General features: G+C 42.9%; 1 protein-coding gene and 1 non-coding gene across 2 annotated transcripts; both read left to right on the top strand.

Annotated features, from left to right (window-relative positions):
* Positions 1-20,074: 20,074 nt before the first annotated feature.
* On the top strand, positions 20,075-20,147 carry TRNAE-UUC (transfer RNA glutamic acid (anticodon UUC)). The gene has a single exon. It is a non-coding gene; the product is annotated as a tRNA-Glu (tRNA).
* A 21,967-nt stretch (positions 20,148-42,114) lies between these two features.
* On the top strand, positions 42,115-64,707 carry TRMT9B (tRNA methyltransferase 9B (putative)). The gene is made up of 4 exons (XM_065947405.1): positions 42,115-42,156; positions 49,286-49,440; positions 57,306-57,479; positions 62,375-64,707. The coding sequence occupies exons 2-4, from the start codon at positions 49,287-49,289 to the stop codon at positions 63,385-63,387; spliced, it is 1,341 nt and encodes a 446-aa protein (XP_065803477.1). The 5' UTR covers positions 42,115-42,156; position 49,286; the 3' UTR covers positions 63,388-64,707.
* The last annotated feature ends 7,382 nt before the right edge of the window (positions 64,708-72,089 follow it).

Raw genomic sequence — 72,089 nt, 5'->3', positions numbered from 1 at the left:
GGGCACTTCTGTGGGCTGGCATTCTGCTCAAGAAGAACATGTATCATCAGACTCACGATTCTTCCCCTTTTAAATACAAAACGGAGTTTACATAAAAAGGAAATGTCAATTTGATTACCCTTGGGCATTAAGACAGAGATGCCCAAGCCAAGTTTCCCAATATAGCATGGCACTAGAAAACTCTTCCAGAATCACAAGCTACATCTGCTGAGCTCCTCTTGGTGGTGCCTTAAATAACATCATCGAGGTGTTATATGAGAGGTGTAGTTGGGTCCCCACAGAAAACTGTGCCTGGAAATACACCTCAACTCATCTCCATCCCATAGGGTCAGCAGTGTCAAGCTCAAACACAAGGAGGGCCAGAACGGTTACTCAACATTTTACTTTTCCAATATTCAGTTCAGTTCAGTCGCTCAGTCGTGTCTGATTCTTTGCGACCCCATGAATCGCAGCACGCCAGGCCTCCCAGTCCATCACCAACTGCCGGAGTCCACCCAAACCCGTGTCCATTGAGTCGGTGATGCCATCCAACCATCTCATCCTCTGTCGTCCCGTTCTCCTCCTGCCCTCAATCTTTCCCAACATCAGGATCTTTTCAAATTCAGTTCAGTTTCCAATATTGGGTATCCGCATTTTAAAGTCACAGGCCTTTGAAGATTATTAAGTTGTTGGACCAGGCTAAGGACCTGATGTAAAGTAGCGAGCGCTATTGTTACAGAAGCGGGGGTGGGGGGTGCGGGGGCTGGGGAGGGAGGAATCTGTGTCCAACTTTCCGCAGAAACTTTCAACCTAAGTTCCATCCCTTCTTCTGACAGATGCGACTTTGATGGGTCTAGTTTTGCAGACTAGACGGGTCTTTGGCTCACAGATTCCGCAGGCCATGTGAGTGAAAAGATCTGGAGAGTGCGAGCAGGGGCACCTGGGACTGAACCCCTCTGATCTCCGGTTTTGAAGATACCCAATGGGGACCTCTCGGTGGCAGAAGGTGGTTGCCAGGATCAAATGAGAAAAGACGCGCTGAAACGTCACGCTGCTGTCACCCAGGTACGGCGTTGGTGCGCTCCAGGTGTGCTCGCCTCGGCCTCCCCACGGAGGACGGGCCGCGCCGGGAGCAGGCAAGAAGGTCACCCCCCTCCCCGGGCCAGGCGGCGCGGCAGAGCCTCATTTCCCGGGCGCGTTCGGGCGGGGCGTTCCCAGGGGACCGGGCCGAGAGGCGGCACTCCCCGGGCTCTGCTCTGCGCCCGCCGCCGCCCTCCCGGCCCGGAGGCGCAGCCAACCAGGGTCCCCAGGCCGCCGGAGCTCGCGCGCCGCCCAGAGAGGTGAGGGCGGGTCGGGGAGGCGGGGACAGAGGTGGGGGCGGGGAGCCGCGCCGCTCGTCCGGAGGCCCGCGAGCCCCGGGAAGCCCGCACCCGGGCCGCGGCGAGGGGAGGCGCTGGCGGAGGGACGGCCCCGGGCTCTGCCCCAGGCCTCCGGGGGCCGCGCGGCAACTTCTCTTTGGAAGCCCCGGGGGCGCGCGGGCGCGCGCTCCCATGGGGGCACGCGCGTCCCCGGAGCCCGGCTCCCCCGCGCGCCCTCCGTCTATTTTTTTTTTCCCCCATCGCCTTCATTCTCACACTCTAAAGTAGGTCACCGGGTGGAAGTTACACCCGATGTAGCCCCTGGCTTTGATGCAAAGGCAGCTTTTCCGCCTCGGCTTCGGGCCGGGGGTGGGGGGCGGCGGAATGCATTGCAACTATTCGGTTCGGTAGAGCTGCCCGCCCCCAGACCTCGCGGCCAGCGCCGGCGACCGTGGCGTTGACCGTGGTCCGCAGAGGGGCGAGGCGGGGAGCCTCTCTTCCACCCTAGTTGGGCCGGCCCCGCGCCTGCCCTCCCCGCCTCGGGTCCGGAGGAGGGGGCGCCCGCGCCCCTGGTCTGACCGCCTGGGGTGAGTGCCTGTTCTTCCGCGGTCGCTCCAGTCGCCGAGGGTGACCTGCTTACCTTGAAAACTTAGACGTGATCCGAGCAGCGGAGCCTGGCGTGCAGGAAGGGACTGCGGGGATGGACTTCGGATGTGACAGCGGATAAATCAGAACCCAGAGCTGCAGGCGACCTGTTTCGTGTCTAAAGGTGAAAATGAATTTGTGTGTTCCTGGAGTACATGTGTATCTTTCCCTTTGGAGGCTATCACTTGGGAATTGATTTTTAACTAGCTGGAGGCGATAAACGAACATAACTTGAAGCCAGAAAGTTTGTCAGGGAATATTTTTTAGTTGTTCTGGAAGAACTTATAGAAATAGTCCAAGCTGAGGTCAAAAATACAGTTTAAGAAAGAATATCAAAACGGGACGGGCAGAATTTGTGTAGTATTTGCTCCAAGTGTCCTTACATGTTATCTGAGTTCTTTGTGATAAATGTTCTAAGCGTGCGATGCATAGAAAGGGGGTTCGGTTGTGAAGAACTAATGCAAACGTAAAGTTTTATATTGGCATATCTGCATGCATTTAAATGTACACAGAATGTTTCCTGTGGGCGAAAAACTAGAACGCAGCTATGTCATTTGAGTTTAAGGTTACTGGCAATAATACAGGTTAACAGTTGGCTTTTAACTCCTTGTTTCAGGATCTGAAGTACTATTATTCATGTGACTCATTAGCACAGCGAATCCTTCACATCTCTGACTGATGAACGGTTAATCTGTCTTAAGTTTAGGAAGGAACAATTGTAGGTTTCTCTGTCCTGATGCCCGGCTGGAAACGCAGTATGAAGGAGTCTCCAGGGACGGTGAGGGCTACTCTAAAGCAGCTCAGAGGGAAAGATCATTTGAAGAGAATGAAAGCGACTCCCTGGAGGCCCCTGATTGCCCATAACTTCTTTTAAAGTGGACCCTGACAGGTTGGAAAGGATCTATCTCCTCACCAAGGAAACTGCTCCAGAGGACTGCTTTCTTAATGCATTTGGTCAGATCTGAGAGGCGGGCTCTCTATAGACTTTTCTCTTAGTTCAAAAGAAATCCTTTTTCTAGGAAGATTCAATTAATGAAATGATGTTCTTTGGAAATACTTTGTCCTTTTGTGTGTCTGTCTTAATATAGCAAAAGCATCAAGGTTTTAATAAGATTTTACTTACTGGGGGGGGGGGTGGGAAATGAAAAATGCCATGTCCTCATGGTTAACTCTGCCTTAAAGCAGAGGGGCAGTGGTGGTGGGGGCTGCTTTCCCAATACATCTTAACGTACATACGTACATCTCTGTGTACGTATATCTTCTAAAGCCAAATCCTAATGGGGATTAAGGGGACTGTAAAGAAAGTATTAACACTTTCAGTATTTCTGATAGATGGAAACGGGGATATTTATATTCATTCCACTTGTAAAGAATTCATATGCGCCTTTAGAAAACATGTGTCCAAAATTTGAGACACATGATGAATACATTATTATCACTACCTTGAAGAAGGCAGAGAGGGCCAGACAAACTTGGCAATAAACAGGATCTCAGTGCTGAGGAAGAAATGCAACTAAATCCTGTTTTTACTGCATGTTGATGTTCCGATTCGTATTTTAAATGGGAACTGAATCAGCTCTCACTGTGATTTAGCCCTTCTATGAAGTATCGTTGCGATTAAGCTGTCAGCACTAGCATAGATAAATTAGGATGCATTCTGAGGAGAGTGGCAGGAAAGGATGAAAACTGTGTGGTGATTTACTTAAGGACAGACAGAAGGAGCTAAATATGGAGGCTGATTCTGGTGCAGCTTGGTTGGTGGTCAGGCTGGAAGTTTGGGGGTGCTAACTGACCCACTGAACATCCCTTAGCCTCTGTGATTCTCTTCTCTTAATGTCATCGGACAGCCTGAACCTCTAGCTAAGAGGTGTCCAAGAGGAGTTGTACCGCTCACTTTGGGTACTCCCTTTCCAAACATAGAAACTTCTAACCACTTGGAGTTTGAGCTCCATCACCTGGACTGAATTGCCACTCTGAACCATTTCCTCATCTGTGAAATGGGAATAATATTTCCTAACTAAGGTGGTGTGTTCATGCATGCTAAGTCGCTTCAGTGGTATCTGCCTCTTTGTGACCCTATGGACTGTAGCCCACCAGGCTCCTCTGTCCATGGGATTCTCCAGGCAAGAATACTGGAGTGGGTTGCCATGCCCTCCTCCTGGGAATCTTCCCGACCCAGGGATCAAACCCACATCTCTTATGTCTCCTGCAACGGCAGACGGGTTCTTTACCACTAGCGCCACCTGGGAAGCCCCACTAAGGTGGTAGTCGGGAGCAAATGGAATAACTGGTGCAAAATGCACATTGTGAGCTGTCTTACAAGAAAGAGAAATATTATGGCTTAAATGTCATCCCCTAGGACTGCAGAGGGGTTGCTGTGTAATTGACGGTAGAACTGAATATTTGGGTGACTCATTCTCCTGTCCTGGTAAACTTACTATACTTTTGTACAATACACTACAGGGTACAATAGACTCTTAGTAATCAGTGTTGGGGCGGGGGGGGATTAGAGGCTTATACCATCAAGCCTGCATCTCCTCCCCCATGGACAGACCACTGGCTTACCTAGCTGAACGAATTTATGTGTGGTGGTTCTGAGAGGTAATGATGAGGTAGCAGGGGGAGGAAGGAGATGAAATTCTAAAATCAAATTTAAATCTTTTATAAACTAGCTTCTGTTAATGCCATTAAAGTGTGGTTCTCATAAAATGATAAGAGTCCATAGTTTTCTCCTGGGCAGGTACATATTTAGAAATGGAGTATCTGGGGCTGAAGCAGCAATATGACTCATGCAGGGTTTTATTTGTTGAGTATCCCTAAGTCACCTGAGACACCATGCTAAAGCCCTCAGGATGCAAGAAAAGCAGATGTAACCCTGGAAGCATGGCTGCTGGTTACTACACAGGTAAACCCATCATTATACCTGTGCTGAGTGCTATGCAGGAAACACGTCAAGGGAGGAGATGGGAATTTGACCTGTGGAGGGAGGGAGGTCAGGACTGTGTGCTTTAGGAAGTGATACTGGGGTTGGGAAGGATTAAAGCTCAGTGAACAACACCTGCAGAGGTTCTGTGCGCTTGCTGTGTGCAGGTTTCCTGATGAGGAGACAGCAAGCAGCAGAGAGAACAGATATCTTTGCCAAGGTGGGCAGTGGTGTGTGAGTGGGGCTTGAACAGCAGGCTGGGCTGGGAAACACCCTTGCTTTTCTTTTACATTAAGAATTACATCTCCATAGAGTCTTAATTGTTTTGTGTAAACAGTTTAGGATTTGTTTTTCTTACAGATTACTGAATTATAAAAAACATACTGACAATCTTTTTTTTTAAGCTGCTCAGAACCTAAACCAATATTTACCATAACTGACTAGTTTGTCAGCTCTTTGCATTATTAATCGTCTGACTTTAAAGCCATCTGGATTCATTTCCTTCTTAAAAATCTAATAGATTTTTGTTTAGAATACATATTTTGTATATTTCCAGCTGCATGCATTCTCAGTCATGTCAAACTCTTTGCAACTCCATGGACTATAATTTCTAGCTACTAGATTTCTTTTTATCTATCTATCTGTTAAGAGAAAAAACACTATGTATAGATGGACTTGGCGCTAATGGTAAAGAAGCTGCCTGCCAGTGCAGGAGATTTGGGATATGGGTTCTATCCCTGGGTCTGGAAGATCCCCTGGAAAGAGGGCATGGTAACCCACTCTAATATTCTTGCCTGGAGAACATATGGACGGAGGAGCCCAGCGGGCTTCAGTCCATGGTGTCACAAAGAGTTGGTACACACTGAAGTGACTTAGCACGCACACGTGTATAGGGTAGCTGGAAATAGACAAAACATATGTATTTATCCAGTTTGAATCTATCTATTCAAGAGCTGATGGAGTCGCTTGATTTTCTCCTGTGGAAAGCGCCCCTGAGTCTGCATCTGAGACCCCCTGAGCCCAGCTCTGTGACACTGACAGGTCTGACAGGGCAGCCACCTAGGCCAGGTCACGTGAGGAAGCTGGCAGAGGACAGCTGTCACCAGTGCCTGGTTTTATTTGGTTTGTTATTTCCTCTTCTCTTCTCTCTTCCCTTCTTTTTCCTTCCTCTCTCCCCTCCTTGTTATTTTTCCTTTCAGGTTTTTCTTTTCTTTTTTTTTTTTTCTTTTTCTCCAAAGTCTCATGATTATTTCTAAGCCTTTATGCTGTGGCCTCATCCCCTGGCCCTAAGAGTGGCGCCAATTTGGGGAGTCCTTGGTGGCAGGGCCTGTGACTTCTCCCTGGTCCTCAAGGAGTCCCTGTGGAGGTCACAACCATTTTCCCTTCCGTGGTTCTCTCCAGGCTTAAACTACTGTCCTGGGCACTGAAGGCTGCCATCTTTCCTTTGTCTTGTTTTAATGTCATGGTGCAGATAAGAGAAACAATCCCAGCTATTTTAAGCAGAACGGGGTTTCATATGGGAAGTTGGTGCTGGAAAGCTGGGAGGAAAAACTGCTGCTTAGAGAGGAGAGGCTGCAGGCTGGGCTGGAGGGGCGAGTCCCAGATAGCTCTGGGGAACTGGCCTCCTAGAGTTGCTGCCGTCATCGCCCAAGTCTGGAGGCTGGGAATCGAAGCCACCACCTGAACTGCTGACATCAGAGCTCACTCTCTGAGCTGTGTTCCAGTGATCAGAGAAGCTGCTACAAAGCGCCACTTCACGCAGGAAGCTAGTAACGGAACCTGGTTACCAAGGACAGAAACAAGCCAGCGAGCATCTTCCTAAGACACCCTCTGCCTCGCTTATCATCCAGGTCCTCTCACTTGGCAGAAACTGAGCTGCGCCCAGAACCCTGGCTGCAAGGGGCTCTGGGACATGTTCTGATGGTTTTCCAGCCTAGGGACAGAGGAAGCACACCTGGAGACCAGGATGGAGGCTGTGCGACACTCCCTTTCCAGCGCTTACTGGAAGCAGACTTCACCAGAGATTCAGCTAGGATATTTCACTCAAAGCAGAGACATGATATATTGTAAGAATCAAAAAAGGATCCAGTTGCTAACCAATTTGCATTTCAAACAGACGGATGTTATAGTCATTACAGATGAAACTGCTAGAAAAAGCATCAAGCAAATCAGTCACTAAAATTCCTAAGCACCTACCCCTTCCTCTGGTGGTTCTATTTGAATATGAAATAATCTTCTTTTGTTTCAGTTTCGTAATCGAGGTAAAATACCAAGAAAATGATTTCTAAAAGCTCCTCCCCACCCAAGTTCCAGAAAGCCTATCTACTTAATGAAGAGCAATACAAAGGAGGAACTAGGGTCTGCTCAGCAATATAATAGCTTCTGGAAGGCTGGTTCTTTCATTAAATGTATTATCTGTGTGGCTGTGTTTCTACTGAATCTTTCTTTGCTCTGGAACTTTAATTTTTTTTTTTTTAGAGGATTAAATAGAGAAATGTCCTGCTAATTGGAGATTAAAATAAGAGTATGCTTGAATTCACTCTAATTACTTATTTCATACTCTGAGGCTTGTCAGATTTTTTTTTTTTTTTTTAGTTATTAAAGTAAATATGACTGAAAGTGAAAGTGAAAGTCGCTCAGTCATGTCCAACTCTTTGCGACCCCATGAACTCTATACAGTCCATGAATTCTCTAGGCAAGAATACTGGAGTCGGTAGCCTTTCCCTTCTTCAGGGAATCTTTCCAACCCAGGGATCGAACCCAGGTCTCCCACATTGCAGGCAGATTCTTTACCAGCTGAGGCACAAGGGAAGCCCAAGAATACTAGAGTGGGTAGCCTATCCTTTCTCCAACAGATCTTCCCAACCCAGGAATTGAACCGGGGCCTCCTGCATTGCAGGCAGATTCTTTACCAACTGAGCTATCAGGGAAGCCCTGATTTGAAGATCAAATATGATTCAGTCTTTACAATTCCTAAGTAACACATTATCATTTATTTGTACTCAGAAATTATATTAGCACATCTAGGTCTTGATTATTGAATGAAATCATTTTATATTTGCTTCTGATATTTGAACCTAAAAATTAGAGAAGAGTAGCTGAGGGAGATGGAGTTACTTAGTGAATTTGTTAGTCTAATACATACATAATTTCTAATTGATTTTCATGTCTCCAAAGGTGAGAGTTCATTCAGAGATCTGCTCTGGTAGGTAATGAAAACATCTAAATGCAGAATTACAAATGTTGCCTGGGATAAACCACACTATCACATTATAGGTCCACTGATGACAGCAAGAGTTTAGCCACTCGGCCCCATGTCATCATAAATAAACACATCAAAATAAAAACAGTACTCTTTCTCGGTAAATGCAGCTTCAGGACAAATGCATTCTCTTCCACAGTGAGCCCCCAACTAAGCCCATTTACAGTATATTCTCAGGAAGGAACTGGTTGAATCTAACCTTAATCGGATTCACTGTGAGGAATAATAAGTGGTATTCACCTTTGTATGTTACAGTAACACACAAATGACCTAATTGCAACTTATCCCAACACTCCTTTTTTTCTCTCTCATTCCCATTTGAGTAAATATTCAAGAGAAAAATCTTGCTTTTTCCTCCCTCTGGGCTATAAGCATGATGAGTTCTTGTCTTCAGCTACATGGAGCTTAAAGATTAAGTTATAGGATACAACTCTGTTTTGTTTTGTTTTTTTAAGATTGAAAATCAAAATGGTCTTTTGATTTGCCAAGTGTATTATAGAGCAGAAGAACATCCAAATCTTAAATCACTGGTTAGAGCACTGATGTGCCAAGTTGAATCAGGGATTTGGGAAGAGAGAACATGGGGTTGTGATATATTTTTTAAGGCAAAATTTATATGACACACCCACAGCTAGCATCATACTAAACATTGAAAATGGAAAGTTGTCCCTCTGAGATCAGGAACAAGGATGCCCACTCTCACCACACTTATTCAACATGGTATTGGAGAGAATTAGGCAAGAAAAATAAATAAAAAGCATCCAAATTGAAAAGGAAGAACTGTCACCATTTGCAGATGACATGATTTTATATATAGAAAACCCTAATGACCCCACCACAAACTATGAGAAATAATAAACTATTAGAAGTAAAACCTCAGGGTGCAACATCAATATGTAAAATTGTATTTTGCATTTCTGTACACTAGCAACAAACTAATATTAGTATTATGTGCTGCCAAAGTGCACACTAACAACAAACTAGCAGAAAGAGAAATTGAGAAAACAATCCCATTTATAGTCACAACAAAAAGAATAATATATCTAGGAATACATTTAATCAAGGAAGTGTAAGACTTGCACCCTGAAAACTATGAGACATTACTGAAAGAAATTAAAAGAAGACACAAAGAAACTGAAAGATATTACATGCTCATGGACTGGAAGAATTAACATTGTTAAAATTTACATATTATCTAAAACAATCTACAGGTTAAGTGCTGCTGCTGCTGCTAAGTCACTTCAGTTGTGTCCGACCCTGTGCGACCCCATAGACGGCAGCCCACCAGGCTCCCCCTTCCCTGGGATTCTCAAGGCAAGAACACTGGAGTGGGCTGCCATTTCCTTCTCCAATGTGTGAAAGTGAAAAGTGAAGGTGAAGTCGCTCAGTTGTGTCCGACTCATAGCAACCCAATGGACTGCAGCCTAGCAGGCTCGTCCGTCCATGGGATTTTCCAGGCAAGAGTACTGGAGTGGGGTGCCATTGCCTTCTCCAACAGGTTAAGTGCAATACCTATCAAGATTTCAACATTTTTCACAGAAATAGAACCAAAACTCCTAAAATTTATTTAGAGTCACAAAAGATCCCAAATAAGCAATCTTGAAGAAAAAAAAATAAAGCTGGATTTGGTTTTAAATTATACTATAAAAACACAGTAGTAAAAACAGCATGGTGTTGGCAGAAAAACAGACACACAGATCAATGGGACAGAATTGAGAGCCCAGAAATAAACCTATATACATATGGACAATTAATTTATGGCAAAAGAGCAAAGAACAGACAAGGAGAAAGGACAGTCTCTTCAATAAATGTTCTTGAAAAAACTGAACAGCCACATGCAAAAGAATGAAGTTATATTAGTCTTAAACCATGCACAAATATAAACTCAAATTGGATTAAAGACTTGATGTAAGACCTGAAACCATATAACTACTAGAAGAAAACATAGGCAGTATTCTCTTTGCAGTTGGTCTTAGTAATGTCTTTCTGGACATGTGTCCTCAGGCAAGGAGAACAAAATCAACCATGAAACAAGTGGGCCTACATCAAACTAAGAAGCCTCTTCACAGCAGAAGGAAACCACTAACAAAATGAAAAGACAGCCTAACAAATGGGAGAAGATATTTGCAAATCATGTATCCAACAAGGGGTTAATATCTAAAAAAATACTAAGAACTTCTACAACTCAACAATAAAAAGCCAGACAACCCAATTAAAACACAGGCAGAAGAGATGAATAGACATTTTCCCACAGAAGACATACAGATGGCCAACAGGCATATGAAAATATGTCCAGTATCACAAATTATCAGGGAAATGCAAATCAAAGCCACGATGAGGGATCACCTCATGGCCATTAGAATGGCTATTATCAAAAACACAAGAAATAACAAGTGTTGGAAAGGCTGTGGAGAAAAGGAAGCCCATATAGACTGTTGGTGGGAATGTAAACCAGTGCAGTCCCTTACGGAAAACAATACGAAGATGCTTCAAAAAATTACAAAGAACACTACCATATGATCCAGCAATTCCACTCCTGGATATTCATTTAAAGAAACAAAAACACTAATTCTAAAAGATATATACACCATCACGTTCATTATACTACTTACAATGGCCAATATATGGAAACAAAGGCCTGCTGATGGATGGATGGAGAAAGATGTGCTTTATGTACACAACAGAATATCGCTTAGCCATAAAAAGATGCAGTCTTCCATTTACTACAACACTGACCTTGAACATATTAAGGTAAGTGGAATAAGTTAGATGGAGAAAGACAAATACCATGTATTTTCACTCTTACATGGAATATAGAACAAAACAAAATAAATGAACAAACCAAAATAAAAAAACCACAAACAAACATACAGACAGAGAACAGAGAAGTGGTTATGGGGTGGGAGGAGGACAAAATGGGTCAAAGGATCAACGATACAGTGACAGGAAACTAAACTTTTAGTGGTGAACACACTGCAGTGTATACAGAAGTCAAAATATAATGCTATACACATGGAATGTATATAATGTTACAAGCCAGTATTACATCAATTAAAAAAAAAAGAGTTTTAGTGTTTAAAGAAGTAAAGAGTTTGTACGAATGGAGGGCTGCTTTTGGTACTTCAGTCACTGTTCGGCAAGTAATCAGTAATTTTTTTAAAATGTGAAGGGCATCAAGGAAAGGCGAACCTCATTCTGATCAAGGATTTCGGTCCTATGACCACACGAAATTGAATTCAATTCCAAGGATCGGCTTGGAAGCAGATTTTACCCCAGAACCGCTAGCTGACAGCTCACCCTGGCTGATTTTCTTGATCTCAGTCTTACCATAGTCGGAGCGGAAAACTCAGCCATGTTGTGCCAAACATCTAACCAACAGAGTTATGAGCAAATAAATAAGTGCTGTTTTAAATTAAAAAATAAAAATCCTGGAGACTGTAGCATTCACCAGGACACCGTGTTTATAATTAGAGTGATTCTAGAAAATGCAGGTACCTTCTAAATGTTAAGACGTTTCCAAATGAAGATGGCAATGCAATCAATGATTTACACAATCACGAAATAGAACCAGGGTGATCATGTGACTTACTATTCAACCTGGGACACTTTTGACAGCAAAAATGGGGGGCACTGCAGGCAGACTTTGTTATATTATATTTCATTTTATTGCACTTTGCAGATTTGTGTTGCTTACAAACTGAAGGTTGGAGGCAGCCCTGCATCGAGCAAGTCTATCAGTGCCATTTCTCCAACAGCGTGTGTTCACTTTGTGCCTTTCTGTCACTTTTTGGTAATTCTCACGATATTTCACACTTTTTCATTGTTATTATATTTGCTATGTTGATCTGTGATCAGTGATCTTTGATGCTACTACTGCAAAAAGATTAAGACTCACGGAAGGCTGAGGTGACAGTTGGCATTTTTAGCAATAGAGTATTTTTTAATTAAGGTACATACATTTTTTATACATAATGCTATTGCACACTTCTAGACTACAGTATATTACAAACATAACTTTTATTGTAATGGGAACCAAAATTTCACGTTCTTCACTTTATTGCAATATTTGCTTTATTTCGGTGGTCTGGAACCGAACCCACAATATTTTCAAGGTCTGCCTGTATTAATGAGTGCTCTGGGGAAAAGAAGCATGGGTGGGGACTGCACCAGCAAGCCTGGACTTAAGATCTCACCCATGATTAAGGTGTTGTGTAGCATTATGGCATTAATTGCAATCGTGACTTTCATAAAACTTATCATTTTAACCATTTTTAAGTCTATAATTCAGTGGCAGTTCACACTGCTGTGCAATCGTCATCATTCATCTCCAGAGTGTTTATCATCTTACAAAGCTGAAACGACACCTATTAAACAGCAACTCCCCATTTATCTCTCCTCCCAGCTCCTGGCAACCACTGTTTCTACTTCCTGTTTCTGAGTTTGACTACTCTAGGTACCTTATATTAGTGGGATCACACTGTATTTGTCCTTTTGTGACTGCCTTATTTCACTTAGCAAAATATACATTGATGCTGTAGCATATATCAGAGTTGTACTTCTGTTTAAGGCTGAATAATATTTTTCTGTGGATTTCCCTGTGGTTCAGTGGTAAAGAATCTGCTTGCCAATGCAGGAGATGCGTGTTTGATTCCTGGGTTGGAAGATCCCCTGGAGGAGGAAATGGCAACCCACTCCAGTATTCTTGCCTGGAGAATCCCACGGACAGAGGAGTCTGGCAGTCCATGGGGTGGGTGGCAATAGAGTTGGACACGACTGAGCGACTAAACAACCCAAGTGTTCTTCTGTATGTATATATATATATTATGTTAATTCATTCATCTCTAAGTGGATACTTGAGTCGCTTCCACCTTTGGCAGTTGTGAATAATGTTGCTATGGACATGGGCGTGCAAATCTCTCCACAGGCCCCTGCTTCCAGTTCTTTGGGGTATATATCCACCATATCGATTTTTAAATGAAGTTAAAAATGGAAGGGGAAAAGAACATTATTTCCTGTCAGGATCTTTTTCATTATACTTCTCCAGCATCATACTCTGTTGGGTGGAAGTCCAGCACTGTCTCTGCAGAATCCCTCAGAGAAAGGAATCTGGGATCATCTGAACCAGCTACCTGCTGATAAAAAGCACCCAGGGTTTCGAATTCCATCCTCACACGAGGAAGCTAGCTCTTCTGTCACAACTGTCATAACGCGCTGACCACAGATGTTTCAAAGAAAAAAGGTATGGCATCTAGAATGTCAGCACTGGAGTCAGGGAATAGCCTCCAGCAGCACAAATAACCAGAAGATCAATAGCATGAGATCAAACAGAACTAGTCCACGTGACCAAACACATAACACAGAGGACCATGAACTTCCTGGAAACAGGCAACAAACCAGTAACCACCTGTTGGCTTGGAAGCTGAGACAAAAGGAGACAGGCAGCAGAATGTGGTCCTTCTACATAAGGAGAAAAATATTCTTCCTTTGGCCATTAAAGTAGGTAATAATGTCAAGTTAGGGGGCTTGGGATGGACATGTACACACTGCCTTATTTAAAATGGATAACCAACAAGGTCCCACTGTACAGCACACGGAACTCTGCTCAATGTTATGTGGCAGCCTGGATGAGAGGGGTGTTTGGGGGTCAAGGGACACATATAAATGTATGGCTGCATTCCTTCGCTGCTCACCTGAAACCATCACAACATTATTAATCAGCTATGTGCTATGCTTAGTCACTCAGTCGTGATCCCATGGACTGTAGCCCACCAGGCTCCTCTATCCATGGGGACTCTCCAGCCGAGAATACGAGCCGAATGGGTAGGCTATCCCTACTCCAGGGGATCTTCCCAACCTAGGAATCGAACCAGGGTCTCCTGCATTGCAGGTGGATTCTTTATCAGCTGAGTTACCAGGGAAAGCCCTGATTCATCGGCTATACCCCAATACAAAATAAGAAAGTTAAAAAAAAAAAAGATGCATCTGATCTCAACTTATTAGTCCCTTTACGGAAATTGTTGTTGTTATTTAGTCGCTCAGTCATGTCCTGACTCTTTTGTGACCCCATGGACTGTAGCCCACCAGGCTCCTTTGTCCTGGGGGTTCTCCATACAAGAATCCTGGAGTGGGTGGCTATTTCCTCCTCTAGGGGATCTTCTTGACCCAGGGATCAAATCCATGTCTCCTGCATTGGCAGGGAGATTCTTTACTGTCTGAGACAACAGGGAAGACCTTTATGGAAATAGAAGTATTAAAATATGACCTTTCATTTGAAATTTTTTAACTTGGTTTCCATTGGGAATTTATAGATCTGGACAATAATACTGACATGTCTGGAACAAACAAGGAATTGCCACATTTGCTGGATGGGAATTGCTCCCTCTCTTGAAGTCTCACTGGCAGATACCAGCCTTCTGTAAAGTCAACCAAGAAATCTCATTTATCTGTAATAGCAGACTTGAAGAAACTTAATAAACTTTTGGTGATCAGTAGTAACTGAGCTTCAGAAAATACATCTGCAGAAGTTACCTGCCAGCCAGAGATGATAGCTGAGAGCCCAACAGTTGTTAAGGAGCATTGAGAAAAGAAGACCCAAAATGAATATCTCATGGGCGCCAAAAATGAACAGCATCCACAAGTCTGCTTGCATTAGACCCTACTTGTATTGCTGAGTACCAAAAAATTATCAGGCAAATCCACACAAAAACCTGCACACACATGTTAATAATGCAAACATCCCAAATTCACAAATAGTCAAGATGTCCTCCAATAGGCGAATGGATAAACTGTCTGTTCATACAGTGGTGTACTAGTCTATAGTAATTTATTTTATTTTTTTTTTTTGGCTGTAGCATGCACAACTTCCCTGACCAGGGATCGAACCCATGCCCCTTCCATTGGTGGTGTGGAGTCTTAACCACTGGGCCACCAGGGAAGTCCTGGAATATTATTCCATGATGAAAATATCTATGGAGCTACAGAAAGACATGGAGAAGGAACTTTAAGTGCATAATTGCTAAGTCAATAAACCAGGCTGAAAAGGCTAAATTCTACATAATCCCAATTTTTTGACATCTGGGAACAACTACAAAGACAGTAAAAAGTTCAGTGGTTGCCAGGGGTTTTTGGTGGGGGAAAAGAGGTGAATTAAGTGGACACAGAGGGTTTTATGGCAGTGAAACTATTCTGCATGGTATGTGGGTAATTGTGGATACATGACATGTTGCATGTGGCAAAACCCATAGTACACAATAATACAAACTGTGACGTCTACTACCTACTATGGACACTTATTAATAATAATGCATCACAATTTGCTCATCAGTTGTAACCAAAGTTCCACACCAATGCAAGCTGTTAATTTTTAAATTACCTAAATATTTTAAAAAAACATAGATACTTAATGTGCTAGAGAAGAAAATGTAGGCAAGGTTACCTTCAGCAGGCCAGGTAATGGCATGTCAGGGAACATGGGTCAATTCAGGGAAATTAATAAATGAGAGCATTTCTGTCATTGCAATCCCAGCTGAAACATTTCACAAGCGGCACTTACCCTAGGCACATACATTTCACCCAAGCTTTTAGGAGATGAGGAAGATGTACTCAGTGAGACTTCTGAGCAAACTACTTCTTGCCATCCAGTTGAATATGGGTTAAAGACTAAGACCAGAGCCCAGAGAATCCACTGACAGACAGGCCTGAAACCAGAGAAAAGGTCACTTTTGAAGCTGTTAAGGCCATTCATCATCAAGGCCCTCCAACCTTCTACCATTAATTTTTCCTTCTGCAGACACTGCCTGGATTCTCCAGGCTGGCTTTCCTCTGCAGGAAGCTCTTAAAGGCTTTGCATCTAGTTGGCAGAAATGCAGACCTACCTTTTCTTGTTTCACGAGCCAAGAATGTTATATTTCCCACATGACCATGAAAAATTGGGCCAGACGATCCGCCGTTCCCTTGAAAAAGCTACACAGACACACGTGCAAATCCATATGTATGCAGAAGATGTATAAACCTCCAAGTGGAATGTTCAGCCAGATATTTTTAAAGTCGTTTATGTTAGATAATCTGTCTATTCTACTTGTTAAAATTTAGGCCTTTTGAGATGCAGTGGAAGTATGTGCATATAGGAGGTGTTTATTCTCATTAAGATGATTATATTTTGGATATGTTGATGGTTTTATGTATAACATACCACTTTAGGATGATAGTGAATGTTCAGAAAGCAGAAGTTACTAGGAATCCCACTACAAGTGCTGTTAAAAACAGAAGACTGTATTGTAGGCAAGTTATGCCCTGTGGACTCAACTGTCAAGTTACAAACTTTTAACCACATGGTTTGGTGCTCTGAATGATTCCCAGGATTTTGTGTATTATGATTTGTCCATTAAAAAACAGGAAATTGAAGGATAATGGAATAATTTTTTAAATGAAGGAAAACTATGTATTTTGACACAGAAAATTTTATTACAGGTAACAGTAATCATTAAAGCATTCGTTCAGGTTATTGAATACTTTGTGTACCAATTAATTTAGTTAAAGCTGTGACTACTTTAGTTAGATCTTGGATCTGTTTGTTTAAACTGGACCACAGCGTGGCAGGGTAGACCCCTGTCCTTGCAGAATTAGTACAGGAAGATGTGAGTCATTCAGAAACATAATTATATAGTTTTCTTTTATTTAGGCATTGGCTCTCAAGTATTTATAAATGACACCAATGGCATGCATTCTCACCATGACCCAGAGCTTAAATAAACCTCACTCCACACACAGCTGACATTTTCCTGGCCTGACCATGCCAGCATCACGGTCTTCCCTCGCTGTCCTTACATCCTGCAGCCATTTCCTTTCAAGCCTTCCTTAGCATCCTGAACCCTTCGCCTGAGCGGCTCTGAACTGAGGCTTCGTGCTTGACAGATGACCACTGGCTTCAGAAAGAATATATTCTAGTCCACATACTAACAGTGAGACCCCCAGGTCCCAGCAAAATCCCATCCCATGGCATTCAACCACAGTTTCTCTCCAGGATGGTATTTCTCTGAAACCAAGCGATGGAAACAGGTGGCAGGATGACCCAGAGGCCTTGGTGATGGAGTGTGTTGCCTGGCAGCCAGGCTGCGATGGGTTGAGAGGAGGCTGGAGGACAAGCAGACAGGTGGGACTCAGGACCCCTCTTGCAAAGGAAGGCAGAGATGAGGGTAAAGTGCGAGAGCAGAGGCACTGGCGGGGCTGGCCTTGCATGTGGCTCTGTGTTTCTGTTTAAGCAGAGGGGGCTCCGCGTGTCTGCTGGCCGAGGAGAGGAGACCCCGGGCAAGAGCCAAAGGTGGGGACAGAAAGAGTGATCACTGAGGCTGATGTCCCCGTAAAGATGGGATCCACGGAGGACAGAGGCCAGCCTTGGTGAGGAGCCTGAGGATTCTGAAACGAAAGGGGCACGAGTCTGTGGGGCGCAAAGAGGGAAATGGAGGAGGTTTGCATTTTCTTAGTGAGTCGGAGCAGAGTTAGCCTGAAAAGGCATTGTTTTGTCAATATCCCTGACTGTCCGGGGAAATTAAGATCCTGATGTAGACAATCAAAGTGAAAGCTTTGGTTTCATATCCATTTGCCCCCATTTGACCCTAGTTTTCTCATGCTTGAGCTGTGTGACTTCTCGTTTTCTAACAGTTTAGGAGGCCACCAAAGAAAGATCTGGTGAGCGGAGTACACTATTGGTTGTCCCTTCTAAGGAAACAGCTACTTTTAAAAACTCAAGTCATTCTTGTCCTTTTTGGGTTGTTGTTTAAAAACTACTCATCAAAAACATTGTATTCCATCTTCATTTTTCAATATTTCACATGTGCACGTCATTGGAATTGGGATACATCTTGGGGGGCTTCCCAGGTGGCTCAGTGGTAAAGAATCCGCCTGCAAAGCAGAAGCCACAGGAGACGCGGGTTCAATCCCTGGGCCAGGAAGATGCCCTGGAGGAGGAAATGACCACCCACTCCAGTATTCATGACTGGAGAATCCCATGGGCAGAGGAGCCTGGCGGGCTACAGTCCATGGGGTCGCAAAGAGTCAGACACGACTGAGTACGAGTGAGTGAGTTACAGTTCCTGACACATCATCGCCTTTCTTGGTGAAATAAGTGTGCGTGGCACAAAATAGACAGTGTCTTAGCATGGGCTGGCATGACCAAGTACCACAGACAGGGTGGCTTAAACAATAGAAATACATTTTCTCCTAAGTTCTGGAGGCTAGAAGTTCCCCCACAAGGTTCCAGCTGGTCTGGTGTCTGGTGAGAGCTCCCGTCTTGCTGGCCTGCAGACAGCCACCTTCTCCCTGTGTCATTACATGACCTTCCTTCTGTGTGCACGTGGAGAGAGAGACCTCTCTGGTGTCTCTTACCCTGTCGGATCAGGACCATACTCTTATGATTTAATTTCATCTTAATTACCCCCTGATAGGCCCTCTCCAAATACAGCCACACGGAGAGTCAGAGCTTTAACATGTGAATCCTGCAGGAGACGTGGACATTCAGTCCATGAAGATGGCACCCTGGATCCCATTAAATGCTTATCACCATCACCAAGATAAATTGCCCTCTTGTCATCAGTGCTTTATGTTAACTCTTCTGTCTTCTTTTTAATTCAGAATCAAGTTGTATTTTTTTTAAGTAAATTATGATGAAACTGTGAAGGGTACAAACGGTATTTGTAGTTTTCAATTAGAAATAATAAACAGAGTTTCCTTATAGGCTTTCTCCTGAAGAAACCAACATTGTCATAAAATGGAATATGAAAACTGAAAAAATTAAACTTTCCAAAACAGTCTGGTTTATTCTGGGCACAGACTTAATAACTCTTGCTGCTAGGAGAAGTACAATTTACTGCCATAGAAAAGCTGAAAATGTCAAACATATTGTTATAAAATACAATGCAAGCTGCCTGCAAATTAGACCTCTTTTTTTTTTCAACTGGCATATTTCCTCCTTCTGTGCAGCTTTTATGTCTGTGGCCCTTACTTTGAATTGAATGCCTCAGTGTGTGAGGTAAACATTCAAAGCCCGTCACGCACTGGCTGGTTTTCAGAGGTGAGGGCTGCTGCAAACAGAGGGCATTATGAGGTCTGAGCTATTAAGAAGGAGCTCAGTAGAAATGAGACAGAACCAGCACTGACATGAACACTCAGCCAGGAGCTGAGGTCAGCGAGCTCCAGGTAAAAAAAAACGAAGGCTGACAATCAGAGGACCAGCGCCCAAGGACTGCAGGAGGCCAGCAAGCCCTTCTTAGCCTCCAGATCATAACCCAGAACCAACACAGCACAGATGTCATCAGACTGGTTCATCTAAAACTCACGCCTCTAATGACCCAAATGTTCTTTTCTTCCTATTTTAGGTAGGTTTCCAACAGGTTTAGTTGTTTGGTCTCTCTTAAACTCCAAGCCCATGAAGAGCAGCAAATTAGAAAGGAGAAGAGAGAGAGTGAAGAGTGACTGCCCATAGCAGTGCAGGGCAGAGAAACAGTCAAGATGCCACTCAGGATAAATGCAGACGATCCGTTAGCATCGCTGGATGCTGTTCCATCATGAAAGTGAAAGGGAAAGTCGATCAGTCGTGTCCGACTCTCTGCGACCCCATGGACTGTATAATCCACCATGGAATTCTCCAGGCCAGAATACTGGAGTGGGTAGCCTTTCTCTTCTCCAGGGGAATCTTCCCAACCCAGGGATCGAACTCAGATCTCCCGCATTGCAGGTGGATTCTTTACCAGCTGAGCCACCAGGGAAGCCCAAGAATACTGGGGGGCGGGGGGAGCCTATCCCTTCTCCAGAGGATCTTCCCAACCCAGGAATCAAACCGGGGTCTCCTGCACTGCAGGCGGATTCTTTACAAATGCATTATGCAGGCTCTTTAGAAACATATAAGGGAATTCCCTGGTGGTCCAGTGGTTAGGACGCCACACTTTCACTGCTGAGGGCATGGGTTCAATCCCTGGTCAGGGAACTAAATTGTGGGGAAGCTGTGAGGAATGGCCAAAAAGAAAAAAGACATAACAAGTATGTAGCATATTTGAAATATTTCCCTAGAAGTGATTAAATAAACAATACCTTTGGTAACAAAAAGGGTCAACCTCAGCTACTTCTAATGTTCAACTATGTGACCCAGTTTTTTTTTTCTAATTAAAATTGGTCTAAATTTTGAGTTCAGTTCAGTTCAGTCTCTTAATCGTGTCTGACTCTTTGAGACCTCATGGACTGCAGCACGCCAGGCTTCCCTGTCCATCACCAACTCCCAGGACTTACTCAAACTCATGTCCATCAAGTCGGTGATGCTATCCAACCATCTCATCCTCTGTCATCCCCTTCTCCTCCTGCCTTCAATCTTTCCCAGCATTAGGGTCTTTTCCAATAAGTCAGTTCTTCTCATTAGGTGACCAAAGTATTGGAGTTTCAACTTCAGCATCAGTCCTTCCAATGAATATTCAGGACTGATTTCCTTTAGGATGGACTGATTGGATCTCCTTGCAGTCCAAGGGACTCTCAAGAGTCTTTTCCAACACCACAGTTCAAAAGCATCAGTTCTTCGGTGCTCAGCTTTCTTTATAGTCCATCTCTCATATCCATACGTGACTACTGGAAAAACCACACCTTTGACTAGATGGGCCTTTGTTGGCAAAGTAATGTCTCTGCTTTTTGATATGCTGTCTAGGTTGGTCATAGCTTTTCTTTCAAGGAGCAAGCATCATTTATTTTCATGACTGCAGTCACAATCTGCAGTGATTTTGGAGCCCAAGAAAATAAAGTCTGTCACTGTTTCCACTGTTTTTCCATCTATTTGCCGTGAAGTGATGGGATCAGATACCATGGTCTTAAGTTTTTTGAATGTTGAGTTTTAAGCCAATTTTTTGCACTCTCCTCTTTCACTTTCATCAAGAGACTCTCTAGTTCCTCTTTACTTTTGGCCATAAGGGTAGTGTCATCTGCATATCTGATGTTATTGATATTTCTCCTGGCAATCTTGATTCCAGCTTGTGCTTCATCCAGCCCAGCAGTTTACATGATGTACTCTGCACATAAGTTAAAAAAACAGGGTGACAATATACAGTCTTGACATACACCCTTCCCAATTTGGAACCAGTATGTTGTTCCATGTCCAGTTCTAACTGTTGCTTCTTGACCTGCATATGGATTTCTCAGGAGGCAGGTCAGGTGGTCTGGTATTCTCATGTCTTTGAGAATTTTCCACAGTTTGTTGTGATCCACAGTCAAAGGCTTTGACATAGTCATTAAAGCAGAAGTAGATGTTTTTCTGGAACTCTCTTGCTTTTTCAATGACACTTGGCAATTTGATCTCTGGTTCCTCTGCCTTTCTAAATCTAACTTGAACATCTGGATGTTCTTGGTTCATGTACTGTTGGAGCCTTGCTTAGAGAATTTTGAGCATTACTTTGCTAGCATGTGAAATGAGTACAATTGTGCAGTAGTTTGAACATTCTTTAGCACTGCCTTTCTTTGGGATTGGAATGAAAACTGACCCTTTCCAGTCCTGTGGCCACTGCTGAGTATTCCAAATTTGCTGACATATTGAGTGTAGCACTTTCACAGCATCATCTTTTAGGACTTGAAACAGCTCAGCCGGAATTCCATCACCTCCACTAGCATTGTCCGTAATGATGCTTCCTAAGGCGCACTTCACTGCAGACTCCAGGATGTCTGGCTTTAGGTGAGTGATCACACCATTGTGGTTATCTGGGTCATTAAGATCTTTTTTGTATAGTTCTTCTGTGTATTCTTGCCACCTTTTCTTAATATCTTCTGCTTCTGTTTTGAGTTCAGTACCTGTCTATTTAGCACAGGACTTCGCAGACCAGTATAGGATCTGGCTGGCACATGCTCATACCAACACCCTCCCAGAGGAGGAGCAAGACAGACGCAGGAGATCAGAGACGCTAGGCTTCTAGAAACAGGTCCCCATTGGAGGTGGGCAGAACCTGTGTGCCCTGGAGGTGGCCCAAGGAGAGGTGCATGGCAGGGGAGGGGAAGCTGACCACCTCATTTCCCCAGCTCAGAGGAGCAAAAAAGAGGTTACAATATTACTTGTTCACTTTTTTCAGTGTCCCTTTCAAGTTTTACATTATGAGATTATAATTCAAAGGTATTTGAGGATCAGGTAGCATAACACCACTGGCTAATATTCCTGAGGTATGGGAAGTATAAGTGACAAGATCCTAGGTAGCATGAAAATTAATTTTTTCACAGCACACAGAAGAATTGGGTTGATAAGCAGAAATGTTCTGTGGATTTCACGTGCAAATTCTGCTTAACTCTAGGGCTCAAGGTAAATCACTTCCTATATTTGTTTTCTCTCTGAAATAATCATCTAAAGGTATGCCCAGGACCCCGAAATCTTGTCAGTTAAATTAAATACTAACATGTTAGGTAAAAGCCAACAAGACTTTTGTTGGCAAAAGCCAACAAGGGTGGTGCAAAACGCCATCCAAGACTTTAGGAAAACATGTTCCATGATGGCACAAGACAGCGGCAGAGCGAAAACTTAGGAATTTAGGGGTTCAAATCCATGTTCTTAACTCCTGCTCCATCCTAGCACTTTCACACACAGACAGACCCTCAGCAGACCTCAAGGAAGTCAGAGGGACAATGACAAACATTTGCTTACCCCAGCAGTTCTTCCTGTGGAGCTGACATTAAAATGACTTCCTCTGTTGGCATTTGACCAATTCAAGCCCTCTCCATTTAGATTATTTTGAACATTTTGCCCCTACTGAGCTAAACCTTCCTAATTAAAGCAGCTCTTTAACACTCATAATTTCTAGGGAAGGAAAATTCTCCTAAATTTTCCATTTTTCTTGTTAAGAATGAAAGCTGTCCCTCCCACAGTAGAATTACAATTACTAATCAACTTAGAAAGCCAGACCAATACTGAACACATTTTTAGCACACTGTCTTTCTAAAATAGAAAGTAGTGAATGTCCATATGAACACAATAACTGGGAGTACGCTATTAACAAATGATGAATTTCTTTTAAAGCACTGTTGCAAGTTTTACCATTGTCAGGCTGAATGACCTTGTGATACAGTTTCTTAAAAGAGACACCACCATAGATGAATTTTTGTTTTAAATGAGATGCTACCCCAGATCATAAAAGGCACACATGCTAAGGGGCTATACAGGTCTGCAGAATTATGTGCCTTTACTGGGATGTGACCTGTTTTATAAAGATGAGGTCAGAAGGGGAACAAAGGGGGCAGAGATTCCTGATTTCTATTCCTTTCATCTAGAAAGCCACGGGCTTCTTCTTCGGAATTGCTGAAAAAGAAGAATTTTCCTTCCTAAACAAACACTGGTCTTTTAGCAATTTCTGATGTATTTGTCATAAAGAGCTACTGCAGCACTCCTAATTACTAGAACCTCTTCATGTTCTCTAGTCTGAGATCTGGGTGTTTATGGCATGCAGTCAGAGTGAAAAGAATCCTGTCAGGGAGTCAGTCACCAGGAACCTGGTGATGTTCCGATGTGACAGCTGGAGTCCCCGTTGCTGGGATGTTCCACCGCCCCCTCTGGGAGGGATCAACCCTCGGGGCGAGGAGCCCTGCCAGCCCAGAGGGTTCAGCTCTGAGTCACTCACAGGAGGCACCAGCAGGACACCCCCACCTCTCCGCAGGTATCTTCCAATCCAACAATGTCAGCTAATTACGAGAAGAACCGAGCTGTGATGAACAGATGACATGCCCTGTATTAAGTACCCTGGCCTGGTCTGAGCAGCATCAGAGAGAGATGCAACTGACCTGCCGTCCTTCAGAAGCTGTCACAGAGGCATCTCCTCCTCAGACACCTCCGAGAACCAGAGTCCCTCCCCCTCACGGCTACGCCCAGGGCTCCATCCAGCCTGGGACAGAGCTGCCTGCTTCTCTATTCACACAGGCTTGTGAGTCCACTGTCCTGTTCTGTGTTATTTATATATATAAACACATTCACATATACACATATGTATACATATGTGTGTATGTATACAATATGTATATGCATGTGTGTGTATATATGTGGCGGGGGGGGGAGAGAATTATTTGAGACCCCAGGCTTCCTCACTGATAGTGAGCATCCCTGATGTAACTACAACACTACTCGGTTTTCTTCCAGGAATGAAAACTATGTTTTCTTACTGAAATACATTTTGTACACATACACATTGTATTTCACCTCTGTGAACAAAAATATAGAAGCAATTTTCTCTGGGTCTCTGTGACTTCATCTTAGACATAACAACAAGAAGCAAATTTACTCTGTTCACTTTTGTAGACATGTGCTGCCCCTAAACAGACCAGTCGTTCTTTCCCTGTCCTTTTGACTCTGTGATGTCTTTTACATAAGCCTGTTTTTCCTCTGTTCTCACTGTTTCTAAAGGAGCATTAGACCGACTTTCAGGTTGCACAGTTCTCCCTCACACAGAACAGTAAAGAGAGAATGGTTAGAGCAGTTGCACACTCCTTTGCATTGCACCATTATTCCAGTTCCTCCCGTGGGGCATTACTCCAGCCCACTGCATGGACTATTTTCCAGTTCCATTCATGGACCACTATCCCAGTTCGTTCTGTGGACGGTTCCAGTTCCATTCATGGACCACTATCCCAGTTCATTCTGTGGACTGTTCCATTTCCTTTCATGGACCACTATCCCAGTTCATCCTGTGGACGGTTCCATTTCCATTCATGGACCATTATCCCAGTTCATGCTGTGTACTGTTCCATTTCCATTCATGGACCACTATCCCAGTTCATCCTGTGGACCATTTTCTGGCTCTTTCTGTGGATCATTATTCCGATTCATTCTCACAGCTCCGTGGATGCGGGGCTCCCTCCGTGAGCATGTGCCCCACTGGTCAGAGTCGGGCTGATGCGCTCCAGGCTGTCTGATCCATTTAAATGTCAGGGAAAGAGAAGAGCTGGCTGTGCTGACCTGGTCTCTGTTGAGCTTTTGCAATGTATTCCGTGTGTCAGATGTTTCATGCAGCTTTCCAATATTAACACTGCTCCGCAGATTAGGGTCTTAAAGATATCCAGGCAAGTTTAAAAAGTATGAGCTACAGAAAATTAGAATTTCATCTGGACCTGGAAATAGGAATTGGCACCAAAGCTTTTTATTCGACTGTCAGTCACTTCACACTTTGCCAGGCTCCATCTATGGAAAGGATACGCCTGAGGACAGTGATGAGAAGAAATTCGAGTCTGGGATAGATGCTTAAAAGTTATTTTGTGCTCTTGGGATGGTAAAGCACTCTTGTATCTGCAGAATCAGAGTCTCAAATGAAGGAAGGCACTTTACAAATGATCTCTCCTTTTTTATATCAAAGATGACATCACAGATACCCAGAGAGGCTAAGTGACTTGCCAAGGTCACAGAGTAGTGACGACGTGAGCCTATGTGGTCTCCCATTACAGTTATTTTTTTCATCACATCAAAATTCCCCGCATTCTCCTTTTGAAGTCTTGTATTTGTGAAGTTTAACGTACTGGTGTTTCGGTTTTCAAACTGTGTATTTTATTGACTGAGTGAATGTAAAGAAGAACACCCTCGTGTGTGACTCCCACTCTCACACCGCTTCACTGTTGGTCCCCAGAGCTGGAGCTTTCCCAAACATCAGGCCCCTCTGCCACACCAGCCGGGGGTCCTACAATTTAACGCGATCCTGACACCAGCTGCCTGAGACAGACTCACAAGATAAGGGCCCAGTCCCACAAGACTGGCACCCTCCTTTCCACCGCCCCCCACACACACTTCAAACGCAGTGGCAAGTCCAGGTTGTCATCTGTGCCCTGAAATTGGTGGTTCCCATGACCCCTACTCGGATTAATTTGTTGGAGTGGCTCACAGAACTCAGGAAAACGCTTTATTTATTGGGTTACTAGCTTGTCTCTCAAAAGGTATAACTCAGGAACAGCCAGATGGAAGACATGCACAGAGCAGGATCTGGACCTTTAAAGCCCCAAGCTTCTGCCCCTTGGGGCTCAGAGTGTGACACCCTCCTGACACATGGGCATGTTTCTGTCCACCAGCACGGAAGCTCTCCAAATCCTATCCTCTGGGGTTCTTACGGAGGAGTGATTGATTAAACCCTTGGCCCCTGGTGTCTGAACTCTCTGGAGGTCTGAGGGACAGGCCTCTAGGTCCAACTCTCTAATCACATGGTCCCCCAGGCAACCAGCCTCATCCTTAGGGACTTTCCAAAGGTCACCTCATTAACGGAAACTCTGGTGTGGTTGAAAGGGGCTCGTTATTTATTAATAACAAAAGACACCCATTTCACCTTTATGCTCTGGAACTGTTTCAGGAACTGAGAAAATAACACATGACAAAAGATGCCCCTAAGGCTTTCATATAGGAAATTATAAGGGTTTAGAAGCTGTGGGCCAGGAACAGTGGCGAATACATATTTCTTAGTATAAATCGCAATATCACATTGACTGACTACTTATGGATAACATGCCCTAAAAGCACAAGAAAAATATGGAGAAACCCCCACTGAGTAAAATTATTAAACAAGAGAGTGGGGGAAACCATAAAATGGATATTGCTATAATTTCAGAAAGAGGTTTGCAAATTCCAGCTACTTGTTTTACCCCTGGATATATCTGCATGTATATTTATATATTACAAGCACATTTTCATGACTAGAATTATTCTGGTTTTTTATATTCAAATTAAATATTTCCTATTCGTTTGTCCAATGAAGATGATATGGGTGCCTAGTATGTGCCAAACTGCAGTTCACCCTGCATTCACCGGGTGTATAGATCAGTGAACCAAAAACAATGGATTTTATGGTGCTTACAAACTAGTTAAAGCAGATAGGCGGTAAGCAACTATAGCAGGTGGTTGAAATGAAACACTCTCTCTAGTTTTCACTTCTTGGACCAAAGTGCAGGAATACAGTAATATTAGTCAATATGCTGTCAGGAAAACAGAAACCTCAGCAGTTACATTAACAGAGAGAATTTAATGTAAGGAGATGGTTAAACAGATATTAGAGGATCAAAAGTCATAGGGGCGGGACGGTAAAAGCAACTGAATTGCCACCCTGCATCGGGGGAACCAAGAAAAGAGAGTGGGCTTTTCAGAACCTGGAGGCTTAGAGGAGGGGCCCCTAGAGCAGCAACCAGACCCCCGGGACTAGAGAGGATCCATGGAGGTAGGACCCAGACTCTGGGAAGCTGGCACCGTCCAGCTAGTGCTGTTTCCTCAAGAGCCCAGAGAGGGGGCCCTGAGGGTCTCCAAGCAGATCTCTTGGCCTGGGCGCTGCCTGGCTTGGAGCTGTCTCTCAGGGGTAGGCAAAGGGCTGAGGTTTGGAGAGCGGAGAAGAGCGGGGGACTGACTGCTCCCAGAAACAAATGGTCTGCCAGGGCGCAGGGCTGTTGCCGGGTGACACTCGCAGGAACAGGAAGCAACCGCAAAGGGGCTGGTCCCCTCCTTCCTCTCACCTCCAGCACTCACTTCGGTGCCGTGTGTCCTGGGTGCAGGGCCACTTGGCAAGGAAGGGATATTGTCTGCAGAGCCCTCACGCCCACAACACAGGTTGTGGAGAAGGGGGTGGCAGGGCCCACAACTTCACAACAGGCATGGTCCCAAAGACATGAGGGGGCAGTCAGCCTCGTGGGCTGAAACTACTTGCTACAATACCCAAGCAGGTCATGCAGGAGGATGGGCAGAAGTCCACTAAAACTTACCATTTTAACCATTTTTAAGTGTACAGACAGTGGCATAAGTGCCCTTCACATTCTTGTACAACCAACTTCAAGATTTTCCTCTTCCTAAGCTGAAATTCCCTCTCCATGAAACAGTAACTCGCCATATCTCACTCTCCCAAATCCCCCAAGCCCCATCTCGACCCCCACTCCAGTCTATGAATCTGACTACTCTAGAAAGCTCACAGAAGTGGATCACCCAGTATTTGTCCTTCTGTGGCTTGTATCACTTGATATAGTATCTTCAAGGTTCATCCATGTTGCAGCACATGTCAGAATTTCCATTCCTTTTTAAGGCTGGATAATATGAAATTTGTGCTTCCCAGGTGGTGCTAGCAGTAAAGATCCCACCTGCCAATGCAGGAGATGCAAGAGATGCAGGTTTGATCTCTCGGTCAGGAAGATCCCCCTGGAGGAGGACATGGTAACTCACTCCAGTATTCATGCCTGCAGAATCCCATGGACAGAGGAGCCTGGAAGGTTACAGTCCAAAGGGTTGCAAAGAGTTGGACACGACTGAAGCGATTTAGCACAATATGAAATTTGGTTTTATGACTCTTAGGGCAACATCCATGCTAAAGGACCTGGACACTGGGGAAACGACTGATTTAGAGATATTGTTTTTGCTGTGCTGTGGATACCCACTTCTCTGCACTCTCTCTCTTTCTCTCTCTCTCTCTCTCTCTGTCACACACACACACACACACACACACACACACACAGCATCCTAGGGAAGAGAGGGAAATGTCTGTCTCATCCCCAACTGGCAGGGTCCCTAGAGAAACTGACCAGGGATGGTGAAGCACTCTGGGGTAGCAGCTGGGCACATTTATCATCCTGGGCTTGAAAGGGGAAGGGATAAACACTAGTAGAACAAAATAACGCCCTTGCAGCAAGAGGGCTGGACCTAGAGACTGTCATATTGAGTGAAGTAAGCCAGACAGGGAAGGACAAATATCATATGATATCTCTTAGATGTGGAATCTAAAAAAAAAAAAAAAAAAAAAAATTGTATAAATGAATTTATTTACAAAACTGAAATAGAGTAACAGACATAGGGAATAAACTTATGTTTACCTGGGGGAAAGGCAGGGAAGGATAAACTGGGAGACTAGGATTGACATATACACACTACTATATATAAAATAAATAACTTATAAGAACCTACTGTATAGCACAGGGAACTCTACTCAATACCCTATAGTGACCTATATGGGAAAAGAATCTAAAGAAGAGTGGATATATGTATATGTATAACTGATTCACTTTTCTGTACATCTGAAACTGACACAACATTGTAAATCAACTATATTCCAATAAAAATTTTAAAAAGAAAAGATTATAAAAAGACTAGTTACTTAATGAGAACTTTAATCTCAGCAGAGAGTAGCCCCATGGAAATTGTGGCTTTCAGGAGAGAAACAAACCCGTTGTTAAAACCCAGGCCCTTGTGGGAGGCAGCTGACAGGATGTAGTAAGTAACTCCACCTCTGTCTCCTCCCAAATCCTGCTTCTGCCCTTCACTGACCAAACCCAGCTGGAAGCCTGGGGGCAAAGAAGAGCCCCCTGGAGGTGGTGCTAGGAGATGGTGCCGCTAACAGAAGTGTGGAAAACAAAGGAAAAAATATGTGAAAGTGTTACTCCCTCAGTCCTGTAATGGCCAGTAGCCTGCCAGGCTCCTCTGTCCATAGAATTCTTCAGGCAAGAATGCTGGAGTGGGTAGCCATTCCCTTCTCCAGGAGATCTTCCTGATCCAGGGATCGAACCAGGCTCTCCTGCATTGCAGGCAGATTCTTTACTGTCTGAGCCACCAGGGCAGCCCTGTTCCCCCTTCTAATTCTCCTCCATTTGCTGCCCCCTCCATGATGAAAAGTGGCCCCAGACAATCTGTACCCCATCCTGGGCTGAGGGTTTAGGACCTCTGCTGATTGACTGAGCACTTGGTTGTAGGGGTAGCAGGGTCAGCCTGGAAGAAGCACCATATTATTGAGCACATATGGATAGCTTCCATCCTTGCCAACATGGCAGCCCAAGGGGTTCGTGCTCCGAAGGAGTCAAGGCTCTGGAGTAGTGGAGGAGGAGGTAGCCTGGCCATCTTATATTCTTCAGTCAAAAATATTCAGCCACGGCAGGACTTCCCTGGTGGTCCAGTGGTTAAAACTCTGCCCTGCAATGCAGGGGACATGGGTTCAATCCCTGGTCAGGGAACTAAGATCCCACATGCCATGGGGCAACTAAGTCGGAGAGCCACAGCTAGAGAGAAGCCCATCCACCACAACAAAGATCCTGCATGCCCCAACTAAGACCTGATGCAGCCAAAATAAATAATTTAAAAACAAACCAAGATATCCTCATATAGTGAGCCCTTCTGAGAAGACTATTCATAGGATTCTTCCCTGAACTGTGTTTCTCTGTCAGTAATCCAGCAACCACTCCATGCATGCAGCAGCCATCTCACCAGACCTTAGCTGACCTCTGGCCAAGTAATGTGTGGCATCTCCATTCTGTCTGGGCCACTACTGAGTCCAGACTCTGATGTACCTGATGGGCAGGCTCCTAGGAGCCCCTTGCTTTGGTCAGGTTGGCAGAACATCTGGTAAGGGCACCTGTCATAGAGAAACCTGGGACAATCTAAAATAATATTTCTCTTTTTGCCGGTCCCCCTCTGAATCCATGTGTATGGACATTTACCACAGAGTTCTCTGCTTTCTAGCTTCAGCTGTCTGTAATTTTCCTGGGGTGCAAGCCTTTGGGGCTTGCCTTTGTCTCCCTGGACCATGCAGGAAAGTGACTGGTACAGAGCTGGGGACAGTGAGAGGTGGAGGTATTTTGTAGGTGTGGAGGGGGTGAACTGAGTCCCTCTTACAAGAAACCCACTGTGGGGCGGGGAACTGTAGGGTCTACAAGGAGGTAAGGAGGTGCTGCACACTTGAATTCTCAGGCCTGTTCTCAGGCTCCCAATCTCTCCTCCCAAGAAATGTCCTAACTTTCTCATAAAATACTCAGTGACTGCAAATTCACCTAATTTGGTAACCCACAGACTCTAACTTGGAGTTTAATTTTCAGCTACAGCTTCAAGAGATAAGAGAATCAGGCTTGGGTTAAGAATAGTGCGATCTCTGTTTGTATTACTCCTTCTGAAATTCTGCAAACATCTTACTGCCCTTCCAGAATTCCTCGTGGCCTGCTGTACTGTTCTTGGGAATGGCACTGTTGGGTCACCACAGCCTTGCCTCTCTTAGCACCTAATTCCTATGACCACGTGGGGGTTGATAGGTTTAGCCTTTTGCTACTGTAAGCCATTACTGCCAGATTCCTTTTGGAAACATTAATGATGCTTTTTAGAATTGTCATATTTCTCTGAACAGACTGGACTGTAACAACTACTGATACTTCCAAAAATTCGTCAAAGTTTTTGATTGCAAGCAACAGAAGTTAAGTCTAGATATCTTCAGTAAGAAAGAACAACTTCTGGACTACACTAGGGACTGCATGGAATCAAGAGAGTCTAGGCTGGAAAATGGGCACAAACCAAGACTGTCTGAGAAAGACAGGGCCAAGCTCCCACTGGAGGCTCCAAGGAGGGTCTGTCTTTGTCTCCTCCAGCTGCTGGTGGCTCCAGGGGCTCCTCTGCTTAGAAGCATAGCTCCAGCCTCTGCCTCTGTCTTTGGTGGCCTTCTCCTCTTCCGTCTCCTATAAGAATGCTTGTTATTGGACTTAAGGCCTATCTGGATCCAGGAGGATCTCATCTCAAGATCTTTATGACTTAATCACATCTGTAAAAGGCTTTTTCCGAAAGAGGTCACATTTACAAATTCAAGAGGTTAGCACATGGACATATTGTCACCCTGTTTATTTAACTTATATGCAAAGTACATCATATAAAATGCCCAACTGGATGAAGCACAAGCTGGAATCAAGATTGCTGGGAGAAATATCAATAAGCTGCAGGTGACACCACCCTAATGGCAGAAAGTGAAGAAGAACTAAAGAGTCTCTTGATGAAAGTGAAAGAGGAGAGTGAAAAAGTTGGCTTAAAACTCAACATTCAAAAAACTAATATCATGGCATCAGGTCCCATCACTTCATGGCAAACAGATGGGGAAACAATGGAAACAGTGACAGGCTTATTTTCTTGGGCTCCAAAATCACTGCAGATGATGCCTTCCAAGGAACAAGACACTTGCTCCTTGGAAGAAAAGCTATGACCAACCTAGACAGTATATTAAAAAGCAGAGACACTACTTTGCTGACAAAGGTCCATCTAGTCGAAGCTATGATTTTTCCAGAAGTCATGTATGGATGTGAGAGTTGGACTATAAAGAAAGCTGAGCACCGAAGAACTGACGCTTTTGAATTGTAGTGTTGGAAAAGACTCTTGAGAGACCCTTGGACTGCAAGGAGATCCAACCAGTCCATCCTAAAGGAAATCAGTCCTGAATATTCAGTGGAAGGGCTGATGTTGAAGCTGAAACTCCAATCTTTGGTCACCTGATGAGAATAACTGACTCATTGGAAAAGACCCTAATGCTGGGAAAGATTGAAGGCAGGAGGAGAAGGGGAGACAGAGGATGAGATGGCTGGATGGCATCACCGACTCGATGGACATCAGTTTGAATAAGCTCTGGGAGCTGGTGAAAGAAAGGGAAGCTTGGCGTGCTGCAGTCCATGAGGTCACCAAGAGTCAGACATGACTGAGCGACTGAACTGAACTGATTTCTTTTTCGGGGTGATGGGGAGCAGCACCATTCCATCCTCTATGCTCTCTGTTATGAACTGATCTGTGTTTTCCCCAGATTTATATGTTGAAGTCCTAACCCTCAGTACTTCACAATGTGATGGTGTTTTGGATGCAGTCTTTAAAGATGTAGTTAAGTTAAAATGAATTTATTAGGGTGAGCTCTAACCCATTGGGCTTCCCAGGTGACATTAGTGGTAAAGAACCCGCCTGCCAATGCAGGAGACTTAAGAGATGCAGTTTTGATCTCTGGATTGGGAAGATCCCCTAGAGAAGGCCAGCGCAACCCACTCCAGTATTCTTGCCTGGAGAATTCCATGGACAGAGGAGCCTGGCGGGTACAGTCTGTAGGGTCGCCAAGACTTGGACACGACTGAAGCGACTGACCACCCATGCCGTAATCCAACAGGGCTGGTGTCCATGTAAGAAGAGGAAATTAACACGTAGACGTGTAGAGGAAGATGATATAAAGACACAGGGAGAAGATGACCATCTCCAAGTCAAGCAGAAAGGCCTGGACAGATTCTCCTTTTACAGCCCTCAGAATGAACCAACCCTGCTGACGCTTTGACCTTGAACTTCTAGCCTGCAGAACTATGAGAAAATAGATTCCTGTTGTTTACCAGCCGTCTGTGGTACTTTGTTTATTTCTTTAATTGGAGTCTACTTGCTTTACAATTTTGTGTGAGTTTCTGCTGTACAAGAAAGTGAATCCGCTATGCATATATATCTATCCCCTCTTTCTTGGACCGCCCTCCAACCTGCCCCATCCCCCCCACCCCAGGTCATCACCGAGCGCTGAGCTGAGCTCCCTGTCTTATCCACCAGCTTCCCACTAGCCATCTGTTTCACACACGGTCGTGTATACACGTCAGTCCTAATCTCCCAATTCATCCCACCTCTCCTTCCCCTGCTGTGTCCACATGTCCATTCTGGATGACTGTGTCTCTGTTCCTGTCCTAGCAATAGATTCATCTGCACTATTTTTCTAGATTCCACACGCATGCTTTAATATACAATATTTCTCTTTCTGACTTACTTCACTCGGTATGACAGAGGCTCCGTGGTACTCTCATATGGCAGCCCTAACACACTAACACACCATCCCACCAGGAGTCGGGGGCAGGAAACTCTGCCCGCTGCAGGGTCTGTGCAGAAGGGCAAGGCCCTCGTTCACCAGAACCGCACGCTAGAGGTCGTCCCTCATCACAAACACAACTGGATGTGGGGCAGCCCAGAGCAAGGAGACGACAGCCACCAAAATGCTAGTGCTGTGAGCTTCTGAATAATACAGGGTAGACACACAGGAAGCAGAAGGCAGTGAATCTAGCCGGGGACAGGAAAGCCTTCGTAGAGAAAACCACCCAAGCTGAACCTTCGAAGAGAAGTGTGTCTGGCAGGCGGGCTGGAGGAGACAGGTGATACCAGGCAGAGGGAACAGATGAGCAAAAAACACGAAAACCTCAAATGTCTAAAGCGTTGAGAGAATCACAAGTCACAAACGTCAAGCAGTGAGCCTAGATAAGGAGCTTGTGCCTGAGTGGAAATCTGCTAAGTCACTAAGCTGACAGGTTTTTTTTGGGGGGACGGGGGGCTGGCTACATTGAGTAGCACTGGTGGGGCCCAAGGGATGGAGGTGGGGTGTGGGGCGATGCTGGAGGGCGGGCTGGGGTCAGATGGTGGAGGGCTCTAGGAAATGCTAAGGTATTTGGACTTCCTCCGTAAGTCTGAAGAGGGGGAACTGCCATCAGCTTGGTGATGCTGGAAGAATGACGCTCAGAGCTATGCTATTAAGCTGGTCCCCCAGACCCAGTTCTTTCTTCCGCATTGCTGTGTGACAGTGTTTTCATCAATCTCTACTAAAATGAGCCATTTTTAAAAGCGAGAGTAAATTTTTCATAAAGCTAAATTTTATTTAATTTTAAAGAATTTTTTCGGTTCAAAATTATGACCTCCCAGCTTTTATGGAGAGTAAATCGGCCACTGCAGTAACGGTGTCAGTAAAGAAGAGGTTCTAAAAAGCACACAGGTGTGTGATGGCCTTCAGGTAAAGCAGCAGCTGGTGAGGTTTCCCAGGTCTGTGGGAACTCCTGGATTAACACGGAAGGCTTAAGCTCAGGCTGAGGCGGTGGGGGGTTGGGGGGCACTGGGAGACACAGCGAGGGGATGAAACGGAGGTGGAGTCTACAGAAGACACTTGATGGTCCAGATTTCACTGTGCTAGGCACACACTCTCTTCCTGAACTTCAAATACACGGATATTTTTTTGTCAGTAATAACCCCATGAGTGCCGCTCTTTGTGGTCAATTGTATTATAAACATGTTTTCATGAAATACACAAATGTATAATTCATCCTCACATTGCTCCCCTTAATTTCATTCTTAAAATAATCATCAGATGATCTATAGTGTTATGACTGACTACACGGGCTTCCTGTAAAAGCTCCTTGAACAATCATTTCACACCAAAATGACAGTGAGATTCCTTGTCACACACACAACCTGCCGGGATCTCCCTTCCTAGCAGGAAAGGGGATGTGAAATGTGTTGCATTTTTTCCAGTCTTGCCTCTTGTGACATCACACCTATCTCCTTCTAGGCTGTTGTTTGGGGGACCACCACCACCCCTCGATTTTAACAAACTGAGGGCTGGTTTTGTCAAATTGACACTGTAGAAATGCCTGGGGCAAGTTAGGTGTTATATTTTCATTTTTTCTTAAATCTCATCTTTGATTTTCTTGTTCTTTTCTCTAATCTACACCATCAAAATGAGTTGTGATCCAGTTATAATAAATACTGCCTAGTTGGTGCCCATGGAGGGGTGGCCTTTGATAACAGATATCATAATCAATACTGGGCTTTCTTATTTCCTACTTCCTTGTATTCTCTTCCTGGAGTCACCCCCACCCCTCACAGGGACACACATTCCTCACCCAGATATGACCACCTTCATTTCCTTTATGTTTAGATTCTGGAGATACCATTCTGCTCCAACACAAAGTCAATGTAGGCACACAAGTTTTTGAACATTTTCAAGAAAACCAAATATTCTTTGGGACTATTTGATCTTTCCCCTAAAATAAGTGCCCCTCATTTAATCCACATTCTTTTCACATATATTTCCTCCAGGGTAATCTTTCAGTCCCTGTTGGGATTTCAGAGAGGCTCCTATTCTCTCCAGGTTACATATGTTATTGTTTTAAAGCCCTCAATTTGTTCTGCTCATAGGATTTCAACCAGAAATGCCACTTACCTTTGTTCCTACCATTTCTGCCATAACCTCTGGTGTATTGTTAAGAGGTTCTGTGTAGCATCTCTCTCTCTCTCTCTCTCTTTAGTCGCTAAGTCGTACCTGACTCTTGCGACCACATGGACTATAGCCCGCCAGGCTCCTCTGTCCATGGGATTCTTCAGGCAAGAATCCTGGAGCGGGTTGCCATTTCCTTCTCCAGAGGATCTTCCTGACCCAGGGATCGAACGCGGGTCTCCTGCACTGCAAGCAGATTCTTTACCAACTGAGCTACAAGGGAAACCCCTGTATAGCATGGGGAACACTAATGAGGCAGCTAGTTTGCTTGCTTCTTATTTGGAGAGAGTAATACTCGTTGTTAAAGGATCGCCACGAATTATAAAAGCTGAGGTCACCTGCTATCTTTGCTCTTCTGTCAATCAATCATATGTGTGCCCCCCACTGTGGTCATTCAGCTTCGCTCTGGGTCACGCTTGCATTTGCTTGTAGCTTCTTGAGAGTAAATGCCACCCATCCCAGTTCTTATCAGAAATACCAAAGCAACTGTTGCCTAGTAGTTGCTCAGTCGGTATTTCTGGGATTAAAATAATCACAGTAGAATTCTAATAGCACATGGCTAACCTCCTCTTTAGTGCTAATGTGCGTGTGTTGTTATTCAGTCGCTCAGTCGTGTCTGGCTCTTTGCGACCCAATGGACTGTAGCCCGCCAGGCTCCTCTGTTCATGGAATTCTCCAGGCAAGAATATTGGAGTGAGTTGCCATTTCATTCTCCAGGGGACCTTCCTGACCCAGGGATCAAACCTGTGTCTAGTGCATTGGGAGGTGGGTTCTTTACCACCAAGTCACCAGAGGAGCCCACTAACACGTTTGAGCCACGGTCTCCTACCCTCGTTTCTTTCTTGCTCTGCACAATCTCTGATTTAATTCACTTCCTTTAAAATCCAGTGGGCTGGGTTTTAAATTATAAATATTAACTGTTTCTGGATGAAAAAGAGTTTCTAATAAACACCTTATTACCTCTTCACTGGACTGGCCCAACAACTTTAACTTGTTAATTGTGCAGTGACTGTCCATGTAAATAGAGACTGTCATTAACTGGCTCCTCGCATTTGCCTCTTGGGTCAGTCCACTAGACCAGGCTGGTGTTCAGGACAATCTGTTTTTAAAGCTCTCTGAATCGGACCAAACTGTATTTGGTTGTGGCTGAACACTATATACCTTCTCTTTTTGGAAGTAAACGGCAAGAGTTAAAGCAACATCACTGCCAAGTTTTAGAATAATGATTTTTAAATGATCTCTAGAATAGCCTGCTCTGAGCTTCATGTCCGTCTTACTTGGTTGTCCTTCAGATAAACAGAAACAGTTATGTCCAAACCAGAACCCTCGCTCAGATGTACTCCCTCTGATGGTGAACTACAGCACCATCTAAAGGACCCTCTTTTTTATTCTTCTCTGCCTTTCTTCATGTATTTTTACCGTAGACATTGACAGATTACTGTATAAATTGCAATACCCAACAAGACATCAGTGATCATGAGCTCCACTGTCCCTATCTGGAAAGTGCTGCCATCAATTACAGATATACAAACACCCCAGGCAGTAATGTGAAATATAATGTGCTACCGATCACTATGGCATTTCCATTACCAACACCTAGTCCTTCTTACAGCCTTTTTCCTGCAGATGCAAGTATCTTAAGTAAACTTCTCTGGATGTATTCACAGGTATTCCAAGGGGAGAGTTTTTCAGAGTTTATATGGTCATTACTCAAGTTTCCTTTTGTTTGTCTTTCATTCTTACTCTCTTTCCCTTTATTTGAGGATGCCGGTGGTACCTCTTACAGGGTCAGCCTTAGTATCACTGCTTCCTCTTCAGTGTGTTCTTTGCCTTAACTCTTCATCAGTTTTCCTTGTTGTTGTTCAGTCACTCAGTCATGTCCGACTCTTTGCAACCCCACAGACTGCAGCACACCAGGCTTCCCTGTCCTTCACTATCTATTGGAGTTTTCTCAAACTTGTATCCATTGAGTCGATGATGCCATCCACCCATCTCATCCTCTGTTGTTCCCTTCTCTCCTGCCTTCAATCTTTCCCAGCATCTTTTCCAATGAGTCAGCTCTTCATATCAGGTGGCCAAAGTATTAGAGTTTCAGCTTCAGCATCAGTCCTTCCAATGAATATTCAGGGTTGGTTTCCTTCCTGATTGACTGGTTTGATCTCCTTGTGGTCCAAGGGACTCCCAAGAGTCTTCTTCAGCACCACAGTTTGGAAGCATCAATTCTTCTATGCTCAGCCTTCTTTATGGTCCAACTCTCACATCCATACATGACTACTGGAAAAAACCATAGCCTTGACTAGACGGTTCATCAGTTAGCAAGTCCTACTGATGTGATGCTCTCTCCTTAATATCTCCTGTATCCCACCCCCTCCTAAGCATCCTTAATACCATTCTCTGTCTAAAGGATTTTACTAGGTTCTTTCTCTGTGAACCTGTCCAGGAAATACTAGTCTACACGCTTGCTGTGGATTTCTGGAAACCAAATCCAAATTTGTCTTTTCTCTCCCTGACATAATTGTTGTTCACAATTGTTGTTCAGGATAAAGATCTAAACTCCTTAGAAAGTTAAACTAGGCCCTATGTGGTCTGACTCTTCCAGGTTCTTATAGTATCACCCATTCTCCCTTCCTGCCTCCCTGTTGACTGTACAGTTAAGAGTGTAAAGTCAGAAATCTAACTTTCTGGCCTGAAATCCCAGCTCTGCCACTCATTAGCTACATAACCTTGGAAAGTCACCTGTGTTCTCTGTGCCTCTGCTTCCTTATCTGTAAAATGGGGACATGGCGGTTCCGGGTTCATTTAGTTACTGTGTCGATTCAATGAGTTAATACATGTTAAATGCTTATTACAGGGCCTCAATAACAGTAAACAATTAATACACATTGTGTGTGTGCATGTCTAGCTATTATTGTTAAGTTACTTGAAGTTCATGGAAGAGTCTCATTTCTTTTTCGTATATGATGTTTCTGATAGCTAGAATCCCCCATTCCCATTTTTCCTGACTCACCCCTACCGTCTTCTGAGCTGTCAGCCTCTCAAGGGAGCCTTCACCGCCCCTCCCCCTGTACAGACTGGATGAGCTGCCTCACCTACAGTTCCTATAGAACCTGTGCGCACCTGGGCCATAACATTCCTCACACCAGGAGTGGGCTCTGGGCATCTGTGGTTTTAAATACTTGATGATGGCCCAAAGATCCATGATGTAGTAATCTGTAATAGGTCTGTTTTATCTATTAATTTATCAATCAACTGATTGACCTGTCGATCGACAGCAAAGGCAAGGCATAATTAGTTTAGGGATTCAGAAGCTCAAAAGCTCTCAGGATGTATCCATACCGAAAGCGAACGTAGTACCATGTTTTAATTTTCTATTTCTTTGTATGCTTCCTATATTAAACTTTGGATTCCTAAATTGGGCGACTTAAAAAATCTTTATCTCTAGCACCTTATATATAACGGAAGTTCAATTAGTATTTGTTGAATGAATGAATGTATCTTTTTAACTTAATACAGAAATTACTTTTTTTCCAAAAACTAATTTTTCCCCTGAGACATAGTTTGAGGTGGTGAGTCTCTTCCCAGGAAAATACACACACATGGTTAACCTCAAAATTTTGTAAGGTTTGAGTCACCTTTGTTCTCGAAGATGGTTTCCCATTTATTCAAGGAGAAAAGGAGAAGAAATGCATTTTTAATACTAGATACTCCAAAGATGTGTGGCTGATAAAATGAAAGGACTGATTCAATTCAACTTATTAAAAGAAACATACTACTCTATTTTGTCTTTGCCCAGAAACTTCTTGGAAAAGATAAAATGATTCATTTTTGACAGAGGCAAGTTTGGATCATAATCTAGTAAACTTATGGAAAGTCAATTATCTTTATATGTGTTTGAGGAATATGATTTGGGTGAATAGAGAAGTTCCCCACCCCTGTTTTCTTTTTCACCCCAGTAGCTCACATATGCCCGCTGCACTATCTGAAATTCTTTTTATTTGCTACACTTTCTGACTAAGACTCAGAACACCCTGTCCTCAGTGCCTATCTGAGAGGGTGAATGCATTTGGACGCTAATGTCTAAAGGCAAGGTGCTTAGACAGTCAGGCTGGCTGGGGGCAGAGCAGCCCCTAAGTCAGGGCAGAAAGGGTGAACCCGAGATGACAAGCTTTAGGCTTTGCCACTAGCATGGAGTTTCAGACAACATCACCTCCTATTCCTTAAAAAACTAGGAATAAAACTGCCATATGACCCAGCAATCTCACTCCTAGGCATATACCCTGAGAAAATCGTAATTGAAAAAGACACATGTACACCAATGTTCATTACAGCACTGTTTACAGTCGCTAGGACATGGGAGCAACCTAGATGTCCACTGACAGATGAATGGAATACGTAAAGTGTGGTACATATATACGATGGAATATTACTCAGCCATAGAAAGGAATGTGTTTGAGTCAGTGCTAATGAGGCGGATGAACCTAGAGCCTATTATACAAAGTGAAGTATGTCAGAAAGAGAGAAACAAATATCATATATTAACACATATATATGGAATCTAGAAAGGTGGTACTGATGAACCTATGTGCAGAGCAGCAGTGGAGATGCAGATAGAGAGAACAGACTTGTGGATAGAGCGGGGGAAGAAAAGGGCGGGACGAACTGATAGACTAGCATAGAGGCATATACATTACCATATGTAAAACAGACAGCCAGTGGGAATCCGCTGTATGATGCAGGGAGCTCAAACCTGCCCCTCCGTGACAACCGAGAGGGGTGGGATGGGGTGGGAGGGAGGCTCAAGAGGGATGGGACATATGTATGTATACATATGGCGGATTCATGTGGATGTACAGCGGAAACTAACACAGAATTTAAAGCAGTTATCCTCTAATTACAAATAAATTAATTAAATAAAGAATATGTGACAGACACACACACATACACACAAAACATCCTCTCCTTTATGATTAAGGCAGGCCAGAAACTGCCAAAGGAAAGATGAAATCTTTTGACTAGTAACTCTTTCAAGACTCTTTCTAAGTGTTCTTCCTAAAATGCCCACCTTCGTGGCTCTCCGAGGTACAGATCGTACGCCTGCATGTGACTGAGAGTCGATGGGTTATGTGCATACTCTGAAGACCAGCGAAAGCTTTGCAAAGCACCCGCAGATCAATGCTTCTTAAACAGGGATCCAGACGGGTGGGTGGAGAGCCCCAGCCAGTTCAGGGAAGCCACGTACATCCCACCCCACCATCCTGAGAATCACTGTGTGTAATAAAGGGGAAAGTTTGTGGTACTGAGGTGCATACGCAAAGGACGTGAAGACCGAGGAAAGTGACTGAGGATATGTGATCAAGATGAAAGTCCATTTGCCTCATTTACAGATGCATCAGGCCCCCAGATGTTACATGATGGGCTTCTCCTACTGCACCGGGCATCTCTCCAGACCTCATTTTACACCCCAAGACCTCCCCATTACAGAGTGTTTTTCTGCACATGTCCCCTTTTTAATGTAACTCAGAGTCTTTTGATGAATTTCAAGACAAACCTGTTCTATTATGTAAAAAGAAAAAAAATAAATGTGAACAGTGAAGAATAACTAGGGTTACTTGTCAAAGTGACATGGAAATAGCTGATAATAAGAACAAATACTGAACAGTTAAATTGTACTGGAATGACTTAATAACATTTAGTCATATGTCTTAAAAAGTTACAGTACTTAAACCACTGGATTCGAAGTTGACTCTAAGTACTTGTAATTTTTTGAGGAACAAGATGAAATCATCCTATTTAATTTGGGGGGAAAGTATTTGGGTGTTTTACAGAAAGCTGAGGGATTGATTCAGAAACTGCTCTTAGAGTTCTGGCACATTCCATAAATTAACAGTTCATTCTAATCCTGTCTTCTCTGGGTAATTCAGGCATATGTCAAGAGGTCAGCGTGGGCTATAGCTGGTTCAAAAGTTGTATTATGTAAAATGAACTTTTAGTACTTGTTCTTTTCCTAATAGAGCCTATATTCCCTGCGAAGACTCACACGGAGCAGCCCACCGTGGGAAAGGACCTCACTGTTTGATTCTCCTCCCACTAAACTGCGTTTACATTACACACCGAGAAAATTATGAGCAACAACTGTCACTCTCTGAGGGTGGAAACTGCCATGAATCAAAAAGACAAGAAGTAATTTTCTGTAATCACAAGATGACTCAGGTTAGTAGCTTTCAGTTATTACAGCAATTCACATAATATGAGCTTATTCAGTAAACCTAATTAGGCCCAATTCCTATCATTTAAAAGTTACGACATTGTGATATAAAGTAAGCTGGAGTTTATTTTTGCACTAGGTGGAAAAAAGAATTTGAAACTAGTTTTAAAATAACAAGAATGTATTCAATTTTTTATTAGAGAACAAAATGTGTTTCTAGGATGTCAGCATATTGTGAAATGATAGATTTTTTATCATACAAAAGGTTGCAGTATAATTTGTATTTGAAAATAATATGTAGGTATAAGTATCATGCATTAAATATTTTTATAAAAGATTAAATAAACTTAGTTATATCATGCTAAAGTCTTTTTATAATGTAAGTAAAGTCTTTGACCTGACTTGACGATTTAGTATGTAAACTTTAGAGTTACAGTTTGAATATATCTTTGAAATTTAAAGCAGCTCTATGCTCTTTTTAAAATATGTGTCTTCTGTGGCATTTATAATAAGAGAATAATTTACAGTATTTATATTTGTTTTCAGTTATAAAACTGGGACTGTTTTATAAAACTGGCCTCTGCAAGGGAAGGAAATTATGAAACACAAAACATGACTGGGAAGGCTCAGTTTTAGCCTTGGGAGCCTCTGAGAGCCTCTTGACTCTTATCAGGGGATTCGTGATTTATGACCAAATATTTGAGGACCAGTTTATCTGGAGTAAAGCACTGTTCTCTTGCATAGGGAGCTAAGTAAATGGAGCTCACTGATCCACTGGTTCTACAGTTAACTATGGAGTGAAAGCATTATTATACATATAAAAGAGAAGTCCAGTTTCAGTTCTGCCCTCCAGGAGCTTCTAATCGAGCTGGGAACATACACAGAGTTGAAAATTCAAGATAGAATCAGGAGAAATGCTCAAAGAGTGGCAGCAATAATAAATATGCAATATATAGAAATACTAGGGGAAATGATTCTTATTAATAGCTATCCATAAAGTCTTTACAGAGAAGGGGGAGGCTGAGCTAGACTTTGAAGGGCAGGTAAGATTTCAGAAGGGAAGCACTACAGATAAGAAAGAAGAGCCTGCTGACTTTAGCAAAGACCTGAATGAGGAGCTATAAACAAGGCCCACTCAGGGAAACGTGAGTAGAGTTCTTTGGGTGGAGCTGAGAATTTGAGTTGTCACAGAAAGAGGATATGGCTGGAAAGCCAGACTGAGGCCAAGTCCTGGAAGCTTCTGAATGCTGGATGGAAGAGTGCAAGCTTTGTCCCAGAGAGGTCTCCTGAAGGGTTTTCAACAGGGAGAGGAGATGATCAAATGGATATTAGAGGAAAATTATCCAGTACCAGCATGAAAATAGAGATTCTAAACTGCTTTTCTTGAGTTCTTGGAGGGAGATTACAAGCTACATCCATCAAGCCAAGAACAGCATCATGCAGTGTGGTCTTTGCAGCTGCCTTTTACTACAGGATATGTCTCCAGCAAGTGAATGTTAACTGAAAAAAGAGTACTGCAACCTTCCCGCATTATGGATGTATCAGAGGTGACAAGTCGGGGGAGTGGGAGGGAGACAGGGGGACAAAGAGAGCTGTAATAATAGCTCAGATACTAAGCTGTGGCCATAAAAAAAAGATGTAGCAGAAGCAAAGATGGAGGCAGTACAACAATCTGCTCTGCTCTTAGACTGGCACTGCTTCCAACAGGACACTGCATCCCAGGGGTCTGTTGCCAGGACTCCAACCAGAGTCCTTCCATCTATGGGAGCCAAGTCCTGCTGGGACTCTGGATGGTGCAGCACCTCTCTTCCACCGTGGAACCCCCCAAGGTCCATGCTGTGATCATGAAGATGTATTCAAGTCTGAAATAACTAAAGTCCTTAGCCTGCAAAACAAACTCTTCCTCAAGCAAGAGATCTGTTGAGAGTATACCAAGTAGCTGATAGAATAGGAAAAACGAAAAACAAAACAAACCTCAGGAAAGGTAAGACTTAGGAGAAACTGGAGGATATTTCCTCTAGTGATTTGGCTTCAACTATCTCTGGTCAGTTTCCCAGGGGAGAGGGAATGATTTTCTTAAATGAGGTCATGTGTCCACCCCTGTCCTACATGACTGGCAGGCTCCAACATCACTTGGAGTCCAAAGGGAAGTACAGTTCCTCAAAGGAAGAGCAGATAAGCACAGGTTTTTAAAAGTATTTCATTTCTAAAATGTCTAGGCCTGTAAATAATGGTCATAAATGCACAGGCTCAGGCTTGGGGACAGGTTACATATTCCCTAGAATCTTAGACCTCCAAATGTTTTTTCACTACTACCATTGACAGATCCTCTTACTTTTCAAACTAACATGTTACTGTTCAGTACACACACACACACGTGTTGACAGAAAAGTGCTCTCAGCAACACCTTGATGCCTTTGTGCTCTCAGGTTCACAGATATTAGCATCCTTTCTCCCTGCCTCTCTCCTTTCCTTCCTTGGCTCACAGTATTAATTTTAAGAAGTGGGAGACAGAATTATATTCAGTTTTCTCCCAGTTTAGTTCTATCTACAGTAATGAGAAAAGTGTTAATGTTTATGAAGGAAAAAACAGGACAAACTCATATAGTAACAAGAGATCTTCTAACAGAATATGACTGATAGATTTTACTTTTCCATTATCTAGGTAGATAATCCACATCTCTTATGATGAGCTGTGTATTGCCCTATTTCTGGCTAAAAACATGCACACTGCCCATCCATCAAGAGCAGTCACTTGGAGACCTGGGCTGGTGCTTCCAGGATCGAAGACACACACTCTGGCTGGTAAAACTTCTGCCCAGAAGTTTTCCTCTGCCCAGATCTTTTCTGATCACGTGTAATGGTCAAAGCACATCCCGTGGCTTTGCCTGAATCAAGCTGGGTGGAGAAGTGTTACCCTAGTTACACGCCCCAAACAGGAAAACCAAACATCTGTGACCTGTTACTGACCACCTTGTGGCTAGAAGGAAGAAGCGCTGACGTTTCTCTGTTTGGTCCTCTCTCCACGGGAAACACACCAAGCCACTGACCCCTCCTAATAGCTTCCTAGCACTTCTCTCCCCTTTCCCGCTCTCCAGGGAACCACCTTCCACTGCACTGAAAATCCAAACTAGTTCTCGGATGCGCAGGGCATCACTTTCTGTGACTTATTCTCCCTTCCAAATTTGTCAGCACACAGATTAGGAGCCTGGCTAAAGCAAACCCCACATCCCTAGCTTCTGCTGGAACCCTGCGCTGAGTGCTGTAGTACTGGTCTTACTAGCTTAGTCACAGGACCAAATTCACAAGGAATCTGCATACGTGTACAGTGCAGGAAGGGCTGCCGAGGTTGCATTAATGGTAAAGAACCCACCTGCCAATGCAGGTGAGACTTAAGAGAAGCAGGTTCCACCCCTGGGTCGGGAAGATCCCTGGAGAAGGGTTTGGCAACCCCTCCGGTATTCCTGCCTGGAGAATCCTATGGACAGAGGAGCCTGGTGGGCTCCAGGCCAGAGGGTCACAGAGTCGGACATGACTGCAGCAACTTAGCATGCACACACACACACACAGCAGGAAATATAAATCCAGAGTGTCAAGAATGTCAAATTGGATGGCCCCAGCTCTGCAAATCAATTTCACAGTTAGCTACATATTCTGCAGAATATAATATTAAGTGTAAAATACAACAAAACAGATTTATATTGTTCACATGCTTTCAAACAGCTCTTTGAAGTTGCTTGTTTATGGTAGAAGCTGGGCAACGTTGGGGAAGAATCAGAGAAGGGTCTTCATGTGGTGCTCTTCAAATACTACAGATTCTGAGCTTGCAGATGGAGGCAGATTGAAGGGACTCAAGCTCATGATTATTGTCACTTGATTGGTGTGTGTGTGCTCAGTTGCTAAGTCATGCCTGATTCTTTGTGACTTCCTGGACTGTAACCCACCACGTTCCTCTGTCCATGGAATTCTCCAGGCAAGAATACTGGAGTGGGTTGCCATTTCCTTCTCCAGGGGAATCTTCCTGAACCAGGGATTGAACCTGGGTCTCCTACGTTTGCAGGCTAATTCTTTACCACTGAGCCACCTGGGAAACCCTTAACACTGGCAAGTGCGATGAAGTAAAATGTATTTGTTTTACAGTTCTCAAGACTGTACTACCTAATTGATTCCTTAAGGGGGGACAATTTTAAACAGACCTACGTCTACTGAGATTTTGATTACAGAGAAAAGCCTTCAGTGTTTGGGTTTTTCCTCATGTGTAGGCAGTTATAGGCAGCCATATGTTTACTTTGTATTCTAGTTGAGGGTGTAATATAAGCTGCTTCAGTTTGGGTGGAAGTTTTGTCAGACATCACAAATGAGATTTGTACTCTGTTAAGAGTTGCCAGATTTTTTTTGCAGGGACTGTGGGCAGGCTCATAATAGTTAAAGATAAAGTGAAAACTAAAAGTTGCCAAGTTGTGTCTGACTCTATGCGACCCCATGGACTATGCAGTCCATGGAATTCTCCAAGCCAGAATACTGGAGTGGGTAGCTGTTCCCTTCTGCAGGGAATCTTCCCAAACCAGGGATCGAACCCAGGTCTCCCAAAATGCAAGCGGATTCTTTACCAGCTGAGTCATCAGGAAACCCCAAGAATACTGGAGTGGGGATCTTCCCAACCCGGGAATTGAACCAAGGTCTCCTGCACTGCAGGTGGATTCTTTACCACCTGAGCTATCAGGGAAGCCCAATTAAGGATAACCTACTGCTAAATTGTTTTAAGAGTAAATCCTGAAAAGCTCTTCCTTGCAGTGGAAGGAATGATGGAATGAGTATATCATCATTCTCATCATTTGAGAATGTCATCATATCATCATTCACAAAATAGAGTGAAAGTCTGCCATTTGCAACAATGTGGATATTATGCTTACAATACTCAATGAGAGTATTATGCTTAGTGAAATAAGTCAGACAAAGAAAAATACTGTACGATTTCACTTACATGTGGGATCTAAAAAATTAAACAAACAAATGTACATAACAAAACACACATACAAAAAAACAGACTCACAGATAGAAAGAACAAACTAGTGGTTAACCCACTCCAGTATTCTTGCCTGGAGAATCTGATGGATGGGGGGCCTGGTGGGCTGCAGTGCATGGGGTCACAAGAGTCGGACGTGACTGAAGCAACTAAACAGCAAAGTGGGTGACAGGAGGAAAAGGGGAGGGGCAAGGTAAGGTTACGGAATTAAGAGATACAAACTACTGTGTATAAATCAGATAAGCGACAAGGTTACACTGCATAGCACAGGGAAACAGTCGTTATTTTGTAATAACTTTAAAAATATAATCAATAAAAATACTGAATCACTATGTTATAAACTTGAAACTAATATTGTATATCAACTATACTTCAGTTAGAAAAAGTTGTCAATGGATTGGACGCTGAAGGTGGTGAGTGGGGACTTCCCTGCTGGTCCAATGGTGAAGACTCCAAGTTCATGCTGCAGGGGGAGTGGGTTTGATCCCTGGTCGGGGAATTAAGATCCTACATGTCATGTATGGTGGCCAAAAAAATTAAAATTCAGTAACCACAGAGGATGCATGGGACGAAAGAGGAGAAGGGGAGGGACTGAGCCAGCTGGTAAGCAGCAATGGGGCCAAGTGGGTTCTTCAGTGATAAAAACACTTTAATACTGATTGGTACAAAGCCACGGTCTGATCCCTGGCTGCTGCCCTGGGATATCCTCACTCACATGCCACAGGAGAATAATTAAAAGACCAAACCCTAAACGAACAGAAGCCTCGAAGACCTGCTCTTCTACTTTCCCCAATCCTTTTTATTAAAAAAATTTTTCTGTTAAGTTTTTGACTGCACTGGGTCTTCATTGCTGCCTGTGGGCTTTCTCTAGTTTTGGCGAGTCGGGGCTACTTTCTAGCTGCGGTGCAAGGGCTTCTCATGGTTGCAGAGCTTGGGCTCTAGGGTGTGCGGGCTTCAGTAGTTGTGTGGGCACATGGGCTTAGCTGCTCCACGGCATGTGGGATCTTCCTGGACCAGGGACCAAACCTGTGTCCCCTGCACTGGCAGGTGGAGTCTTATCCACTGCTCTCTGACTGCCCTTATCCTGCATGGGAGGTCAGAGAAGTCCTTCTGGAAGAGGTGATGCTTGGGCCAAGAATGAATAGAAGTCAGTCAGGTAAGGCACAAAGTCTGTACCAGCCCCTGGATGACAGAGGATGCATCAAGTCTGAGAAACGTCAGGTCACTAAGTATGACACGTGCCCCGATGCTGGGGAAGGAAGGTGAGAAATCACTGCAAGAGGTAAGTGAAGGCCAGATCAGAAAGAGCCATGGATACCCTCCTGAGACACCCGGCCTTGAGCAGACAAGCCATAAAATGCCTTTGAAGAAGTCTAAGATAGGGAGCAGCGCAGTTTTATGTTTTTAGAAAAACAGTTGTGGCATAACTGAAGGAAAGAGACTGAAGGGACAAAAAAAAAAAACAACCACCCCATTTATAGGTGGTTGAAGTAACTGAAACAAGAAATGAGGTCTTTCTAAAACAGAATCAGTAGGATGTAAAGAAAATGGTTAGAATCCAAAGACATTCAAAAGGTAGAATCAATCGGGCTTTGTGATTGGACTGGAGTTGTGAAATGCATGTTATAAAATTTTAATCTCTTTAGCATCAAAGAGAAGAGAGCTTTATCCAAAGTGAACCACTGCTAAGGCCTTTATGTTTCCAAAATTAAGGACTCATCTTGCACAGAAACACATTACAGTTAGCTCATTCACAAATGACTGTTTTCTGAAGATGTGCAGCTAACAGCGACACGTCTGCTAGTCTTTCGACAATGCTGGTGAGGTTCCGGTGAAGGCTGTGTTCTTTGTAGTTTGTAAGAGAGGGAGGGGACATATGTATACCTCTGATTGATTCATGTTGATGTTTGGCAGAAACCAACACAATTCTGTCAAGCAGTTATCCTTCAATTAAAAAGTAAATAATTTTTTTAGAAAAAGAAAGAAAGGATGAAAACAGCACAGCCTTGGCAGTCGTAAGTTCCCATCTTAGGAAACCTGCATCTCCATCAGCCGTTTCTGGTGCCCGCTCTGAACCGCATCCCTTGGCATGGCCCCGCTCTCCCCAGGATGGACCATGCGGCCGCCCAGCTGGAGAAGCAGCACGTGCATGATGTGTACGAGAGCACCGCGCCCTACTTCAGCGACCTGCAGAGCAAGGCCTGGCCCCGCGTCCGCCAGTTCCTCCAGGAGCAGAAGCCAGGCAGCCTCATCGCCGACATAGGTAACCCGGGCGGGGCCACGCAGTCTGATGTGCATATACTCCATCGTGCCTTTCCTTTTCAGATTCATTTTTCATCCTGTTCTAACCGGAAGTCTAGAACCGTGTCCTTGGCATGTCTGCACCTAGAATGTTCACTTTATAGCAGAAATTCATGAGATCGCACGAGAAAGTATAAAAGTCCCCCAAATCTACACTTAGACAGAGGCGGTCTTCTCAGAGCCTTTGTGCATATTCTTTCACAAAATCAACCTGACCTTCGCTGAATCTGCCAGGACTGAAGTGGCCGCTTGTGAAACTGACCCTTTTAATAAATGTAGATTCATTCACATTTGTAAGTACAGTGTTTTGGTAGCTCACCTTGAGGGGTTCTTGTGCCTTCTACAGAAGAGCCAGGATTGTGTATATAGTAGAGGTTCTATCTGAGATCCTTGGTGGCTCAGACAGTTAAGAATCTGTTTGATCCCTGGGTCAGGAAGATCCCCTGGAGAAGGAAATGGCTACCCACTCCAGTATCCTTGCCTGGGAAATCCCATGGACAGAGGAGCCTGGAGGGCTACAGTCCATAGCGTCACAGAGAGTTGGACATGACTGAGTGATGAACATACACTCACAAGAAGCCCTATCACCTCTTATGAATCTCATGAATCCTTTCCCTTAACTATGCTGTAGGTGTTTTATTATAGGAACATAAATTAGATCATATCTTCATAATCCCTGATTTCCTGGGAGGTCTTTGGCTCAGTATGTTCTGGAATCCAGAAGTGGTAACCACAGCCCAGGAGATCTCAGATTAAGTTTAAAGACAAGATATGATTTCATTGGAAGCATTCCCACCTAAATCTGCTCTCTAGCAACTGCATGTACAGAGGACCTATATGAATTATAAGTATGGAGTCACAAGTTCTGTCTAATCTGACATTCAGTCAAAATGCTGGTAAGAGAAATAGATGTGCCCAGGGCTTTGGCTTGTTAAAGATGGTTCGAGCAGGGTAGAATTTGGGGAAGGGGTACATGTCATGTAGAAGTGGAGAATCTCTAAAAATATCTCTATAGTGTTAACTTAAAAAAAACAAAAACTGGTTTTCAGAAGATGCGGTGGGTTTGGAACTCTTATCACTCATAATATAAGCAAAGTACCAGGATCTTAAATCAATTGGGATCAAAAGGTTTGGAGACAACAGAATATATAAGCTACCTTCTCATGAAAAAAAGTGAGCGTTAGTTGTTCAGTCGTGTCTGACTTTTTGCGATCCCATGGACCGCAGCCCACCAGGCTCTCTTGTCCATGGAATTCTCTAGGCAAGAATATTGGAGTGGGTAGCCATTCCTTTCTTCCTAACATAGGGACTGAACCTGGGTCTCCTACATTGCTGGCAGATTCTTCACCGTCTGAGCTACCAGGGAAGCCTGATTATACCTTACATCAAAAATTCCAAATGGAGCAAAGATTTAAAAATAAGAAAAGAAAGTGATTAAAGGGCTGAATGATGACTATGTTATTTTTTTAATATTCTCAAAAGCTAAAGGCGTTTCCATGTATGGCACAAAACAAGTCAGAAACCATAAAAGAAAATACAATTGATTGTCATTATCCACAGAAGTCAGATTCTATAAAGCTCCTGTGAACCCAGAATTAGTGAACACTGAATTGGTGCCCTAAGGGGAAATACAGGATTAGGCTCCTATGAGCCTGTGGTCACAATATTTTTGTCAACTGATCAACACCTAATCTTGTTTCATGTGTGTTTCTGTCTAAAGACATTCATGCACTGTCAGTACAGGCTCTGGCATTACAAATAAATGTTAGCAAATAGATGAGCATGCAAATCCTGAGTCTGTGAGTAATGAAGATTGACTGCACTTGCTATTTTTGAGTGCATACAATTTAAAAGGTTCTACAAGGCAAAAATCTGGACATAAATGTAAGGGAAGTAAAAAACCAAAATCAAACTAGGTAAAACTAAGTACAACATATCGGATAGAAAAAAAGTAATTTTCTTAATCAACAGAATCTTCTTCAGAGTCAGTATGAAAAAGACCAATAACCCCCAATGATGAAACCATATGAGTAAACAGTTTGAATATTAGGGGAATACAAATTGCTTAAATTTTTTTGATAGGTAATCCACTTATATAGCTTAGCAACAAAGGTACAAAAAATGTATAGTGAAAATTATCTTCCCATCCCAGTCTCCCAGCACCAAGTAACCCACATCAGAGGCACTATGCTCTTAGCTTCTTGCTTAATCTTGGGATACTTCACATAAAAATATATTTGTACATGTAAGTGTGTGCATGGATGGACTTACCTTTTTCAATTACACAAATGAGTATGTTATATAGACTGCTATATAGCTAGCTTTTGTTTGTTTTTGTATATTGAGATCAAAAGAATCCCCCTGAAATGCAGGAGACATAGGAGATGAGGGTTTTATCCCTGAGTTAGGAAGATCCCCAGGAGAAGGGAATGGCAATCCACTCCAGTATTCTTGCCTGGAGAACCCCATGGACAGAGGTGCCTAGCAGAGCACAGTCCAAAGGGTTGCAGACTCGGCCCCGACTGGGCATAACACAGCATTTGTTCTTATATAGCTACTGAGTCTGAAAAGCTGCATAGCTCTCTATGCTAATAACACAACACCAACAGATATGCATGTTGTTTGCTACATTTTCCTCCCACAAATTACAGCACAAATAACATTCTTTAAGTATCCCTGTGCAAATCACTTTAGTAAATGTTCTTTTGTGTGCTCAGTAGCCCAGTCCTGTCTGACTCTTTGTGACCCCATGGATAGTAGCCCACCAGACTCCTCTGTCCATGGAATTTTCCAGGCAAGAATACTGGAGCAGGTTGCCATTGCCTCCTCCAGGGGGTCTTCCCAACCCAGGGATGGAAACTGCGTCTCTTGTGTCTCCTGCACTGGCTGGCAGATTCTTTACCACTGTGCTTGGAAGTCCAAATGGTATTTTACTCATCTGTATCTTTTGACTTTTGTGTTTTTTATAGCTTTTTTACCACTCAAATAGTAGGAATATTTTAATTACACATGAAAGATAAGTTTAAAAATAAAATTGAAATTAAGAAAAATCAATGAAAAGGGAAGAAAGGAGCCCAAAGGGATTAGTAGGAAAAAGGAAGCAGAACTATAGTGTTAGTCACTCACTTGTGTCCGGCTCTTTGCGACCCAATGGATTGTTGCCCTCCAGGCTCCTCTGTCCATGGGATTCTCCAAGCAAGAATACTGGAGTGGGTTGCCATGTCCTCCTCCAGGGGATCTTCCCAACCCAGGGATTGAAGTTGCATATCCCACATTGCAGGCAGATTCTTTACCACTGAGCCACCAGAGAAGCCCATAGAACAACAGAGCTATCCTCCAAAGGAAATACTTTTTCTTTCTAGGTTTTCCACTTAGTCAAAAAAATCAATAGTCTATGTTGGCTAATTTGACTGGCATTTAGATTAGCAATTTCTAATTAATGATTCAGGCTTCCCTCACAGCTCAGTTGGTAAAGAATCCATCTGCAATGCAGGAGACCCCAGTTCGATTCCTGGGTCAGGAAGATACGCTGGAGAAGGGATAGGCTACCCACTCCAGTATTAACGATTAATAAAACTTTGCATAGGGAATAGACACGCAGAGGTAACTGGGCTCCAGCTGCCCACACAGGGATTCTCTACCTGCTATGCTATTTTAGTACTGCAACTGTTTATTGGCTAAATTTTATTAAGCACATCACCCTGTTCCCTAGAGAAGCTGATCTGCTGAGGTGTGTGATGACGGTTCCTGATAGGAACTATGTCTTCAGGGAGGGATCAGGAATGAAGGGAGAGCAACTGTGTCTAAATATAAAGAGCGCTGAAGATTCAAAGGCAGCAGAAATGGAAGTACCCTCAGGAAATACTGTAATTTGTAGAATCAAGGCAGCCTTTTCCTGAAATGGGCTAGTAACTTAAGGCCATTAAGAGAGGGTACCTGCCAGAGATAAACTGGGAGGCTGGGATGGACATATACACTACTATATATAAAATAGCTGGTAAGAACCTGCTGTGTAGCACAGGGAGCTCTACTCAATGATCTGTAATAATTGATATGGGAAAAGAGTCTAAAAAGAAGAGGGGATATAAGTATACGTATAACTGGTTCATTTACTATACACCTGAAACTAACACAATATTGTACACCATCTGTACTCCAATAAAAAATAAAATAAAACAGAACCATATTTGGCTAGCCAATCCCTTTTAGTATAACCTTGTCCTTATATATAAAACTCATGTTCCTCTCAACTCAAGAAAGTCTTAAACTGACAAATTATGAATAAAAATAGACTATAATATTTAAAAAGAACATGGTACCTGGTGGGTGTCCTTTGGGTTAAAATCTTTACTTTGATTAGTTTAGAAGCAAAATAAAGACTAGAGCCAGATTCCTTTCTGAGCAAGGTGACCTTTTTACCTGACATCAGAGACAACTATCCTAACAGTTTACAAATTTTTATTTTTGTGCATATAACTAAAACTGATTTTTCAATAATCAGAGTTCCTTTATGCCTTTTAACTCTCAATTATTTTTTCCATATTCTGTGATCAGACTTATTTTGCTAAGTCATTCTCTAATTACCATTTCTTCTCTGAGTCAATAAAAATTAAGAGCTCCTACTAAGGGGCAGGCACCATGCCTACAGAAAAAAACATATTCCCTCATCTCTGACTTCAAAAGGTTTAGGAGAAATAAATAGGCTGTATTCTTCCTCTTCCCAGAGGAAAAGAGAATTCTCTTTCAGATACGGTCTTAGCCAAAAAAAAAGAAAAAACTTCAATTTAAAAAATGTAGCTCTTTCTGCAAACTTCGGAGGGAACATTCAGATTAATTATTTCTAGCAAGTACTTACTCACCATGGGCCAAAACATCTTGCTGAACTGAGGTAATTATCTGTTTTCTTCCTCAGCTGTTCTGTGGTGCAGAATACAGAATAGAGGGGAACGGAAGCATGCAGACACCTGCTAGTGTAGCTCTTCGGTTCTACAGGAGGTTATCATTTCGTGAGAGTTTGTAAAGGAGCATGACTGCTATGTACAGGAGCTGCCGAATCAAAAGTGGTCTGATTTGCTTCTTGCTTGTTTAAGATAATGGGGTGACTAGGCTGGGCAGTATTCTTCATTTCCTCATTAGGATAACATCTCCCCTCTCTAGCACCTCCATGTCGGCACCTAGGAAACAGATAATTGCACTGTATTCAGGAGTCCCATTACTACCCTTAAAGATGAATGCCATGCTGGATGAATGGGGTGGGCAGCAGAGACCAACATACACCATGATGGATAAAATAGAGAGCTAGTGGGGGGCTGCTGAAGGGCGCAGGGCGCTCAGCTCAGCGCTCTGTGCTGGGGCTGGAGGGAGGTCCACGAAGGAGGGGATGTGAAGCTAACACAACATTGTAAAGCAATTCAATTTAAAAAAGAAAAGGTATTCAGAACCAAAAAAATTAAAAAAAGAATGCTGTTAGAAATGAATATGAGGGAATTCCCCTGGTGTCCAGTGGTTAGGACTCGGCGCTCAGGGTTCAATTCTGGTCAGGGAACGAAGATCCCTGCAAGCAGAACAGCACGGCACTCCTACACACACACCAAGAAGTGAATATGGGATAAATCAAGGGCATCAGGGCACTGGAAACACTTCAGGAGATGATAAGATCTAAGAAGACCTCAGTTTCCTTGTTGCTACCAGATGCTCTCTGAACACATCCCTCTAGCTCTAATATTCCATGAACCGGTTTTTATCAGCATCTTGGAAGTAATTTCCCCTTTTATTTTTCTAAATATATCCCCTGAGCCAGTTCAGAACAGCAGAAAAGTTTACAAGGTTATTTTTCTTAAAATATGAGCATCATCTTTGAAATGTTCAGAATTTCAATTTTAAAATACTTTATGGATTATATTTTCCCCATGATTGCTCTCACATATTGAATCCTTTTTCTCAAAAGCATTCTTAGGGAGTATGGCTATGAGATCTAAAATATTTCTAAGACCTCAATCATTTACACTGAAATAATGAAGTTGGAAATCTTATTTTTTATTCACAAGCTCTCCAGTGTCTCAGCTGGCATTGGCGAATCTTAATTATGTTTTTAGTGTCTCATATAATTTTGAATAGCTCCTATTAAGGAGTTATCATCAAAGAGTTTGTGATGTATTTCAAAAGCAGCAACCGAATCATCTTTGAATAGTGGTTAACTATCTTTCAGGCAAAAAAATCTATAGCCAATGCCGGTAGGCAGGGATATAAGCTCTAATGAGATCTTTAAATATTTCTGAAAAAAGAAACAGATGATATGTTGGTGCTAGAACAGAATGCTAGACACTAGACCACAGAAGATTTTGTTTCAAGATGACCATTTCTTTATGTCAGCATAATATCAGGGAAATCTGACTGATCTAAATCTATGCACTGTGTAAACCTTGAATTATTATCTGGGTCTCTGCCACCAGAAAGTGAATGTCAAAACTGGTCCATTTAAGAAAAAATAGTTCTTTGTTAGAGTTGTATCCTGAGTTGATAGAGGACTTCCCTGGTGGTCCAGTGGTTGAGAATGTGCCTGCCAGCGCAGGGGACGCAGGTTTGATCCTTAGCCCCGGAGGACTGGACATGCCGCAGGGCAAGTCATCAGCGCTGAGCTGGTGCTCTAGAACCTAGGAGCTGCCACGAGAGAAGCCAGCACGAGAGGCCAGCAGGGCAACGAAGAGTAGCCCCTCTCTCCGCAACTGGAGGAAGCCCGCGCTCAGTGACAAAACCAGCACAGCCATAAGTAAACAAATAAATAGAACAAGTTTTTAAAAAAATAAACTTACAAGAGCTAGCACTGACAACAGATTGGATTAAAAGATACTGAAACCCTTTTCTCATTCAACTTCTAAATTTTCGAAAGGCCCGTTCTATTGTATAACTTAATTTTATAAGTTGTTATAAAAGTTGAACAGTTGTTAACAGTAGTCTGTTTTACACAGTGGCAAGTGGTAAGAAGTTTTGATAACACAAGACTAAATGCCCAGAACACATAAATCTAGAGAAATATGTATGTGAAGGTAACTTATAGAGAGACTGGACCCTGTCACTAGAATACTAGGCAGCTATTATTATCTGCTGGGGGCCAGCTGACATTTCTTGGTTGTGCTATCAAGTTAAGAAAGCCCTATGGACATGACCTTATTAAATAGTCAGTAAATAATATTTCTTTCCCCCATTTCCATTTCTTTTTCTCTATGTAAAAACACGTCCATGCTCTCTGAAGGCTCTTCTTTTTGTTTCTGTGGGTACCTTCAATCCATGCTGGGTTCTGTCTTGGTGAGTGAGGCAGATCTCATTTTATTGCACTTCCCAGATACTGTATTGCGTTTTGCACCAATTGAAGGTTTGTGGCAACCTGGCCTTGATCAAGTCTACTGGCACCATTTTTCCAAAAGCATCTGCTCACTGTGGGTCTCTCTGTCACATATTGGTAATTCTCCCTGTATTTCAAATCCTCCACCAGAAGAAACGTTTATGACTTGCTAAAGGCTCAGATGATGGTGAACATTTTTTAGCGATACACTATTTAAAAAATGAGGTATGGACATGGTTTTTGTAGACTTAATGCTGCTGAAACGACTACAGCGTAAACACCATTTTTAAATGCACTAGAGCCAAAAAAATGTCGTGTGACTCACTTTATTGCGACACTTGCTTTAATGCCACGGTCAGGAATGGAACCCGCAATCTCTCTAAGGTTGGCCTGTATCAAATTATTGCTATTCCCTAAGACAAAGTAACCGGCAGTATTGCATTTTCCACTAAGGACAGCGTCCAACACAGGCTCTTCTCTTACAGGTTGTGGGACTGGAAAGTATCTGAGAGTGAACAGCCAGGTCTACACCATGGGCTGTGACTATTGTGCACCGCTGGTAGAGATTGCCCGGAGCAGAGGCTGTGAAGTCATGGTGTGTGACAACCTTAACCTCCCCTTCAGGGACCAGCGCTTCGACGCCATCATCTCCATAGGCGGTAAGGCAACCCCATCACAGCTTCGCTCTTCACTGTGAGAATAATGCTATGTGGTTGAGGCCACTCTCGCAACTCAATATCCATTCTTTGTAGAAAGATCCATGTAATTCATTTTATTTAATTTTTAAAAAAATATTTCAACTGAATGATTTAATTTCAAGTGTACTTACAGTGGTACATATGATTCTTTTATCTAGTTTAACCCTCAAACTATTGCTTTCTTCTTTTGGATGACCCATTCCAGTTTCTTCCACTTATGAATAAGGAAGTATTAGAGTTGTACTCTTTGAAAGGAAGAAAGTTTTTGGTTTGGTCATGCTACCTGAAGAACTAGAAACTGCAGAGAGGTCAGAGACGTGCTTGCTCTTCTTTTGTTTACTTCGGTTGTAGAATTTCTACCGTCAGCTACCTACGAACAGGCGGTGCTGCGGACCACCGCTGCGGGCGTGGGGCTGCTGACCAACTTTGCTCTTTCAGAAAATGTTCCATGTTGTACATTGTTGAGTCCTGCATTTTGTTCAGCTGAAGTCTCCTGCCCGAAGAGCAGATGGAGAACAGTTGGCTGTCATCTTCCAGTGAAAAATGTTTCCTTCAGTGGAAACCCAGCATGTGTTTTTATGAACTGTGGTCATTTTCCAGTTAGCATTTACATTTAAAACTAGGAGAAAGGTCACTGAACTGTCTCTCCTATGTCCATACAGATTTACTTATTTAGAATGATGTATGTTGGCATTTCTTGGTTAACATGAAGAAATATATTTTTACTATATTTTAAAATATATAAATATATATTTTTCATGTCTCTTAATAATCATATGAGAGGGTAAGCATCAAACCTAATACATTCCTTATGTTTTACTGACAGATAACAAAAAGAAACAGTCTTCCTACTTATTTTTAGAATAGGATGATAAAGTTTTTATAAAAACTTGTCCATATATTGAAATGGTGTCAACCAACTTTTCATGCCAGTGGTTCTCAACTTGAAATTATATTGTCCCCCCACCCAGGGGATATCTGTTAACGTTTGGAGGCAGTTTTGGTTGTCACAACTGAGTGTGTATGTTCAACAGTCATCAACTTGATCCCCACTACCTTGCAATAAAGAATTATCTAGCTTGTTTAAAAATGCCAATAGTGCTGAGGTTGTAAAATTTGCTTCATACTAAACTCATGGATTCTGAATACTTATAGTCAAATGAGACACACCTGAAAAATTAAATAACAATACATCATAAAATACCAAGATATAACAGGACTTTTAAGATGACTATGCGTAACCTCATATGATTCTGGGATCCAGTTGCTTAATTCAACCTACCCATGTGTTCAATCAACACCCTATCCTATGGGATACACATACCAAGTGCTACTTCTGCCTTTAAATTATGATTTTTAAACAACAAGAACTTCTCTATTCTTTAAAATTCAACACAGTTTCCTGACATTGGTGATAATTCATATAAACACATCTTATAGTTCCACTTAGTTTACATTTACAATGTTTCTTAATAGAATATGTGCGCACAGGCATGTGTAATACATTTTATATGTATTATAAGTTTTTCTTTTTCTAAAACATCTGGCTTAAAAGTTACTTAGTATTATATGTTAAATATATAAACGATTCAGATATTTCCTGGGTGAAATTATGGTATTAAAATGGATTATCACATAAGCAATATTAAGGAATGAAAAGTATAAAGATATTTTTCCTTAAAAACAAAACTTCTGAAGCTAAGAATCCTAAAATGTTGAAAGCCTATAAAGTCTGCTAAAAAGAAATTACTGTATTAAAATCATCCTATTTTAATGGTGTTTTTTTTTTTCCCCTCTCACGGTCAAAACACAAGAATACAGTCAATTCTCATTATTCACGGTAGTTATGTTCTATAATGCCCTGTGAACACTGAATTAACAAATACTGAACCATTGCTCCCAGGGGAAATACAGGATTAGGTTCTTGTGAGCCTCTGGTCACAATACTTTTGTCAATTAATCAACAGAGAAATCATGAACAAAAACACAAAAATGCAAAACATGTGGCACTAAATAGACCATGAAAAGGACACTTGTTGACACTGCCAGAGCTGAGACAGGAAGGCAGATCATCTCCTTGGACCCCAGCTGGGAACATGTGCCTTGGGAAGCTCGACTTTTTTTGGCTGTTCTATGCATGTCAAGGAATGACCACAAAAATGCTGAGCGTACAGAGTTCTGAAGTTACAAAAAAATTTTAGTGAGTGGGCGAATCTGTGGATACAGAATCCACAGGTGACAAGGATCAACTGCGTTTAGAAAACATACCCATGGAAGGTTCAGGGTGAATTAGGTGCAAGTTATGGAAGATGTTAACGACCAGGAGTAGTCATAGATCTGAATGCTAGTCCGGTCCTAAGTCTGACTCAGTCCTGACTTCTCTGCCCTCTTTTGGCTCATTGACCAAGACACTACTCAAGAAGTGTAAGCTCTAGCGGGGTGTTCCTGGTGGCCCAGTGGTTAAGATTCTGCACTCCCAATGCAGGGGGCCTGAGTTCGAGCTCTGGTTGGGAAACTAAGGTCCCATAGGCCCTGCTTGCTGCATGGTGTGGCCAAAAAATAACAAAAATTTTAAAAGACATCAATTAAAAAAAAAAAAGACTGTAAGCTTTAAAACTGACCATTGCAAAGGGCTCATTCTTCAGTGTCACTAGCCTGACACCTAGTGAAGTAAGGTGATCAGTCAGCGATCACAAAGCTGGTCACTGCTAGATCCAGGACAAAATACACTGGTGTCTTGTTCTCTAAATGCATCTGAGGGTTTCCCTGGTGGCTCAGTGGTAAAGAATCCGCCTGTCAATGCAGGAGACCCAGGTTCGATCCCTGATCTGGGAGGATCCGACATGCCAGGGAGCAACTAAGCCCGTGCATCACAACTGTGGAATCTGTACTTGAGAGCCCGGGAGCTGCGACTGCTGAGCCCGTGTGTTGCAACTACTGAAGCCTGCAAGGCCTGGAGCCTGTGCTCTGCGACAAGACCACCGCAATAAGCAGCTTGCGCACTGCAACCAGAGAGTAGCTGCAACTAGAGAAAAACCCATGCAGCAACGAAGACCCAGCGCAGCTATAAATAAATAACTTAAATGCATTTGAACCTCCTGCCTCTAGCTTCGTGCATGGTATAGTCAGAGAAGCCAGGGTTTGTGCTCTGCTGATGGGAAGCAAACCTTATTGGGAACAATACAAAGTGTGCCTCTTGTATAATCTCCCTTTGACAGCTTTATCTATATAGTAATCTCACTTTAGACTTTTCCTAGCTCTCTGTGCCGTGTAAACTAAAGCGATTTATGTGTACCTCTGCATTATGCGAAGGTTACAGGCACTGTTTCACCTGCTCTGTACTCACATCTGAGCAGCAATGTCCAGACTCTCTTTAGAGCCAATTTCATATCTGAGGTAAGTGTGGAAAGCTTGTGTGTGGAAAAATAATGTGATGCTTTCTCTTGACACGGTGTGATTAAACTCTAGGAGCTCACAGACTAGTGCTTCCTAAATACTGTTTGATAAAAATACATCTAATAACCCCCCTAAGACTAGATACAGGCAGTCCCACTTGACTCACTTTAACCTGCAAAGAACTGCAAGTAAAACAGTGATCTCTAAGTTGCTTTTTCTTAAATAAATACAATTTCACATTATATTAACATTATTAATAAGCAGTCGTCTGGTCTGGAGGTTGGATGACTTATCTTTGCATTTTCTAAACAGAATTTTTTTTTTTTAACATTTTCTCTACTTATACTTGCTTGATTAACTGTATTAATACTGACCAGCAGTGTTGATCTTGTGATGCTTCAGAAGTACAAATCATTCATTAAAACAACAAGTTATTTCATAGAATTCTACTAGGGAACATTTACCTAACGTAGGGTTAGCTCTCCCTTTCAAATTTTATTAATTCACACCGGTCATTCTTCTGGTTAACAAAATTCATAGGATTTTAAAACTGGAAGAGGCCTTACAGATTGTTTATTCTAGGTGTCTTCTTATACATGAAGAGACAAAATCCAGAGAAGTTAAATAATTGTCCAAGATGAGCTGTCTAATGAGTAGAGGCATATCTCATTTTATGGCACTTTGCGGACACTGCATTTTTACAAATGGAAGGTTGGGGCAACCTTGCACTGAGCCTGTTGTCTATTGGCACCATTCTGCCAACAGCATTTGGTCACTCTGTGTCCCTGGGTCAGATTTTGGTAATTCTGGTAACATTTTCAACCTACTCATTATCATTATCTTTGCATGGTGACCTGTGATCTTGGGTGTATTGCTGCAAAAAGATTATGACTTTCTGAAGGCTCAGGTGATGGTTAGCAGCTTTTAGCAATATTTTTAAATTAAGATACCTACATTTTTTTTAATGCATAATGCTAGTGCACACTTAACTGACTACAGTATAATGTAAACATCACCTTTACATGCACTGGGAAACCAAGAATTCGTGTGACTTTCTTCATTCCAGTGGTCTGGAAGCAAACCCACAGTATCTCCAGGGTCTGCTGATATAGGAAACAAAGTTAAAAATTATGCTTCTCCTGAAAACCAGGTCTGTGCTATTTCTACCACCTACCCAAGCTTCAGGAAATAAGGAGTACTTACATGTCAAGGGCTTCTCAGGTGGCACAGTGGGCAGAGAATGCACCTGCCAATGCAGGAGATGAAAGATATGCAAGTTCAGTCCCTGGGTTGGGAAGACCTCCTGGAGCAGGAAATGGTAACCCACTCCAGTATTCGTCAAAACTGCATCACTGTTATGTGGAAAATACTAGTCTATAAGTGTGTAGACTAGTATTTATATAGGAAATACTAGTCTATAAACGTGAATACACACTGAGATCCAGTTTCTTCTTTTCCAGTCATACATCATTTTTCCACAAAACAAAGAAGAATCAGAGCCATAAAGGAAATGGCCAGGATCCTAGTTCCTGGAGGCCAGCTGATGATTTACGTTTGGGCCATGGAACAGAAGAACCGGCACTTTGAGAAGCAAGACGTGCTTGTTCCATGGAACAAAGCCTTGTGCCCCCAACCCCTCTCGGAAGCCGGCCAGCCAGGGAGAGGGAGAGGCCCCCCCCAGCACCCGCCCTGCTCCGCCTGCCGCTGCTCGGACTGTTTCGAGGGGCGCCGCGGCTCCAAGCGGTCCCACAGCGTGGACTGCGACACCGTCCTGGCTGGGGCCTGCTGCGCAAGTACTGCCGAGGAAGGCGAGGGAGAAAACGGATTCTACAGCACGCTGGGGAAATCGTTTCGCTCCTGGTTTTCCTCTAGGTCTCTGGATGAGTCCACTCTGAGGAAGCAAGTTGAAAAAGTGAGGCCCCTGAAAAACACAGGAAGTTGGGCCAATGGCACGATATCCATCCAGCCTTCAAGACACTCAAGTTTCGACTTGGGTCATCCAGAGACTTCGTCCACGGGAGAGCAAAATGCAGATGAGGAAGTGTTTGTGGAGCCGTCTCAAGGACCTCTGGAGTGGCTGAGGGCGCCCACCACACGCAAACAGCTAAACGGAGACCATCCTGGAGTCATGAGGAGAAACGGAGGTGGGAATTTTCTGGGTGGCACCAATGCTAAGGAGAACTGTGTGGATGAAGATAACGTAGAAGAGGGCACCGCTCCTGGTAGTAAATTATGGAGGAGGGTTTCTGCAGCAGATTCCACAGACTCCAACCCAGGGGATGCCATTCCTGTCGAAGAACAGCAGCCCGATGCTTTGGATTCCAGAGCCTTTATGCGTTACTACCACGTGTTTCGAGAAGGTGAGCTCTGTGGCCTGCTGAAGGAGAGCGTGTCCGAGCTCCATATTCTGAGCTCTGGGAACGACCATGGCAACTGGTGTGTCATCGCAGAGAAGAGAGAGAGCTGTGACTGACGGGCTCATCTCAGACACGGCCTCCAAAAGGGGAGCCGCGTTCTTCTCACCGGGTGTGTGATGTGGTCCCTGCAACTGGCATCCAATGCTGTTATCTGGTCTGTGTTTAATCCATTTATTCTGGTCTGTAGAGACTATGAATTCAGCATCTTTTCAGTCAAGCGCAGTGGTTAGCTATCTAAAGCATCTGACAAAGTCTTTACGGTTAAAGGTTAATAGAAGAGATCTGAAGAAGCAATAGAACATGAACTCCATATATGGCCGAATTGCTCTAACAATACATGTTTACATGTTTTTCAGTGTTATATAGTGATTTCAAAAGATTCTGCTTTTAAGTATGCCTTGTAAAAACATCATTTGTATGCAGTAAGGGGGCAATTCCTAGCTCTAGTTATAATTTACCACTGCACAACTGGGATAAATTATTTCATGGCCAAGGCCTTGCTTCTGCTTAAAGTCTTTAGAAAGGTGAGAGACAGTAGAGAGAGACAAGCAGGGTTCTGAGAACTTTTCCAAATGATAAATGAACTTGCTTCAAGGTACATAAATCACAAGGTTTTTGATGTTGCCCAGAAGGCTTTTAAAGGCACGGTCAGCATGCAGAGTAGATATGTGGGCACTAGAAGACATTGTAAGTTATCCAGGAGGTATTTTTCCAACCTTATTAGAAGCAGGAGTATCCAGTCACAGAAAGTCCAAGACTGACTAATGAATTTTCATCTGGAATGATGCTTTTCTTATGCACTGAAAGGATATTTAGAAAATAAAAATCTGGTTGAAGCAGCATTTTATTTTGGTTCTCGAAACAAGTAGATCATTAAGGAGCAAGATATTTGGACTTGGTGGAGGGCTAACTACTGGATTCTTAAAAATAATATCTGGGCATTTATCCCCTTGAAAGGGACTACATTTTAATGGTTGTAGTAAGAATGTAGACAATCAAATCTTACTAATTAAAGGTTCAATTTCTGCCACTTTATAGACAAATGGATAGCTGGGCACTGCCTGATCACCACATCTGTTTAGTTTTAACCATGGATCTGTTTATATCCATGTCATGGATACTGAGACATAGCTATGATTAGGAAAAGCAGGCATGAGTTGACCCAGGAATACAGTCTCAGACAGTTCCTTAATGAGGAGAGAATCAACACTTGACAAAAGTCTTTTTACTGTATGGGCTACTGTAAACTTGGAGGATACCCAATTCTTGTTTTGCTTTCCACTGAAATTACTAAAATAGTGTAACTTTTTCCCTTCAGTGATTGTGCTCTAACTAAAAATACTGATGATACTTTCAAAGAAGTTTAAAGGATTATTTTTAATGTGCATCTGAAAGTCCTGAGGTTTATTTTATTACTCTCTTGGCTTCAAAATAAGATTGTGTCATCACCTTTTCGGTTGATGAGGTTGTTGGGTGGAAATGAGATCTATGATTTGTATTGTTCTGCACACAGTCTGCATTAGAGGGACGATAAAAACAAACATAAAAGTGGAATATAAATTAAAATTTAATTTAATGTCTCCCATTTCTTAAATGAGGATATTAAGCCGTGAGTGTAAGTGGGGTTTTTGTTGGAAAGAAATGTTCTCAGAGTCAGAGACATTCTTACAATTAAGGCTTGATGACCCTTCTATTATGAGTGGATTTTTCCTCTCCTTGAAGTCTGTTGTCACATACATCTTCATTACCAGCCTTGCTGCTTGAAATCTGTTTATAAAGTCACAACTTTCTGGGAGGGAAGCCACCACATAAGTTCCACCACTTACGTGGACTCAGTTCATTAGACGGCGCCAGAAAAGCTTTGAGCAAACCTTTATGTGCAACCTCCTACACACATTCACACACACACACACACACACACACCATTTTGTATAAGCTAACTCTCTAGAATGGTTTTTGAGAGAGGAATATTTTCATATAATTTTGACAAGGCTATAAATAAAAGAAAACACTAATACTAGCAATCTTTCAGTCTTCAGCTGCGAGCACAAGGATTCTATTCATCCAGATTATTTTGTATGCAAACAACTGACTTTCCGGTTGATAATCTCTCTTTGGTATATTCATGTGAAAAACACTCTTAAATCTCACTTCTGTCTTTGGAGAGATGTGTGTGTATACACACACATGCATACATGTGTGCTAAGTCACTTCAGTCTTGTCATTCAATGGACTATAGCCCACCAGGCTCCTTTGTCCACGGGATTCTCCAGGCAAGAACAAGGGAGTGGTTGCCATGCCATCCCCCAGGGGATCTTCTCGACCCAGGGATCTAACCCACATCTCCTGCGGCTCCTATATTGCAGGCAGATTCTTTACATATATGTGGGCTTCACAGGTGGCTCAGACAGTAAAGAATCCACCTGCAATGCAGGAGACCCAGGTTTTACTCCTGGGGTCGGGAAGATTCCCTGGAGAAGGGAATGGCAACCCACTCTAGCATTCTTGGGGCTTCCCAGGTGGCGCTAGTGGTAAAGAACTTCCCTGTCAATGCAGGATATATAAGCGATGTGGGTTTGATCCGTGGGTTGGGAAGATCCCCTGGAGAAGGGCACAGCGACCCACCTCAGCATTCTTGCCTGGAGAATTCCATGGACAGAGAAGCCTGGTGGGCTATAGTCCATGGGGTCACAAAGAGTCGGATACAACTGAGCGACTAACAATTTCACTTTCACTTTCATACATATGGATAATATATCCTTATACTTCATATATACATGATACATACATGTAAATATCTTGATCATTTAAAAGCTTGTTCATCTTAGGACTATACCCAAAAGGAAATACAAACCTAAGTGAGTTTAAACACACACACAGCATTTGTGCGTGTTTAGTCGGCCTTAACTTGCTCTATTATAGATTTTTCTTTTCAATCCAAAGTACATACTTTGAAAACTTAAGATTCCATTATTCACACTGGAGTGTCTTTCCTGCTTCTCCTTTATTCTCTGGTATCATTGCAGATGCCACTATCTGATGTGGAAGGAAGCATGTCGAAAGGTCCTTAAAATCCTCTGTGGGCTCATCACTTCCTTGCTGGCCTACTTAAGGAATTCCATATAAGCAAATGATCTGGGGGAAAGTGCATTATCACAGACAAAGGATGCAAAATAACATTAGAGTAAGAATCAAGCAAGTGGCCCGTTTAAATTTTTACTTTTAACACTGTCACTGAAATGACTAATGATACCAGCATGTCACCAACAAGCCATCTAACACGCCCTGGAGTGTCAATTTGGTTCAGTCCTCCCTGTCACCACACATTCCTATGCACATGATGGTGTGTGATTCCCGTTTTTAGTTTGCCTTTCTGTGTCCTTCCAAATTCTAGACGTCCAGACTTCCTCTGGGTTTTAACTGATCATCAATTGAACGGGCAAAAACTGGCAGTAATCCAGAGAAAAAATAATCCCAATATAAATCAGCCAGGAATGTTAATGTACTTATATATTCATGGCCACAAAAAGAATAAGCCCTGTCAGATTTTTTTTTTTTAATAAATAGTTCTGGAGGAAGGCAGAGGATCTACCCTTTAATTGTTGATCTGGGTCGGGGAGGGTACTCTTTTTTTGATAGCAGCTTTATTGAGATGTAATTCATATACCACACCATTCACCCATTTAAAGTATATAATTCAGAGGTTTTTAGTATATTCATAGAGTTGTGCAACTATCATTGTAATAAATTTTTAGAACATTTTCATCATTGGCAGATGAAAGAAACCCTGTATTCTTTAGCTATGCCCCACCCAGTCCCCCCAACTTAAAGGAACCACTAATATGCTTTCTGTCTCCATAGATTTGCCAATTCTGGACATTTCATTTAAAAGGTATCATAGACTATGTGGCTTTTTTTCTTTTGCTTCACTTACTTTTTAAAGATTAATTTGTATTGCAGTATAGTTGCTTGATGATATTATGTTAGTTTCTGCAGCATAGCAAAGTGGATCAGCTATACGTATGCATATGCACCCTCTTTTGGATTTCCTTACCGTCTAGGTCATCACAGAGCATAGAGGAGAGTTCCTATACAGTAGGTTCTCATTAATTATCTATTTTGTATATAGTCATGTATATATGTCAAAACCAATCTCCCAATTCTCCCCCCAGTACCATCCTGTGTCTCTCTTTCTGTTTTGCAAATAAATTAATCTGTATCATTTTTCTAGATTCCACATATAAGCAGTGAGAGGGGACTCCTTAAAAATGAGCTGTGAACACTCAGTCTGGGGGGCAGAGGAGGAAGTGGGGTGTAACCACTGGCCAGGCAGCTACAGTCTGGGAAGAACAAATGAGGGCAAGCCTGATCAGTTCTCTCCTGTTGTGAAGGAAATAGGAAATAATAAAGAGAAGCTAGCTTCTTAAATATCTAATGTGTATTATTTTATCTGTAATCCTGACCATTGCTAAGTATACTTACTGTTCCCATTCTGCAGATTAGGAAAACTGAGTCAGAAAGAGATCAGTTAAGTGTCCAATGCCACATGCATAGTAAGAACCACACAGCTGGCAAGGGGCAGGGCTGAGATTCAAACCCAGGCAGTCTGCCTCCCAGTCTCTGCACTTACCTATAGCTCCATACAGCACCAGTCACGGCACCAGGCAGGCTGTGAGAGCCTTTCGAGGGAAGTGATTATCCCCTTTACAAATAAGCTTTGGTAAGGTTAAACCAAGATTCCATAGTTAGACAGTAATTGGACAGGAATCCCTTACATATTTCCCCCTATCTTTTACATTAACTTTGTTCATTTGTAAATCTCTTTCCATTTAAGTTTAAAAAAAAAAGAGTCACAAAATACTCTGTGACCGCTTTTATCCAACTCTTTGATCCTCTAAAAATTGTTGTTACCATTTTCTCATTTTATAGGGCTATTCAGAAAATAGAGGGCTATTCAGATATTTCATTCCTTCCATTTACTGAACCCCACTATGTGCCAGACAAATACGATACAAAGTAATGAATATCAGGGGCTTCCCAGCTGGCACTAGTGGTCAAGAACCCGCCTGCCAATGCAGGAGACATAAGAGATATGGGTTCGATCCCTGGGTTGTGAAGATCCCCCAGAGGTGTGCATGGCAACCCACTCCAGTATTCTTGCCTGGAGAACCCCATGGACAGAGGAGCCTGGTGGGCTATAGTCCTTAAGGTCACAAAGAGTTGGACACGACTGAGGCGACTTGGCATGCGTGCACACGTATACACAGAATATCAGAATTAACTGAGCTGAAAAGTGCCAGACAGGAGCAGTTTTCATATTCATCATGCACCGACTACATTATATTGTTTTGTTTGAGAAAAGCAATCTACAAAAACCCCTCTTAGAGAATCACAATGCATATGAGCGTATTTAAGGCTTCCCCTAAAGTAAGCCGGGATTTAACTGAGCTTGCCCTTGACATGTTAACATACTCTAGCACAAGCCTTCTGCGGAACACGTTTCATGAAATAACTCATCCGAAACAGAACTCACCGACACAGAGACAGACTTGTGGTTGCCGAAGGGGGAGGGGAAAAGAAGCACTGGGAGTCTGAGGTTGGTAAATGCAAACCATCACATACCGAATGGATAAACAACAAGGCCTCACTGTAAGCACAGAGAACTATACCCGATATCCTGGGACAAACCATAATGAAAAAGAATATTTAAAAATTATGTATGTGTATAACCGAGTCACTCTGCTCTACAGCAGAGATTGGTACAACATTGTAGATCAATTAGGCTATAATTTAAAAGAAGCAACTCATCCAATAGAGTAAAATCAAAACTCCTTAGGATGACCTGTACAATGCCCCCTGCATAAATTCTCTTGAGTATTTTTCAGTCTCATCTCCTGCTATTGCAAAAAATTTTTTTTTTCTGTTCTGCAATCTGCAGTTTTAAATAATACTTTCATTAGGGTTTACATAATGACAAGTAATTATCACTTCCCCTGGATACAAACTTGGATTTCAAATGCCAATGGTAATCCTTCTCCAAAGAAAAATGTATGGAACAGGCCTCATTCTGTTGATTCAAAGGGCATCCGAGATACACGTCATCACACACCCATCCAGCAGATGGACACACCATGGGAGTGAAATTACAGAAGCATCGGCAGACCCCAAAGCAGGATGCTCAACTCCTCTCATCCCAGTCTTAACTCAAATGTACGATTATTGATTTGATAATATAGACTCCATATTTGCGGTCATGATTGTCTACAAAATTGGAGTGGGGATATTTTAAAAGGACTCTCATCAACCAAGGATTGAAATGATACTGCAAATAGAAAGCACTTGGCATGGCATGGGGAACGCCAACACAGGAGCCTGAGACAGCCAGTCAAAGAGAAAACACTCACTGTGAACTGCCCTATTTTTTATTCACCACGGATCCCGCAGTAGGAATGCGAATCATTTCAGTTAAAACCCACATTCTGTCCCCCTCTAGATGCGGGTCTTTCCCAGTTGATTATGCACTTGTCATCATTCTGTCTGGGTGGGTGTACGTTAGTCACTCAGCCGTGTCCGACTCTTTGCAGCCCCATGGACTGTAGCTCGCCAGGCTCCGCCATCCATGGAATTCTCCAGGCAAGAGTACTGGAGTGGGTTGCCATTTTCCTCTCCAATTTGGGTGGGAGCGGAGCTGTAATGCAATCTGTATGGCCATCCAACGACAGTTTGTGAGAGCTGATTGTCGAACTGGATCTCTCATGGGGCAAATCGATACATATTTTGTCTCTTCTTCAACTAGAGCTGGGAAAAATATAACTAATCCAATTGGTTATTAATTAACATACATGTAACTGCATTTTGTCCGCACAAAACATTTATTTTTCTCTAGATACTACCTCTGCACAGAAAAGATACAGGGTCACTGTTGTGAGTCTGCAGCTGGTGTCACTGAATGTTGAATTGCATGAAGAAATTACCACCTATTTTTACGTCCACCAGGGGATTTGGTTAAATGACGGGCACTTTTCTAAAGAGCTAATCATACCACTTTCCTTAGAGTTTCTATTAATGCACGTAGATGGACACCTTTAGTAAAGGTTTGCTTTTCTGCTCACTTACACAGAAACTAGCAATACTAATACGAATACTAGCAACACTAACGTGTACCCCAGTGAAATTTCTGAGATGCTTTAGATTTGTATGTAAAAGCTGTCCCATTTTCTTCAGATGTTCTCTTAAATACGTATTATGTAAATATATATGTGTGTGTGTGTATATATGTATATATTCCTAGATGTCGAGCATTTGCTGTCAGTAGTGACCTTTTTATGTATATGTGAAACATTAACTTAGCAATTACAGTAGAAATGTATTTCATTGAATAGATTTTCTTGTTTGGGGAACTATGAAGAGAATTGTCTTTTATTATTGTGCCTCCTCTGGTGTTGATGTGTATTTGTATCAAAAGTGCAAAAATCCTATTTTTGTACATTATACAGTCAGTTACTTTAGCTTTTCCTAGAAGAAACTAGCAACAATTTTAAAAGCACGTGTGTAACTCTATGGCTGATTCATGTCAATGTATGACAAAACCCACTGAAATGTTGTGAAGTAATTAGCCTCCAACTAATAAAAAAAAATTAAAAAAAAAAAAAAAAGCACGTGTGTGCATGCTCAACCATATATTTAAGACCCCATGGCCTGTAGCCTCCCAGGCTCCTCTGTCCATGTATTTCCCAGGCAAGAATACTGGGATGGGTTTCTTTCTCCAAAGGATCTTCCCAACCCAGGGATGGAACCTGTGTCTCCTATAGCTCTTGCATTGGCAGACAGATTCTTTACTACTGAGCTACTTGTGAAACCTTTAAAAGCACAAGGTGATGTAAAATATCGAGGCTGTTATACAAACCTGAACATATTTTATTTGCATTAACCAATAAATGTTTAGGATCTTTTGCAATAAATATTATTAAAAATAATGTAATTCATATGCTTATGAAACATATGATAGTTTCAGTTATGTCCAAATGTACTTTAAAAAAATGTTACTAAGGTGAACAATATCACCTTTCATTTCCACTCTTGAGTGTGACATGACAGATATTACCCTCTTTCTGTTCAGATAGCCACCTCTCCTTAGACATACAAAACTGGGCAAATTTGTATTTGGATTCTGTTATCTTTGTCTAGAAGAAACCAAGCTAGGAATTTAATAACAGAGTGTCATTAATGGGTTATTAAAGGGCTGTTATTGACTAAAACAAAAGACATCTTTTAAGATGGAATGAAACTATGAGAATATCTGAAAGTGGGTGTGTGTGAAAAAACAGTATTAAAACTGAAAGAGCATCATCTTTTACGTTCTAGGAATGCAAGCACTTTTATTCTTTTTCCTGACCTGCTCCGTTGGCAGTCAATCAGCTCATTGGCAGAGCAGAGGTGGGGGCGGGTGGTGGGCATGGGGTGAATGAAGTAAGAGGGGCCTGAGGCCAGCCCTGCTATGACTCCAATGCAGCTTAGCAGGGCCACATTCTAGCCGCAGATGGCGCCCTGGCTTGGGCAGCGCCGAATACCTCCCATCGCTTCCCTGTGATGGAAGAAGCTACAGCAAATCTTCGAGCATCCGTGCACTGGTGATACTGATGATGTGGGCTTGGTCCCTGGAGGTCATCGGTCAAGGGTTAAAAAGAAAGCCAATTACCTAGCCATCAGTTTCAAGCCCCAGCCTGGCTGCTTGGGAGACAAAAATGAAAAGTACAAC

Source organism: Muntiacus reevesi, chromosome 10 (assembly GCF_963930625.1).
Source record: "Muntiacus reevesi chromosome 10, mMunRee1.1, whole genome shotgun sequence".
Lineage (NCBI taxonomy): Eukaryota > Metazoa > Chordata > Mammalia > Artiodactyla > Cervidae > Muntiacus > Muntiacus reevesi.
The sequence above is the reverse complement of the archived record's forward strand: the minus strand, read 5'-3'. Positions and strand labels throughout refer to the sequence as shown.

What these genes read in the sequence shown, in the direction of transcription:
- TRMT9B (XM_065947405.1), top strand. Translation starts at nt 49,287, where the DNA reads ATGGACCATGCGGCCGCCCAGCTGGAGAAGCAGCACGTGCATGATGTG. An exon ending in CAGCCTCATCGCCGACATAG is followed by an intron (nt 49,441 to 57,305) that starts GTAACCCGGGCG and finishes CTTCTCTTACAG; the next exon opens with GTTGTGGGACTGGAAAGTAT. An exon ending in CGCCATCATCTCCATAGGCG is followed by an intron (nt 57,480 to 62,374) that starts GTAAGGCAACCC and finishes CTTCTTTTCCAG; the next exon opens with TCATACATCATTTTTCCACA.